The sequence below is a fragment of the Rhinoderma darwinii genome, chromosome 5 (assembly GCF_050947455.1).
Source record: "Rhinoderma darwinii isolate aRhiDar2 chromosome 5, aRhiDar2.hap1, whole genome shotgun sequence".
Classification (NCBI taxonomy): domain Eukaryota; kingdom Metazoa; phylum Chordata; class Amphibia; order Anura; family Rhinodermatidae; genus Rhinoderma; species Rhinoderma darwinii.
Window position 1 is genome coordinate 115,848,500 of NC_134691.1, and position 72,089 is coordinate 115,920,588.

General features: G+C 41.9%; 1 protein-coding gene across 1 annotated transcript; it reads left to right on the top strand.

Annotated features, from left to right (window-relative positions):
• Positions 1-23,652: 23,652 nt before the first annotated feature.
• NAPG (NSF attachment protein gamma) lies at positions 23,653-46,038 on the top strand. Its single transcript, XM_075826432.1, has 12 exons — positions 23,653-23,796; positions 24,856-24,923; positions 26,462-26,546; positions 28,678-28,695; positions 30,786-30,816; positions 31,704-31,813; positions 31,914-31,980; positions 36,821-36,891; positions 38,428-38,506; positions 39,030-39,109; positions 43,063-43,192; positions 45,515-46,038. The coding sequence occupies exons 1-12, from the start codon at positions 23,741-23,743 to the stop codon at positions 45,662-45,664; spliced, it is 945 nt and encodes a 314-aa protein (XP_075682547.1). The 5' UTR covers positions 23,653-23,740; the 3' UTR covers positions 45,665-46,038.
• The last annotated feature ends 26,051 nt before the right edge of the window (positions 46,039-72,089 follow it).

The following is a 72,089-nucleotide window of genomic DNA, read 5'->3' on the forward strand; positions in this document are numbered from 1 at the left end:
TGGGGATGACAAGCATCAAGTGAACACCTGTCCTAGGCATAAGAATAAGCAGACGGAAAACTTCCGCGCCTAAGTGATCATCGGGGAGGTCACTTGGGTGCACAGGTATTTCCCGTAAATATGAAACGTAATATAATCTTGCTTCCCTTTCAGGTCTCTTTTGGTGGAAGGTCTGCTTTGGTGGTGGTAGTGCCTTCGTGGATTCAGGGTCGTCTGCTAATATCATGTCTGTGGAATTTGCTATGTCTCTAGCTATGCCTTTGATTGATTTGCCTAAACCTGTCCCGGTAGTGGGTATCGACTCCACTCCACTTGCTAATGGTTATTTTACACAGCATACCCCTGTTTTTGAACTCCTTGTTGGCTCCATGCATTTGGAGCAGTGCTCTGTACTGTTGATGCAGGGATTATCGTCCGATTTGGTTTTAGGCCTTCCCTGGTTGCAGTTGCATAATCCCACGTTTGACTGGAATACTGGGGATCTTACCAAATGGGGTAATGAATGCTTGACGTCATGTTTTTCTGTTAATTTTATTTCTCCCCCTGAGGAGGTGAACACGCTACCTGAGTTTGTTCAGGACTTCGCTGATGTTTTCTCTAAGGAGGCCTCCGAAGTGTTACCTCCTCATAGAGAATACGATTGCGCTATCGATTTGGAACCAGGAGCTAAGATCCCTAAGTGTAGGATATTTAATCTCTCTTGTCCCGAACGTGAAGCAATGAGAGAGTATATCCAGGAATGCCTGGCCAAGGGTTACATTCGCCCCTCTACGTCTCCGGTAGGTGCTGGCTTCTTCTTCGTAGGGAAGAAGGATGGTGGTCTTAGGCCATGCATTGACTACCGTAACTTGAATAAGGTCACTGTAAGGAACCAGTATCCCCTTCCTTTGATTCCTGATCTCTTTAATCAGGTTCAGGGGGCCCAATGGTTCTCTAAGTTTGATCTACGGGGGGCGTATAACCTTATCCGCATCAAAGAGGGGGGTGAGTGGGAGACTGCGTTTAACACGCCCGAAGGTCATTTCGAATACCTCGTCATGCCCTTTGGGTTGTGTAATGCTTCCAGAATTTCATAAATGAGATTTTAAGAGATTACCTGGGGGTATTCCTTGTAGTGTACCTTGATGACATACTTGTGTTTTCCAAGGACTGGTCTTCCCACATTGAGCATGTCAGGAAGGTGCTCCAGGTCCTTCAGGAAAACAAACTGTTTGCAAAGCCCAAGAAATGTGTGTTTGGGGTGCAGGAGATACCATTTTTGAATCAAATCCTCACTCCTCATGAATTCCGCATGGACCCCGCCAAGGTCCAGGCTGTGGCGGAATGGGTCCAACCTGCCTCCCTGAAGGCGTTACAGTGCTTCTTGGGCTTCGCTAATTATTACAGGAGATTTATTGCTAACTTCTCGGTCATCGCTAAGCCTCTTACGGACCTCACTCGCAAGGGTGCTGATCTCCTCCGCTGGCCTCCTGAGGCTGTCCAGGCTTTTGAGGTCCTTAAGAAGTGCTTTATCTCGGCCCCGGTGTTGGTTCAGCCCAACCAAATGGAGCCATTTATCGTGGAGTTTGACGCGTCCGAGGTGGGAGTGGGGGCTGTCTTGTCCCAGGGTACCAGGTCCCTCACCCATCTCCGCCCCTGTGCCTACTTCTCCAGGTTACCTATAGGGCTGGGTCTAAAAATATTAAGGCCGATGCACTGTCGCGTAGCTTCATGGCCAGCCCTCCTTCAGAGGAAGATCCTGCTTGTATTTTGCCTCCTGGTATAATCATTTCTTCTATTGATTCTGATTTAGTCTCTAAATTGCGGCTGATCAAGGTTCAGCTCCCGGGAACCTTCCTGAGGACAAGCTGTTTGTTCCCCTGCAATTCCAGCTAAGGGTACTTAGGGAAAGTCATGACTCCGCACTATCTGGTCATCCAGGCGTCCTGGGTACCAAACACCTCATTGCCAGAAACTATTGGTGGCCTGGGTTGCCTAAAGACGTTAAGGCCTACGTCGCCGCTTGTGAGGTTTGTGCTAGGTCCAAGACTCTCAGGTCCCGACCAGCGGGCTTACTACGTTCTTTGCCCAGTCCCCAGAGACCTTGGACCCATATCTCCATGGATTTTATCACCGATTTGCCTCCATCTCAAGGCAAGTCGGTGGTGTGGGTTGTAGTAGACCGCTTCAGTAAGATGTGCCACTTTGTGCCCCTCAAGAAACTACCCAATGCCCAGACGTTAGCTACCTTGTTCGTCAAACACATCCTGCGTCTCCATGGGGTCCCTGTCAATATTGTTTCGGACAGAGGGGTAAAATTTGTTTCATTGTTTTGGAGAGCCTTCTGTAAAAAGTTGGAGATTGATCTGTCCTTCTCCTCTGCCTTCCATCCTGAAACTAATGGCCAAACTGAGAGGACTAATCAGTCTCTAGAACAATATTTAAGGTGTTTTATCTCTGACTGTCAATATGATTGGGTCTCATTCATTCCCCTCGCCGAATTTTCCCTTAATAACCGGGTCAGTAATTCGTCAGGGGTCTCCCCCTTTTTCTGTAATTTTGGGTTTAATCCACGGTTCTCCTCCGCTTCACCTGGTAGTTCCAACAATCCCGAGGTAGTGGTCGTTCATCGGGAACTGTGCACAGCCTGGGCCCAGGTTCAGAAGTACCTAGAGGCGTCCCAGAGCGTACAAAAAACTCAGGCTGATAGAAGACGTTCTGCTAACCCCTTGTTTATGGTTGGGGATCTGCTGTGGTTATCGTCTAGGAACTTGCGCCTTAAGGTCCCGTCCAAGAAGTTTGCTCCCCGGTTTATTGGGCCGTATAAGGTCATTGAAGTCCTCAATCCTGTCTCCTTCCGACTGGAGTTGCCCCCATCTTTTCGAATACACGACGTGTTTCATGCCTCCCTCCTTAAACGCTGCTCCCCGTCCTTGGCTCCCTCGAGGAAACCTCCTGTTCCCGTTCTCACCCCTGAGGTGGTGGAATTCGAGGTGGCCAAGATTGTGGACAGAAAGATGGTCCAAGGCTCCCTCCAGTACCTGGTCCATTGGAGAGGATACGGGCCTGAGGAGAGGACTTGGGTACCTGCCCGGGATGTTCATGCTGGGGTATTGGTCAGGAGGTTCCACCTTCGTTTCCCCAATAAACCAGGTCCACTTAGAAAGGGTCCGGTGGCCCCTCATAAAAGGGGGGGGGTACTGTAAAGGATCTGCCAGGCACAACTTCTGTGTATACACCCATAGGTAATCAGTCTGCACCTGAGTCTATGTCTCTGAGACTGACTCCATCTTCCACCACTCAGGATGGCAGGCTTAGGAGTGGGAGAGCCTATCGCAGCCTGGCCAGACGGAGCTAGCTCCCGCCCTCTGTCTATTTATACCTGCCTTTCCTGTTCCTCCTTTGCTTGTGATTCTTCTCGTGTGGTTTCCTGGCCCAGCTACAGCTTCTAACTATTTGATCCTGCTCCATACTGACCCTGGCTTACTGACTACTCTCCTGCTCTGCGTTTGGTACCTCGTTCTCTCCTGGTTTGACTCGGCTCGTTCACCACTCTTGTTGCTCACGGTGTTGCCGTGGGCAACTGCCCCTTTCCCCTTAGCTTTGTGTACCCTTGTCTGTTTGTCTCGTACACTTACTGAGCGTAGGGACCGCCGCCCAGTTGTACCCCGTCGCCTAGGGCGGGTCGTTGCAAGTAGGCAGGGACAGAGTGGCGGGTAGATTAGGGCTCACTTGTCCGTTTCCCTACCCCCGGTCATTACAGGCACAAGCTGGGCACCACATATTGGTTTCCACTGTACTGGTACCTTTGCAAATGCGACATGGTGCAGAGAAACCAATCCAGCAAAATTTGCGCTCCAAAAGCCAAATGGCGCTCCTTCCCTTCTAAGCCCTGCCATGTGCCCAAACAGCAGTTTATGAACACATATTGGGTATTTTCATACTCTGGAGAAGTGGGGGGGGATTTTTATTCTTTATTTCTTGTGGAAATAAATTTTATTTTAGCTAAAACGACACCTTATTGGAAAAATTTTATTTTCACATCTAAATTCTAATAAAATCTATCTGTGTGGTCAAAATGACACTAAACCCCTAGATGAATTCCTTGTTGGGTGAAGTTTCCAATGTGGGGTCTTTTTTAGGGTATTTCCTTTGTTTTGGCACCACAAGACCTCTTTAAACCTGACATGGTGCCTAAAATATAATCTAATAAAAAGAAGGCCCCAAAATCCTCTAGGTGCTTGTTTGCTTCTGAGGCCTGTGCTTCAGTCCATTAGCACACTAGGGCAACGTGTGGGATATTTCTAAAAACTGCAGAAAAATATTGAGTTGCGTTTCTCTGGTAAAACCTTCTTTGTTACAGAATTTTTTTATTAAAAATGAATTTCTGCAAAAAAAACGAAATTTGTAAATGTCACTTCTACTTTGTTTTAATTCTTGTGAAACGCCTAAAGGGTTAAAAAAAACTTTCTATATGCTGTTTTGAATACTTTGAAGGGTGCGGTTTTTAAAATGGGACGATTAATGGGGGTTTGTATTGTATGGGCCTCTCAAAGCCACTTCGCAACTGAACTGGTCCCTGAAAAAATAGCTTTTTGACATTTTCCTGAAAATTTGCCTTGTAACGTCCTAAAAAAATAAAAGGATGTTCAAAAAACAATGCCAATCTAAAGACATATGGGAAATGTTAATTATCAACTCTTTTGTGTGGTATAACTATTTGTTTTATAAACAGATACATTTAAATTGATAAAAATGCAAATTTATGCAATTTTTCACTACATTTTGGTGTTTTCACAATTAAATACTGAATGTATCAACCAAATTTTACCAGCAACATAAAGTCCAATGTGTCATGAGAAAACAATCTCAGAAACGCTTGGATAGGTAAAAGCATTCCAAAGTTATTACCACATGAAGTGAGACATGTCAGATTTTAAAAATAAGGCTTTGTCAGGAAGGTCAAAAGTGGCCGCAGCAGGAAGGGATTAAAAATCACTTAACACATAAAAAAAATAAATGAATAAATAATCAAAAAAAGGCTTCAAATGCCTTCATACCCTTTAAGTTCTGTACGTTGCGAGCTGCTGCCTCTATGGATCAGACTTGTTCTTCCAGCTCATCCCATAGATGCTTAATCGGATTCAGATCTAGGGAATTTAGAGGCCAAGTCAGCACCTTAAACTGTTTGTTATGTGTCTCAAACCATTCATGAACAATTTGTGGTGGAGCGCATTATCCTGCTGAAAGAGGACATTGCCATTAGGTAATAGAGTTGCTATGAAGGGGTGTGCTTGGTTTGCAACAATATTTAGGTAGGTGTACATGTCAAAGTAACATCCACATGTCAGAATCCAAGGTTTCCCAGATGAACATTGCTTTAAAGCATCATTCTGCCTCAGCCGGCTTTTCTTCTTTCTATGGTGCATCCTGGTTCCATCTCTTGCCCAGGTAAGTGACGCAGATGGTCGTCCACATGATGTAAAAGTGATGAAAATGTGATTCATTAGACCAGGCCACCTTCTTCCATTGTTCCATGGTCCAGTTCTGTTGCTCACATGCCCATTCTAAGTGTTTTCAATGGTAGACAGGAGTCAGCATTGACACTCTGAGCTATGCAGCCTCAAAAGCAAAAGGCTGTCATTTTAAATGGCTGAACCGTGTTTAATTGTGTTAGTTTGTCCAGTAACTTTTGAGCCTGTGAAAATAGATTGACTACGTACAAAATTGTTTGAATTTCAAACAGTAAATGCTATTTTTTTTTTTTTTTTTTTAAACCCCTGGAATTAAAGATGGATGTCTACTCTTCAATCACATCTTTATTGCTTTGTTTCAAATCCATTGTAGTGGAGTACAGAGGCCAATTTATGAAAACTGTGTCCAAATACTTCTGGACCCCACTGTATATATCCAACCCTCACAGCCGTATGTAAGGATCATCACAATGCAGACAGGGCAATTGGATACAGTACTAATCAGGCAAAGTCAAAGGATCCGTGTAATGAACAAATGAATCCTCTGACTTATACAGTAACCCACGATTGACGTCTTCTCTGATTGTGGTTTTGCGCTTCCTTTTTGTTCTGATTCATGATGTGATTCACACCATTATGAAAGCCACTCCCAAGTACTGTCTGTGCAAGTGTGGTTCCCAAAGGGTGTTCAGTCTGTGAAATGCAACTAGTGACATATTTACATTGGCAGTCTATATATTTGCAAAACATTTAATTGGATTTCCACTCAAAATGTAAAATTGCTCAAATATTAGTAAATTAGAAGAGTAGTAGACAAATGATGTTGTATTTACTTATAGAGATTGGCATTTTCCATTCAGTTGTAGCACACATTTTTGCAAGCCATATTTGATAGGATTTAACATAAACGATAGTACTTTTTTTAATCTTGTATAATCCTACTGGTAATATACACTGAATGACCATTGTATTAGGCTTCGTTCACATCTGCGTCAGGGCTCCGTTCAGGCGTTCCGTCTGAGATTTCCATCAGGGGAACCCATAAACGGAACCCCGACTGAGACAAACGGAAACCATAGGTTTCCGTGTGCATCACCATTGATTTCAATAGTGACGGATCCGGTGCAAATGGTTTCCGTTTGTCTCCATTGTGCAAGGGTTCTGTCGTTTTGACGGAAGCAATAGTATTCCGTCGTATCAAAATAATTGGTATCTCTGCATATGTAAAAGAACAATGGGGTTCAAGCTGAATATCATATCTACCCTGCCTCAAACCTTTCTTCAACACGCGCAAAGTGTCAAAAAGTGGACATGGCTTAAGTCACATGCAGTGCAACCTATGTAGAAGAAAATACCACCACTTTGTCACTTGGAAAAGTGGCGGTGAGCTACTACAGGTAAAACGATGTCATAGCACAGAAAAACCTTTTGGCGATAAGTACAGTGAATGCTGCATAGAGAATTTCACTTGGAGGTGCACCATTATTGATAAATATGCCCCTACAGTATATGTGCACTATAGTCCAATATTTATCTAGGCAATGTTTGTTAAACTCTGCACATCGTTTTAACAATGTGGGCAAATATGACACTCTCTGGGCACTATTTGGCTATATGTGGGCACAGTAGTATAGCACTGTGTGAACACTGGCTCTATATGACGAAAATATGGTTTTATGTTGGCAAAGTATTGCCGGTTCTGGGCATTGTTATACTCTCTATATGCAAACTATCTGCCATTGTAGGACACTGTCTTGGAAAGTTATTAACTCCCTTGTAGTCTAGTAGGCACTATGTATAAGGGCAATGTATCTAGGAACTTTATGCATTATCTGTGCACTTGATGCAGTAAATGGATGTTGCAGGGCGGTGACTGAGCACTGCATGGCTCTCGGTAGAAACTATGGCAGTATATTTACATGTATAAACATGGGCATTACTAGAGTACAGTCAAAATCGGACAAATCATTTTTAAGAACCTTGGGAAGTAAGTGGCCCATCACTATAGAAAGCAACGTGGCTGGCAATGATACAAGGGCACGGTTGTCCTTTTGTGGGGTCTTTATTATGATTGTAACTGGCAAGTGCATATGTGTATCTGTCTGCCTGCATGGGCATACGTCTTTGTGAATCCCCCTCCTGACAAAATCCTGTGTATGCCCCGTCGCTAAGTTAATGGTTCATTGTAGTTGCTGAAACAATTCTCAAAAAATAGATAAAGCATGGCACTATATCCCCATCTGTCTATCAATGCATGAAGCTCTGCACTCCAGGGGCCACATCAGAAGACTTATACTGCCATCTTGTGGTAAAGGCTGCTAATTTTTGTTATTTACGTAGTCAGCAGTACAGTACAGAGAATGTACTCACATTGAGGCTTTATTTAGTGCTTAAATATTCTACTACATGATAGACTAACAGAATTTTGGACAACAGCAATGTAGAAACAAACTAGGGAATAAAGCATATAAAGCAGTAAATAGTAGATAGACTGTATGTTGTAGAAAACATTTCTTAAAATCCATCATATTCTTTGATCATATTCTTTAATCATATTCATATTCCTGAAGTTTTTTTTAGAACACAAAATGTAGGATTCTATAAACAGATCATGATGGGAGGATATTAGAGGAGGCATACTGGAGATTATTACGGCTACTAAGAAAACCCAACAATCTTATTCAGACCCTATTGCCTCAAATGGACCCCAGTATGTATCATACGGATCATATTGTTATGGAATCACTAGTTGAGCAATTCCCAGAGTGAAAGTTGATGGAATTGCCATGTGAGCGATTTCCCAAAGGCAGCTCGAGACCGTCTGGAACAAGTGTGCAAATAAATCTGCTACCTCAAATCCGTCACAACTCTGATCAGCAGAGTCTAAGTTTACTCCATGGTCTTCACCAGAGGCCAACGCAAGGCAGGTTCGATTTGGCTGCATGGAAACCAGGTTGCTTTAACAGAATTCGGTGTTGGATAAGAGGTGCAATGCAGGCGATACCAGAACAGATAACAAGACAGCCAGAGGGTAAACAGAAAGTCCAAATAACAAAGCTAGAGGATAGGGATAGGCTCTGCAGTTAAAACCAGAGCCGCCCAGAAGCTAAACTAGTAGTCATGGTAATCTTAAAGGGACAGACGTTTCCCAACACATATTCACTGTGCCCTCACTAAACCTATTAGCCTGTGATATCATACTTAAAGGTCAATTACACCTTTGAAATCACCTATGAACTTAGATGTGATCGATAACAAGTGGATCCCTGTTGACACTGAACCCATCAGTGCTGCTGACCTGACAGATAAAGGTTTCAGCACTAGATACAGCTGCTCTGTATACAAGATACAAATCAGCTGTATCTCAAAAAGTAAAAATTATTTTTAAACCCTTCCCGACCGCCCACAGTAAATTCATGTCGGCGCTTGCTGGGCTCTGTGCAGCGCCAACGTGAATTCATGGTGGGTGTTAAAAGCGCCATCGGGTGTCTCATTGTAGCGCTGACACCCGGATCGCACTGTTAACCCCTGCCTCTGGTCCAGGAGACATGATCGGGACCTGATTGGTTCATGTCCCGATCATGTGATCGTGGGGAAAGTTTGTTGTAGCAACAAACTGGAAATTTTGCTGCTATAACAAACTGGAAATTTTGTTGCTACAACAAACTTCCCCGGGGACCGATTGCGTGTGCTGCCGTCGGTTGTCACGGCAAAACCGGAGGCCAAAACCGGCTGGTCGTCATAGGCTTCCTGTCAGTGTGACTCTCAGCGTCACACTGACAATTTATATTACCTTACTCTACCTAGGAAGTGTAATGTATTATAGCAGTTATCAGTGCTGCAGGTATTCAAGTAAAAAAAAAAAAGTTATAAAAATGTTTTATAAAAGTGTAAAAATAAGTTATAAGTTCCAAAAACAAAAAATGATTTTTTTCATATGATAAGTCTTTTATTATAGGAAAAAAAATGAAACCGTTAAAAAAGTACACATGTTTGGTATCACCGCGTTCATAACAAACCAAACTCTAAAAATATAATATTATTTTTCCCGCACAGTTAACACCGTAAATAAAATAATTAAAAAACAATGCGAGAATCACAATTTGTTGGTCACCACCCCTCCCAAAATATAGAATAAAAAGTGATCAAAAAGTTGCATGTACCCCAAAAGAGTACCAATAAAAACTACAACCCGTTCCACAAAAAACAAGCCCTTACACAGCTTTTTTGACTGAAAAAAAAAAAGTTATGGCTCTCAGAATATGGTGACCCAAAAAATTAATTATTTTATAGAAAAGTGATTTTATTGTGCAAATGCCACAAAACATTAAAAAAAAAATATACATAAGGTATTGCCGTAATCGTACCGATTATAGCGCACAGTGAATATGGTGAAAGCCGTAAAAACGAAACCCAAAAAACTATGGAGGAATCGCAGCTTTTTCCAATTTCAGCCTGCAAAGAATTTTATTTTCAGTTTCCCAGTACATTAAATGGTACTTTAACTGGTGTCACTATAAACTACAACTCCCCCCGCAAAAAGGGATAAACTAAAATGAAAAAGCAAAAAAAGGGTTAATTAATTTGTAATGAAAAACAATTTATGACCACGTGGGGTATTGCCGTACTTGGGAGAAATTGCTTTACAAATGTTGGGGTGCTTTTCTCCTTTATCCTTTGTGAAAATAAAAAAATGCAAGATTTTTGTGGAAAAAATTTTGATATTAATTTTCACGCCCAATTCTAATAAATTCTGCAAAAGACCTGTCGGGTCTAAATGCTCACTATACTACTAGATTCCTTAAGGGGTGTAGTTTCCCAAATGGGGTCAGTTTTGGGGTGCTTCCACTATTTTGGTACCTCAGGGGCTTTGCAATTGCGACATGACACCCAAAAACAATTCCAGCTAAATTTGAGCTCCAAAAGCCAAATATTGCTCCTTCCCTTCTAAGTCCTGCCGTGGGTCCAAACAGCAGTTTATTACCACATATGGCGTATTGCTGTAATCAGGAGATATTGCTTTACAAATTTTGGGATTCTTTTTCTCCTTTATTAATTGTAAAAATTTAACATTTCTGCTTTTTCAGTAAAAAAGTAGATTTTAATTTTCACGGTCTAATTTCACTAAATTCAGCAAAAAAAAAACTGTGGGGTCAAAATGCGAACTATACCCCTAGAAAAATGTGTTATAGGGTGTTGTTTCCTAAATGGGGGGTTTCCACTGTTTTGGTCCCTCCAGGGCGTTGCAAACGCGACATGGCACTGAAAGCCAATCCAGCAAAATCTGTGCTCCAAAATCCAAATGGCACTCCTTCCCTTCTGAGCTCTGCCGTGGGTCCAACCAGCAGTTTATTACCACATATGGGGTATTGCCATAATTGGGAGAAGTAGCTTAACAAGTTTTGGGGTGCTCTTTATTCCTTGTAAAAATAATTTTTTTTTATATTTTTTAAGAAAAAAAGTAGATTTTCATTTTCACAGACAAACTCCAATAAATATAGCAAAAGAACTGTGGGGTCAAGATGCTCACTATATCCCTAGATAAATAAATTTAGGTGTGTAGTTTCCAAAACCGTGTCACTTTTGGGGAGTTTCCACTGTTTTGGCACCACAAGACCTCTTCAAACCTGACATGGTGCCTAAAATATATTCTAGAAAAAGGAGGCCCCAAAATCCTCTAGGTGCTCCTTTGCTTCTGAGGCCTGTGTATCAGTCCATTACCACTCTAGAGCCACATGTATGATATTTCTAATAACTGCAGAATCTGGGCAATAAATATTGAGTTGCGTTTTTCTGGTAAAACCTTCTGTGTTACAGAAAAAAATGTATTGCACATAAATTTCGGCAAAAAAAAGAAAATAAAATTTGTAAATTTCCCTTCACTTTGCTTGAAACGCCTAAAGGGTTAAGAACTTTCTGAATGCTGTTTTGAATACTTTGAGGTGTGCTCTTTTTAAAATGGGGTGATTTATGGGGTCCATCTAGTACATAATGCCCTCAAAGCCACTTCAGATCTAAACTGGTCTTTGAAAAACAGCCTTTTGAAATTTTCTTGAAAATGTGGGAAATTGCTGCTAAAGTTCTAAACCTTGTAACGTCCTAGAAAAACAAAATAATGTTCAACAAACACAAATATAAAGTAGACGTATGGAATATGTGAAATAGTAACTATTTTGTGTGGTATTACTATCTGTTTTACAAACAGATACATTTAAAATTAGAAAAATCGTACATTTTTCCACTAACATAAAGTACAATATGACCCTAGAAAACAATCTCAGAATCGCTTGGAAAGGCAAAAGCATTCCAGAGCTATTACCATATAAAATGACACGTCAGAATTGAAAAAATGGGGCTGGTCCTAAAGGCCAAAATGAGCTAGATCCTGAAAGGGTTAATAAAAAGTATTTAGAAAGTTGCACAAAACACAGATATTCTTATATATATACATAAAATCAGGCAATCAAAGAAATCATAGGGCCCCATAGCACAGTGTAGAATGGGCCACGATATGGTACTTGCAGTCTTATTTGACTGTAGTACAGATTTATTCGCTAGATTTAAAACATTTCAATGGAGTTGCTTTACCATTTTATTTTGAACCAAATAGTTATGGCCACCTCGAGATAAATAGTGAACATTCTTCGTTACTATTGTATTTGGCATAGGGCTAAACAGAGGGCTGGGCGGTGGAGTCTAACGGTTTATTTGATTTCACTTAAAAAAAAGCACTCATTAAAGGGCTATGGACTTTTTGAAGGTATTCCCAAGATTGCGTCACATGTTGGTTCCAGATGGTTTACCAAACCACGGTAGAAAATCGCAAGGCAGAAGCAGGGTTATATAAATCTGAGGTCAGGGCTGGCAGAGTTCATGCAAAACGTGAACACAGATACAGGTAAGGTCAAGCAGTGATCAGAAAGCAAAATCAGAAAAAATTCTGGGTCAACCAAAAATAGCAACTGTAGTAAGACCTTTCTGCACCTTGTTGCTCAGGCAAAGTTAGAGTGGCAGGGGCAGGTTTAAAGCTTTACAACTTTACTTTTCCAAATAAGCTGTCATATGTGTGTGTATATGAGGAATAACACTACTTCTGGACATCATATCATTGTATTCTGCATTTTTTTTTAGCCGTTTTCCCCTCTGCAGACACTCTCTCTCATTCTTAGTTGTCTTGAACTAGTGTGTGTAGCCTAACTGCTATCATGACTTCTATACACTGCACAGAGACAAGAACATCTCGATCCACAATCTCTTTGTAGTACAGCAGCATACAGCAGTAATGAGCAGTGTAGCTGTGAATCCAGACAGGGGGAAGAAAGAACACTTACTAGAAGCTGCAGCAGCATCTTTGTGTGTTTCTCTGATTCTGCTCCTAATCCGTCCGCCCCTCTTCATAGACTTCTTGTAAAGGATCTGCCAGGCACAGCTTCGGGATTAACTCCCAGAACTAATCAGTCAGCACCTGCGAATACATCCCTGAGACTGACTCCTGCTTCCACCATTCAGGCTGGCAGGCTTAGGAGTGGGAGAGCCTATCGTAACCTGGCCAGACTCAGCTAGCTCCCGCCCTCGGTCTATTTAAGCCTGCACTTCCTGTCCCTCGGTGCTTGTGATTCTTTTCTTGTGGTTTCCTGGCCCAGCTACAGCTCCTGCTATTTTTGATCCTGCTCCATACAGACCCTGGCTTACCGACTACTCTTCTGCTTTTCGTTTTGTACCTCGCACACTCCTGGCTTGACTCGGCTCGTTCACCACTCTGGTTGCTCACGGTGTTGCCGTGGGAAACGGCCCCTTTTCCTTGCTTGTGTTCCTTTGTATGTTTGTCGTGTTTATCGTGCACTTACTGAGCGCAGGGACCGCCGCCCAGTTGTACCCCGTCGCCTAGGGCGGGTCGTTGCAAGTAGGCAGGGACAGAGTGGCGGGTAGATTAGGGCTCACTTGTCCGTCTCCCTACCCCCTGCGATTACATAATCACAAGCCTATGTGTTTTCTCCTCCGACTCCCCCATGATGCCTCCCGAAGCTCCGTTGCTTCGTTCCTCCCCGAAAGATTCAGAGATACCTATGCAACTCGGGGCCTCCGTGTCCCCCCAACAACGTAGAGAATTCCGCAGAAAGAATGGTCTCTGCTTCTACTGTGGGGACGACAAGCATCAAGTGAACAACTGTCCTAAGCGTAAGATTGCAGCCAGAGAACTTCCGCGTCTAAGTGATCATCGGGGAGGTCACTTGGGCGCACAGGTATTTCCCGTAAATATGAAACGTACTAAGATCTTGCTTCCCTTTCAGGTCTCTTTTGGTGGTTGGTCTGCTACCAGCAGTGCCTTCGTGGATTCAGGGTCCTCTACTAATATCATGTCTGTGGAATTTGCTATGTCCCTTGCTATGCCTCTGATTGATTTGTCTAAACCTGTCCCGGTAGTGGGTATCGACTCCACTCCTCTTGCTAATGGTTATTTTACACAGCATACCCCTGTTTTTGAACTCCTTGTTGGCTCCATGCATTTGGAGCAATGCTCTGTACTGTTGACGCAGGGATTATCGTACGATTTGGTTCTAGGTCTTCCCTGGTTGCAGTTGCATAATCCCACGTTTAACTGGAATACTGGGGAGCTAACCAAATGGGGTAATGAATGTTGTACGTCATGTTTTTCTGTTAATTCTATTTCTCCCCCTAAGGAGGCGAATACGCTACCCGAGTTTGTTCAGGACTTGGCTGATGTTTTCTCTAGGGAGGCCTCCGAAGTGTTACCTCCTCATAGAGAATACGATTGCGCTATCGAATTGGTACCAGGAGCTAAGCTTCCTAAGGGTAGGATATTTAATTTTTCTTGTCCCGAACGTGAAGCTATGAGAGTGTATATCCAGGAATCCCTGGCCAAGGGTTACATTCGTCCCTCTTCTTCTCCGGTAGGTGCTGGCTTCTTCTTCGTGGGGAAGAAGGATGGTGGTCTTAGGCCATGCATTGACTACCGTAGCCTGAATAAGGTCACAGTAAGGAACCAGTATCCCCTTCCTTTGATTCCTGATCTCTTTAATCAGGTTCAGGGGGCTCAATGGTTTTCTAAATTGAATCTACGGGGGGCGTATAACCTTATTCGCATCAAAGAGGGGGATGAGTGGAAGACTGCGTTTAACACGCCCGAAGGCCATTTCGAATACCTCGTCATGCCCTTTGGGTTGTGTAATGCCCCTGCGGTCTTCCAGAATTTCATAAATGAGATTTTGAGAAATTACCTGGGGATTTTTCTGGTAGTGTACCTTGATGACATACTGGTGTTTTCCAAGGACTGGTCCTCCCACATTGAGCATGTCAGGAAGGTGCTCCAGGTCCTTCGGGAAAACAAACTGTTTGCCAAAACCGAAAAATGTGTGTTTGGGGTACAGGAGATTCCATTTTTGGGTCAAATCCTCACTCCTCATGAATTCCGCATGGACCCCGCCAAGGTTCAGGCTGTGGCGGAATGGGTCCAACCTGCCTCCCTGAAGGCGTTACAGTGTTTTTTGGGGTTCGTTAATTATTACAGGAGATTTATTGCTAACTTCTCGGTCATCGCTAAGCCCCTTACGGACCTCACTCGCAAAGGTGCTGATCTCCTCCACTGGCCTCCTGAGGCTGTCCAGGCTTTTGAGGTCCTTAAGAAGTGCTTTGTCTCGGCCCCGGTGCTGGTTCAGCCCAACCAAATGGAGCCATTTATCGTGGAAGTTGACGCATCTGAGGTGGGAGTGGGGGCTGTCTTGTCCCAAGTTACCAGGTCCCTCACCCATCTCCGCCCCTGTGCCTACTTCTCCAGGAAGTTTTCGCCAACTGAAAGTAACTATGATATTGGCAACCGCGAACTCTTAGCCATTAAATGGGCATTTGAAGAGTGGCGCCACTTCCTGGAGGGGGCTAGGCACCAGGTAACGGTCCTTACCGACCACAAGAATCTGGTTTTCCTAGAATCTGCCCGGAGGCTAAACCCGAGACAAGCTCGATGGGCGTTATTTTTTACCAGATTAAATTTTTTGGTTACCTATAGGGCTGGGTCTAAAAATATTAAGGCTGATGCACTGTCGCGTAGCTTCATGGCCAGCCCTCCTTCGGAGGAAGATCCTGCTTGTATTTTGCCTCCAGGTATAATCATTTCCTCGATCGATTCTGATTTAGTCTCTGATATTGCTGCTGATCAAGGTGCAGCTCCCGGGAACCTTCCTGAGAACAAGCTGTTTGTTCCCCTGCAATTCCGGCTAAGGGTACTTAGGGAAAATCATGACTCCGCACTATCTGGCCATCCAGGCATCCTGGGTACCAAACACCTCATTACCAGAAATTATTGGTGGCCTGGGTTGCCTAAAGACGTTAAGGCCTACGTCGCCGCTTGTGAGGTTTGTGCTAGGTCCAAGACTCCCAGGTCCCGACCAGCGGGCTTACTGCGTTCGTTGCCCATTCCCCAGAGACCTTGGACACATACCTCCATGGATTTTATCACCGATTTGCCTCCATCCCAAGGCAAGTCGGTGGTGTGGGTGGTGGTGGACCGCTTCAGTAAGATGTGCCACTTTGTGCCCCTCAAGAAACTACCCAACGCCAAAACGTTGGCTACCTTGTTTGTCAAACACATCCTGCGTCTCCATGGAGTCCCTGTCAATATTGTTTCGGACAGAGGGGTACATTGTTTTGGAGAGCCTTCTGTATGAAGTTGGGGATTGATCTGTCCTTCTCCTCTGCCTTCCATCCTGAAACCAATGGCCAAACGGAGAGGACTAATCAATCTCTAGAACAATACTTAAGGTGTTTTGTCTCTGACTGTCAATTTGATTGGGTCTCTTTCATTCCCCTCGCCGAATTTTCCCTTAATAACCGGGTCAGTAACTCGTCAGGGGTCTCTCCTTTTTTTTGTAATTTTGGGTTTAATCCACGGTTCTCCTCCATTTCACCTGGTAGTTCCAACAATCCCGAGGTAGAGGTTGTTCATCGGGAACTGTGCACAGTCTGGGCCCAGGTTCAGAAAAACCTAGAGGTGTCCCAGAGCGTACAAAAAACTCAGGCTGATAAAAAACGTTCTGATAACCCCCTGTTTATGGTCGGGGATCTGGTGTGGTTGTCGTCTAGGAACTTGCGTCTCAAGGTTCCGTCCAAGAAGTTTGCTCCCCGGTTTATTGGGCCGTATAAGGTCATTGAGGTCCTCAATCCTGTCTCCTTCCGGCTGGAGTTACCCCCGTCTTTTCGGATACACGACGTGTTTCATGCCTCCCTCCTCAAACGCTGCTCCCCGTCCTTGGCTCCCTCGAGGAGACCTCCTGTTCCCATCCTCACCCCTGAGGGGGTGGAATTCGAGGTGGCCAGGATTGTGGACAGCAAGATGGTCCAAGGCTCCCTCCAGTACCTGGTCCATTGGAGAGGATACGGGCCCGAGGAGAGGACTTGGGTACCCGCCCGGGATGTTCACGCTGGGGTATTGGTCAGGAGGTTCCACCTGCGTTTCCCCAGTAAGCCAGGTCCACTTAGAAAGGGTCCGGTGGCCCCTCATAAAAGGGGGAGTACTGTAAAGGATTTGCCAGGCACAGCTTCGGGGTTAACTCCCAGAACTAATCAGTCAGCACCTGAGAATACATCCCTGAGACTGACTCCTGCTTCCACCATTCAGGCTGGCAGGCTTAGGAGTGGGAGAGCCTATCGTAACCTGGCCAGACTCAGCTAGCTCCCGCCCTCGGTCTATTTAAGCCTGCACTTCCTGTCCCTCGGTGCTTGTGATTCTTTCGTTGTGGTTTCCTGGCCCAGCTACAGCTCCTGCTATTTTTGATCCTGCTCCATACAGACCCTGGCTTACCGACTACTCTTCTGCTTTTCGTTTTGTACCTCGCACACTCCTGGCTTGACTCGGCTCGTTCACCACTCTGGTTGCTCACGGTGTTGCCGTGGGCAACGGCCCCTTTTCCTTGCTTGTGTTCCTTTGTATGTTTGTCGTGTTTGTGGTGCACTTACTGAGCGCAGGGACCGCCGCCCAGTTGTACCCCATCGCCTAGGGCGGGTCGTTGCAAGTAGGCAGGGACAGAGTGGCGGGTAGATTAGGGCTCACTTGTCCGTCTCCCTACCCCCTGCCATTACACTTCTATGGCAAAATGTAACCTGATCCTACAGTGAGCTGATTTATGCAAAGTTTATTGAAAAGTTAGCGACCATATAAGTATTAGTAGCTGCTGAGCCATAGGCGGAGTAGAATTTCACTTGGTGCCTTGGCCCTTTAAGAGGCTGAGCACAGCGATGGGTCACTATAAGGGTATGTTCACACGGCCTATTTACGGACGTAATTCGGGCGTTTTTGCCCCGAATTACGTCTGAAAATAGCGCCTCAATAGCGTTGACAAACATCTGCCCATAGAAAGCAATGGGCAGACGTTTGTCTGTTCACACGAGGCGTAATTTACGCGCCGCTGTCAAAAGACGGCGCGTAAATAGACGCCCGCGTCAAAGAAGTGACCTGTCACTTCTTTGGCCGTAATTGGAGCCGTTATTCATTGACTCCAATGAATAGCAGCGCCAATTACGCCCGTAATTGACGCGGCGTTCAAGCGCCTGCACATGCCGTTACGGCTGAAATTACGGGGATGTGTTCAGGCTGAAACATCCCCCTAATTTCAGCCGTAACGGACGCCCTCGTGTGAACATACTCTAATGACTGAGATGTGGCAGAGACAGGGAGCATAGAGAGATGTAGATCGCAGCAGTATTGTAAGCATCAGGCGTCTCGTGATATTAAAGCATTTGTCCCTGACCCTAATGTTTTTGGGCCACTCACAAACCAGACAAATTTATCACCCTTGCCTCTAGAATTGCAAAGAACACAGAAGCTCCTGGCTGCCATGGCAACATATCAGCACACTGAGATCATATTGCGGGGGATGACGACGATGAAGTGGTGATTGAGCAAGTCCTCCCTTGTCTAACCTCGTAGATGCCACAGCACCTAAGTGGTTAAACGCACAGGATCAGAATTTTCCGCTATCCCGACACTGTACATTTACGGCACACACAGTTAATTCTCTCTACTGAGAAGGAATTGCATCAGACTTGGAATGTAAGTGCAACTGAGGAATAGGCAAAGAATTAATACTGGCCATCTCCTGCAAGTTAAACCTGGAGTTTTTCCCTATACCCTCAAACCATTTACAGTTTATTTTGTAACAATTGCCAAAATCTTTATAGGTGACCAGAGCGTCTTAAAGGGGTTTTCCACGGAGACATAATCTTTGCGCCGGCCAGTGCACGAGCACTTATATGAAGGAACACAAACAAAGTGGGGCGGGCATTAAAGCATAATCAATGAATGAATGCGGTGGGAATTGAGGAGGCTGTGGACCAATAGGATGATAGGAAGCCTCAAACTCGGGTATACGTCAGAAGTCCTGGGTTTGAGCCATTTCATTGGTCCACAGCATTCTCATTGCCCGCACCGTTCATTCTCTGCTTATTCTTCAATGACAGACCTGTGTCGATACTCAGCGACGTATCGACACAGGCCTGTCTGCATAATAACGCTCGAGCATGAACATGTGTCGAAGCAAAAAAACACAAGAATGAAAAGCAGAACTTCCGTTCAGCCAGAGGTAGGGGGAATAGGAACAAATGTGTTCTGATTATTGACACAATGCATATTAGGAAAAAAATTTAATTTTGACAGTATTGGTACAAAAATTTTCTATCCCTGGAAACACAGGGTTTTTGACACGTTTTTTGACGCGGTAACCGCCCCTGAAAACGCACCAAAAAACGTCCGAAAATGCCTCCCATTGATTTCAATGGGAGGCGGAGGCGTTTTTTTTGCTGGAAAAAGAAGCGACATGCCCTATTTTCGGATGTTTATGTCTCTGACCTCCCATTAACATCAATGGGAGGCAAAGAAAGCATATTTCGCTGTGTTTTTTGCCCGTGGTGCTCAATAGCTGTGGGCGAAAACCGCAGTGAAAAACTCGGCAAATGGCGTGCAGGCAGATCAAAATCTGCCTCAACATTCCAGACGGAATTCTGAGGCAGAATTTTCTGCCTGCAAAAAACTCTGTGTGAACATACCCTTAAGCCCTGTTCACACATAGATTTTTGCTGCAGAAACCACGGCTAAAAACGTCCGAAATTGATTTCAATGGGAGGTGGAGGCATTTTTTTACTGCGAGCAAAAAAAACGCTCGCGGGAAAAAGAAGCGACATGCCCCATCTTGAGGCGTTTTCCGCCTCAAAAACCCCATTGAAATCAATGGGAGATGAAAATAAACGCCTTTTTTTATGCGTTTTTTTGCAACGATTTTTTACGTGATATTTACGCGTTTTCGGCAAAAAATGTGTGTGGAATTCACTATCTCTTGATCAAATAGGGAAAAACGGCTAAAAGACCACGGCAAAAAACGCGCTTAAAAACGCGTGTGGTGCAAAACCACTTAAAAAAAAATGGAGATGATTTTTCCAGGCAGAATTTTCTGCCTGCAAAAAACTCTGTGTGAATAGGCCCTAAATCTGTAGTCATTAGACAGGTTTTTAACCCCAGCTCTCATTCCCAAAACCACTAAGGACACACAAATGTCCTTGAACGTAGATATTAAAAAGAATTAACTTTATCTCGTCTTCACTTTGGCTCATAGAAGAAGGGTCCCATATGGAAAGTGGCATGGCACGTTAACAAAAAAGGGGTCACATCAAAGGGGACGACTACATGATCCCTCTCTGCCGAGAGTGATTCATTCCAACAAGGTGCATGTGCTTTCTTAAAAGGCACCCATAAGGCAGTTTTAGTAGGATATTCTTGAGCTATAAAAGTAAAGTCTAGAACCGCTGCTGTTTTAGCGCACGCTCATGCTGAACTATATACCACCGCAAGCCAGACAAGTCTCAACAACATTCAGAATATGGCAAACATTTTAGGAACAGCTGAAGCGGTCATAACGTAGGGGTATTACCAAAATATACGAATATTAATAAATGAATATATGAGTAGGGCTACACAGCGACTTTGGAGTTTTGATTTCTTGTGACTGTAGTGCTGCGGTTCGCAACATGGCCACATTCACTTTCATTACTACGATGCACACAGCGCGACAACGATCACACAGTAAGTTTTGGCCGAGCGATCTCTGTTGCAATGAACAAGGAGAAGCGGTATATCCAGCACTCTTGTAAAAAAAAATATTTATTTGGTCATATTAAAAAAACAGGACATTTAAAATGATAATCCCGGGAGCACGCTTATGCGTTTCCAACCTGATTAAGAATCCTTGAGGTTTGAAACGCGTAAGCGTGGTCCCGAGATTATCATTTTAACTGTCTTGTTTTTTTAATATGATCTAATAAATCGTTTTGGTTTTTTTACAAGAGGGCTGTATATACCGCTTCTCCTTGTTCGTTGCCTTATATACCTGATGTCGACTCAGGACTTCTCTCCGGATATCTATGAGCCCCATCATTATTTACAACGTGGTCTGGACAAACGCATGGAATAACGCAGTGGAAACACAGTGAGCGAACCCTTGCATATATATGATCTCTGTTGCAGCCAAAGTCGTCATGTAGCCTTATCCCCTTCTCGCAAAAGGACGTGCTATTATGTCGTCATGCGGAAGGAGGAAGTATTGAGTGCACTCGCGCTGAGCGCGCTCTGTATGCTTTGCACAGCTCTGCACCTTGTGTATTATGCACACACACAACTCTGGACCTTGTGTATGCAGAATGTGTATTACACACACACAGCTGTACACCATGTGTATTACGTGCACTCATAGCTCTGCACCATGTGTATTACGTGCACTCATAGCTCTGCACCATGTGCATTACGCGCATTCATAGCCCTGCACCATGTGTATTATGTGCACGCATAGCTCTGCACCATGTGTATCACGCACACCCACAGCTCTGCACCATGTGTATCACGCACACCCACAGCTCTGCACCATGTGTATCACGCACACCCACAGCTCTGCACCATGTGTATTACGCACACGCACAGCTCTGCACCATGTGTATTACATGTGCACACAGCTCTGCACAATGTGTATTACGCACACGCACAGCTCTGCACCATGTGTATTACGCACACGCACAGCACCGTGTATTACATGCGCACACAGCTCTGCACCATGTGTATTACGCACACGCACAGCTCTGCACCGTGTATTACATGCGCACACAGCTCTGCACCATGTGTATTACGCACACGCACAGCTCTGCACCATGTGTATCACGCACACCCACAGCTCTGCACCATGTGTATTACATGCGCACACAGCTCTGCACCATGTGTATTACGCACACGCACAGCTCTGCACCATGTGTATTACGCACACGCACAGCTCTGCACCATGTGTATTACATGCGCACACAGATCTGCACCATGTGTATTACGCACACGCACAGCTCTGCACCATGTGTATTACGCACACGCACAGCTCTGCACCATGTGTATTACATGCGCACACAGCTCTGCACCATGTGTATTACGCACACGCACAGCTCTGCACCATGTGTATTACGCACACGCACAGCTCTGCACCATGTGTATTACATGCGCACACAGATCTGCACCATGTGTATTACGCACACGCACAGCTCTGCACCATGTGTATCACGCACACCCACAGCTCTGCACCATGTGTATTACATGCGCACACAGCTCTGCACCATGTGTATTACGCACACGCACAGCTCTGCACCATGTGTATTACGCACACGCACAGCTCTGCACCATGTGTATTACATGCGCACACAGATCTGCACCATGTGTATTACGCACACGCACAGCTCTGCACCATGTGTATTACGCACACGCACAGCTCTGCACCATGTGTATTACATGCGCACACAGCTCTGCACCATGTGTATTACGCACACGCACAGCTCTGCACCATGTGTATTACGCACACGCACAGCTCTGCACCATGTGTATTACATGCGCACACAGATCTGCACCATGTGTATTACGCACACGCACAGCTCTGCACCATGTGTATTACATGCGCACACAGATCTGCACCATGTGTATTACGCACACGCACAGCTCTGCACCATGTGTATTACGCACACGCACAGCTCTGCACCATGTGTATTACATGCGCACACAGATCTGCACCATGTGTATTACGCACACGCACAGCTCTGCACCATGTGTATTACGCACACGCACAGCTCTGCACCATGTGTATTACATGCGCACACAGATCTGCACCATGTGTATTACGCACACGCACAGCTCTGCACCATGTGTATTACATGCGCACACAGCTCTGCACCATGTGTATTACGCACACGCACAGCTCTGCACCATGTGTATTACGCACACGCACAGCTCTGCACCATGTGTATTACATGCGCACACAGCTCTGCACCATGTGTATTACATGCGCACACAGCTCTGCACCATGTGTATTACATGCGCACACAGCTCTGCACCATGTGTATTACATGCGCACACAGATCTGCACCATGTGTATTACGCACACGCACAGCTCTGCACCATGTGTATTACGCACACGCACAGCTCTGCACCCAATACATTACACATAACAGGCAGCAGTGATATGTAGCGGCTAAGTTCACACACATATTACAGGCTGAAAAATACAAGGCTAACTTCATGAGCACACAGCCTCTGAAACCCAGGCACTTACTGACGTATTTTCAAAGCGGTTTTCTATTCTGCAAGCTTATTCGAAGCATATCTTGAGGCTTTTTTTTTTCAGAACGTTTTTATTTAGAGTGTATTTTCCACCATCTTTTATTTGGAGTGTATTTTCCACCATCTTTTATTTGGAGTGTATTTTCCACCATCTTTTATTTGGAGTGTATTTTCCACCATCTTATTGACTTCACAGGGAAAAAACAGTGACAGGTCACTTATATTTTTGAAGCATCTTTTTTTTTAATTCAGAGGGGTAAAAAATATACCTCGTAGGAACTACACAGCGTATTTCTCATTTAAATATATTGTAAGCTCCCAGGTGTATTTGAAGTGTGGCACTTAATACAAGCATTTTATGAGCCAAAATACGCCTGAAAATATGCCGTGTGAACATAGGCCTCATGAAGCACACACCTCTAGTACCGGCTCATGACAACACTCACACAGAGAACAGAAAATAATCATGAGAAAACCTCAACTCCTCCAGCAGTACAGCCAGGAGCCTGACTCCGCCTACCCATGTGACTGATCACATGGTCACGACGTCATCAAAGGTCCTTTAGCTCACTACCATCTAGACTCTACCTTCCGTCTCCAGCAGTCCCACCTCCTGGTGACGTATAATATTATTGTTGGAGCTGTCATGGCGGCCCAGAAGATCAATGAAGGTTTAGAGCATCTGGCTAAAGCAGAAAAAAGGCAAGATGAGTCTGTAGCGGCGATGTCAGTGTGTCCGGGCTCCCTGCCAGCTGCTGGGTGATGTCCTGCCCTCAGGGATGTATAGTCAGTGCTGCCATCATAGCCACTGGTGGGAGAGGGACGTCACCCTTGTATCCTCACCGTTTATATTATGTTTTTCATACAAGGATCTGTGTTAATATAGAACCCAGTCATCCGGAGGGAACACTGCAGTATTTATATATTACATAGAGGGCCAAATCAATACATCATCAGTAATTCATGGGCCTCGTTTATCAAATCAGACCTCGTTTCTTATAGCAGCCAATTAGATCTTTGCTTTCGTTTTTCCACAGCAATTTAAGGAATGAAAGCTGAGCTCTAAATTGTTGCTATGGGCAACAGACACCGTTTTACTGTTAGACCGTTTTGATAAATGAGGCCCATTGAGTTGTCCCCCTGTCAGCTCTGTGTAGCCATTTTGTTTAGTTGGGTGACTACCAGTATGACTGTTATAGCTCCCATCTGGGTTGTCACCCAGCTTTTCCTGGGACTTGAACGGTAAAATGTTTGGTGCTGTAATACCGATCCCTTCTGTGCTAATGTATGTGTGTATTACTAGGTAGATTTGCCATTCTTGAGTCTGGGAAAGCTGGGTGACAACCTTAGTAAGTGTCACAGGGACCGTATTGTATAAGCTTTACAGGAAGCAGATACTGTATATCTAACACACGTTTCATTAGTTTCTAACAACATAAAGTAAAATTCCTTTTAATCCAGCGCCAACAGAACTTCAAAGGAGCGGGATTATCCGATTTTCTGGATTATGGGAGAACGATAGAAATGTATATAAAGCCGTCTTCTAAGGGAGAGAAAAAGGGTTCATGTAAAGTGCTGCTGTATAATTTTCTAAGTGACTTTCTGCCGAGTCTTCTTGTCCTGTGAAATGACACCTGCTGGAGACATGGAGATTATTAGATTTTCTGGATTATCAGATGCCAAATTAAAGGGATTTCTTCTTTCCATGACTGGAACTAGCTGTTTTGTTTTTTATTAATTTTATTTTGCTTTGTTTTATAGTTTGAAAACAGGGTTTTTAAAGTGGAAACCGGACTATGACAGCGCAGCTTCAGAATATGCAAAGGCAGGTACGTACAGAAGTGACGGCAGCAGCTGCCTGTTATCATCCGTAATATGCCGCAAGTCCCAGCCTGACCTTGGGTCTAATGACCTGAACCAACAGCTTCATCGGGATCCAGGAGGCTGTTACTGGGTCAGAAGACCTGCGGCCAGGCCAGAACCATCTGAATAAGGCCTAACCGTGAGCAGGACTGCAGGGAATTGATTTTTTCCCTCCTCCATGCTATATGATGGCATATCCATCACTTACTGATTAGTGGGGTCCAATCCTCCGACTGTAGGGGCTGCAGTGTGTATATCCTAGAGATTGTGCCATAACATACCCCTTCCATGGAATCTGTCAGCAGTTTTGACCCCCCGCACTATATGGAGGATGGGGAGAGTGATGTAACCTTACCTGGGGTGTTGGTCTTACATGACTGAGATATCCGTGTTTTAATGCTCCTGGCGCCACAATCGCTGGTGCCCCCTCTGATCTGAGTGACGGCTCTAGCGGTCTCCCGATTAGACAGTAGAGCTGTCTCGCAGAACAGAGAGGAAGGTTTGGTGAAGAGAGTGCGAAGCACTGCATATGAAAGGGCAGCCTCCGTGGCACTTGCAATGGCAGCGCCATGGACATCAAAACGTGGCTATCTCGGTCATGCAACCTGCATGACCATCACCCCAGGTATGGTTGCACAGCACTCCCTCTCCTCTTTACTTCAGTGGTCACAACTGCTGACAGATTCCCCTTAAAATAGCTTGTGTTTAAATGAAGTAATGCAGGACTGGACGTGCTAGGAGCCGTAGACCACGCAATTTTCCAAATATTAATTTTAATCTTTTTGACTGCTGAGGCCGCACAGTGATCATCATCCCAGTAAAACTTTGATGTCCTCTGGGTGTGTGAAATACTACTATAAACCCACTAGTTAATACTGAGTTACTAAAACCCATATCACTAATGTGCCCGTTAATGGTAGTCCTATATTTACTGCAGTTTGGGTCATTTGTGGGCTGTTACTGTTTTCTTATGAACGTATCCATCACACTATGAATTTTTGGTTTGATCTGGTTGTATCTCTTGTTGGCTAAGAAATGAAGTCACAAACTGGTGTTTTCATGCATTCTCTGTTTGAATCAAAGTTGCATGAAGGCAATTGCAAACCACTAAGTGGCTCATTTCTAGTCTGCATGGTGACGTCTGTCAGATTGTATATGGGCTTATAGCGATTCAGACACTGTTGGAAACATATTGGTGTTTTTTGTTTTTTCCTCACTGAAAAAAGTTGAAAATAAAGATTCTGCTCAAATCTGTGGTTTAGTCACAAGCTTTATATATATATATATATATATATATATATATATACACACACACACTTTAATCTCTAGATTCATCTTTGCCATTGTTGTGTTTCGTGGTCATTAGTTTTTTTCCTGTTAGATTAATTCCATTTATGGCCTTCTCTCAGACAGATGCAGTTCCAAGATCAAAAAGAACAATTATTTGCTTCTGTTTTATAGAATATACAAATAATGTGTTTTTTTTCTTTGTTGTTTTATACAGCTGTTGCTTTTAAAAATGCTAAGCAGTATGACCAGGCCAAAGAGGCTTATTTAAAGGAGGCTGAATCTTATGAGAACAACAAAGCGTATCCTTTTTTGAAATATTTTTTTAGTAGCTTACTATTGTGCTTTTGTGTCGTTTTACATTATAATTTGAATATAAGCTAAGCATTTACTTGATTGTAGCTAAGCTGCAATACCATATGCAGCCATTGGACAAGAGTGGAGCTGTTTCTACAAAGAAAGCACTTTTTTTTTTTTTTTTCCAAGTATCGGACATTCTCCCAAAGTCTTAAAGCAAGGCCTGCAAAAAAAAAAAAAAAAAACTAAATAAAACTGTCCAAACAGAATGTGTTCTGGGCTCTTTTCACACTTCTACGTGGCATGTATTCATAGTTCACCCAGCGTATACCAAAAGTGTGTTTCTCTGACACATGCCGGGCCGGTATGCATTAGTATACCATTTTTTTTCATGGTATGGGAAAGCGTTGTCTACTGTTCTTTCCTATATAGAGGCATTCTGTAAAAAAAAAACCTATGCTGCGCAGTATGCTTTTTTTTCTACAATAGGAGACTATTGTCGATGAATGCCTTTACAGTGTCAAAAAACATGGAAAGACCGCAGCATTCCAGCAAAAATAAATTTGAGCTTTATTAACTCAATAACATTTCTATGTAAACAGTGGCATACGTGGCAGCCTTCAACAGGAGGTATACATCAGAGAATACTCCTGACGTATACTTCCAATGATCGGAAAAAAATGAAGTGTGAACAGAGCCTTACCTAGCTCGTTTGTGGGGGTTGGTAAGGGTCCAATAACCATTATTATGTGGAGCACAGAACAATCACATTCCAGGATGGCATGGTCTCTATACCTGATGACTGTGTATAGTGCTTAGCCCGAAAATCTACTCGTTTTAACATTTGTAGATTACATACTTCTATATACCGTAAGTCTGGACACAATTACTGTCTTTTTTTTACAATTTATTTTTTTAAACCACAACCAGGATTGCATTAAAGAAGAAAAAAAAAAAGTCCTTTATACTTCCTTCTTCTTTAGAATCTACTCCTGGTTTTGGATAAAAGGGATACAGGCAGCAACAGCCCTAAAACTGCAGGGTACGAGCCCAGACTACAGCTCCTATGAAGTGAGGGCCCTGGAGACTTTTCTTTCACTTAGGCTTTATTCACACGAACGTGTAATACGTCCGGGCTACGCGCGTGGAAATAACGCGTGTCGCACGGACCTATGTTACTGAATGGGGCCGTTCAGACTGTCATTGATTTTCACACAGCGTATGTGCGCTGCGTGAAACTCACGACATGTCTTATATTTGGCCGTTTTTCGCGCTGCGCGCACCCTTTGAAGTCAATGGGTGCGTGCAAATCGCGCTCGGCACACGGAAGCACTTCCGGGTGCCGCGCGTGATTCGCGCAACAGCAGTAAAAACAATGAATGAAAGCAGAAAAGCACCACGTGCTTTTCTGTTTGTAAACATAAAACCAGAGTGTCCTAATGATGCCGGCTGCGCGAAAATCACTCAGCCGCGCACCATATGCTGATGACACACGGAGCTTTTGCGCGCGTAAAACGCAGTATTTTTTTGGCGCGCGCAAAAAGGACACGTCCGTGTGAATAAGTCCTTATTATACTCCAGTTTTTAGCATGAAGTTAATAGGACTGTATTGATCTGGATATCGCAACAATTATTTATATTGAGATGTTCAGAAATAACAGTAAGGTGATATACAGATTTCCTAACACCTCAGTATTTTAGTTTCCAGCTACTGGAATGGCTCTTCCTCCCGAACCCTCTTTGCAGATGCCTTTTCTCCTGACCTGATGTCCCATATCCCTATGACTACCCTACCAGTATACCGCCCAACCCTACTATTTGGACTGTGTAAATGGAGTATATAGTTTTTACAAAAGTGAAAAACGATTATCCTGGGTGACTTGTAAAATATTTACAGATGGGGAATGAGGTGAATAGGCGGGACAGGAGTGTTGGTTACTATGTCATGTACGTGACTAAGTACGAGCTGCCGACATAGAGATCAATGTATGCAGCTACGTACGTCGGTTTGGTACTTCATGTTCACCTTGTGGCACACTTGGTCTGCATTTGTATTGTTCCAGCACTCGTATCAAGTAAAAAGTGTTCTTACGACTTAATTCATGTTTTGAAACCTTAGCCAAATTCTCCGGCTAGTCTTTTCCATGCGGCTAAGTAAGTATCACCTATAAAGCAGGCTGTGCATTAAAGGAGACCTAGCAGAATAGAATTGAAAAAGGCCCACTAACAGTTGTGTGTTTGTATCCACACACAAGGTTTCTATATCCACACTGCCCCTGTCAGGAATCGGAACAGAAAATATTGTCAACATAACCTAAAAGTTCTACATTGCAGGCTTTGGGCCTGTAACCTCAAGCCTGCAATCTCAGAAAAGAAGTAAAACGTTTTTTAATTGTCTCGTGATAACAACTCCTGTCCATATGCCCTATTGGGGCATATGGACATCATAGATAGTGTCTCCCTGCAAGACTCCCCCCCCCATTTAACCAAAACGGATAGCTGCATCTTTATGGCCACCATGTGATACTACATTTCCCCTACAGTGGCCACCGTGGGCAAATGGCTGGCTGGCTGCTGCTTCCCCTGCCAAAATCGTCTGTTTGCCAAAATAGCTGAACGCAACAGCAGCTCTAATCTGAAAGGGGTTGTCTATGATGAAACCGACTCCGAGACATCCCCTTTTAGATTGCAGCTGCCGCGGCGGATGGCTGGTTGTCGCGGTCTGACTGCTGTAGGGGAAATATTACATGGTTGCCATTCCGATGAATAGCTGTCTATGTAAAATTATATTCTTCCCCCATATAAGGCTCATGTAAGGAGGTCTCAAGCAGGGGGATCCCCGACTATGCTGGCCATATGTCCTAAAAAGGGTGTCTGGAAGTGGGTTGTGTCTTAAGACTTTCCCTTTTAAAGAACCTTTTTATACCTTCTTCTGCTGGGTCCCCTTTAAAATGATGTGTACTGTTCAGTAAACCATGGTCTTCATTGCATTTTATGGAGGATTTAACTGGGTTGTACCTTCAAATGTAGATATTCGTCATGGCAGGGTGGGTTAAAAGTGTTCCTCCTGTTTCGTGTATAAATTAAGATAAAGCCCTTACCTAGTGTAATGTTTTGGTGATCTAGTTATTCACATAAATTCCTTCCTTTTAGTTCTATTGCTGAACTGACCTCCTGTTGTCCATAAATACAGAACTGGTGAGAGAGTGCAGCTCCTGTATTCAGTATGAGAGTCTTTGCTGTAATGTTATCGTGCTGAATACTGAGTCATAAAGAATAAAGGCCCCTGTTGATTAAAGGGGTTTTCCAGTCCCTAAAAATTGATGGCCTATCCTCTGAAGAGGACATCAATAGCTGATGGGTCAGCGTCTGACTCCTGGGACCCCTGCCGATCAGCTGTTTAGAAGGGGGCTTCATTTCTACTTTCTCACTGAATGCTCGACACAGATGTAGCGGCGATTCACAGTATGGCAGCCTTCTCCCGTTGAAGTGAATGGGAGAAGGCTGCGATACCTGTTAATTACCGCTACATCTGTGTCGACGATTCACAATGAGCAAGTAGAAATGAAGGAGAAGCAGCACTTGTACGAGCGCTGCACCCCCTTCTAAAAAGCTGATTGGCGGGGGTCCCGGGAGTAGGACCCCAACCCGTCAGCTATTGATGGCCTGTCCAGAGGATAAGCCATTCATTTTTAGGGACTAGAAAACCCCTTTGATCTGTCTTCATTTGTGCACTATATGGACAACAAGCGGTGTGTTCTGTCATTAAATAAGAAACCGGGACATTTCCTAGCACTGTCTCTTAAACTAAAGAGAAAAAAAAAAGCCCCAGCAATTTGGCCGGGGTCTTCAGGTGGAACACTCATCAGGCCTGCCTCGCAAAACAGGTTTAGCTTTGGTGTTTGCACTTGTCACTGTAAAAGGTCTATTTTGTCCCTTGTTTACCAGCTCCATGCCTCTTGCTGCAGCCTGGTTGAGTCGCGAAAGCCATAGAGACACTATGGGCCAGAAAGAGAGTCTGAGAGATCAATAATGGTTTCAGCTCCATATTTGTTCTATCTGAACATGAAGCTGTCATTTTTGTTATTCTTTATAGGTAGATACAGTGGATTAGGTATAGAAGTGCATGTTGTCATTACTATACATATTTCTTTATAGTGCATGTTCCCCGCCCTGCATTTTTATGATAAATATCCGACTAGTGTAATTATTCTTATTTAATGTATATGATTTTATTTTAACAGAGCCTATGAACAAGCCGGAATGATGCTAAAGGTAAATTAGGCCAACTAGACCACTAGAAACTGTCGTGCTGCTTCATTTTCATACTATGTATCACCTTCATTATTGTGTTTTGGCTCAGAACTCGTTATAAATCTTATTGAGAAGAACTTAAAACACTACCGAAAAAAGTTAGATTTTCACATGCCTAAAAGTGGCACCTGTCACCCATAGAGTATTATGGGATACATTTTATGGAAACATCAAACTTTCATAAGCAAATTAATGATGTATACATTGAACGGATGCCATAATAGTCAATAGGTGACGGTTACCATTATTAGGTATCCATCAACCATAGGCTAATGTGGCACTCGTTTAATGCATACGTCATGAAAAGCTCATGGCGTATACGTATAACAGATGCCTGTGACGTATGCCAAACAGTGGCTTACATCCCCGATCGGCTCCCATGATAAAAAAAACAAAACATACTTTAAGGTCTAGATTATTGAATGCAATAGCATAGTGTATTCCGCTATTCTATTCCTAAAGAAGAAAATAAATATATATATCGATGTATGCCAGCCCGTCGGGCTAATGGAGCCCGATGAACGCGTTTAGCATGTGAGTTGGGAGCTTTCCTGGCGTATGCGCTAGACATGGGGCCAAAACATGATGTGAACAGAGCCTAAAACTGTACATATTATTGCAAATCTTTTTACATAACTGTATCCGGTATATGGCCCTTATCCTTTAGTGTATCTTTACAAATGTAGTGCTCTGTTTCCCACTCCCCTGTTCTACAGATGGACATGGGTCGACCTCTAAGAACAACATAGTTTTTGCTTGGGTATAAATTCATAAAAGCTGATTTGGGGCTTATTTTAAACTACAAAAGTAATAAATCTTATTGTGATTTTTGTACTTTTACAATTTAGGAGATGCAGAAACTTCCTGAAGCCGTTCAGCTGATCGAGAGAGCCAGCATGATGTTTCTGGAGAATGGAACTCCTGACACCGCTGCGATGGCATTGGAGCGAGCTGGGAAGTGAGTCAGTAGGAGATATGCGGGTCTGGTTGGCAGCAGTGATTTCAATATGGCTCGCTCTTCTCTAGAACAACAGAATGACTGTTTTACTTAATTTCAGGCTCATAGAACACGTACATTTGGAAAAAGCTGTCCAATTATATCAGCAGTCTGCATCTGTCTTTGAGGTATGCTTGTATTTCTGTATTTCTACAATACTATTACTTAATCCTTTCACCTAACAGTTGCATCACTCCTTTTTGTGCAAGTAAAGATGCTTACAGCTGCAATATATCGTCATGTACTAGAGATATTGGTGGTTGTTTGTTGTCGGTCGTCATCTTTTCTTTTTGGTTTCTTTTTCTGTTAATTTATATCTAATGTGTTGGATTTATTTTTTAGCGTAAAACATGATTAACTAAAGAGGTGAAGGAGGTAAATAAACTGTACAAGGTGGTTAAGTCATAGGAAAAGAGGCAAACAAGGTTGCTCTTGGTATGTTCCCATGCAGGGAAACAGCGATATACAGTACATGAGTTTTATATTGATTGTAAGGCTTCATTCCGTGCTGCGTTCAAAAAGGTTACCGCAAAAATAAATTACAATCAAATTAACGATAAGTAAATAACAGCCGGTCTTCCATCCTTTCTGCCAGCCATGTATTCACACGAAACAGTATAAGTTTAGCTCCTATTTATTGAGTATTCTTGCTATTAGGTGAAATATACCACTGTCCGGCCAAATTAAGCTATGGTAATTAATAAAAATAAAAAAAAGGGGTTTTCTTACAATTAACATTAATCACCTATCCACAGGAAACACTGCCGGACCCGTAGACATTGAATAAAGCAGCAGCGCATATGCGCGACCACCGTTCCATTCTAAATCGTTCTGACTGCGATCGTGCATTGAGACGGAACGGGGGTCATGACCCGAGTTCTAAAGATCAGTTGGGGTACCAGTGACCATACATTTATTACCTATACTAAAAATAGTCGACAAATGCTAATTGTGGGAAAACTCCTTAAAGGGATCCTGTCATCAACATCTTACCTGTTAAACTCGCCTGACCCCTCAATGGCCGCAGCTGTCCAAAGTTCGTTCCTGTTCTCTTCTCTCGTCAAGTTGACCTCCTGTCGGTAAATATCGTCGTTTAAACTCTTTGCGCCTTTTATGGTAATTCGTTTTCACTCTGTGATGCTACTTTTTAACTCCGCCCACCACCGCCACCTGTCCGGCCCTGTCTGACTAAATCTCGTCCAAAACATCGCACATGCGTGCTACACTACCCAGCTGTAGCATGACTGTTGCCGACGAGAAGTGTGGTGGAGAGCAATACAGCACAGCAACAAACGCTTAACTCTGCTGTCAGGAAACGGGTCCTGGATACGGAGATGAACCGACGGTGATGACGTCACACTGAGCACCGAGCATGCGCAGTAAAAGAATGAGAACAGCAACTTTGGTGTCACAATGCGCAAGTGCGGGATTTCGTGTGCAGTGAGAGGAGCTGTCAATCAAAAAGAAGGAGGCGGAGTCAACTCAGACGCTGGAGGAATGAAAATCTGACTCTTTTCGAATGAAGATTTGACTCTTCTGCTCATTTGCATACGGCACGGGACCACTGAAAAACGGAATTCTAAAGGTACAGAGCTTACTTAGAACATATTTATAGGTTAGATGACAATGATTTTTCACCCACTTTCACCAGGTATTGCTGGCTTGATGGCTAAAATGCTGGTGACAGGTTCCCTTTAAAGCTCTATATTTTAACTATGTAGCGGCTTACTGCGCTAAAATGTCCTGGTTCTTTAGTCCACTTATTGGAACTATTCCTGTTATGGACTATTCATCAGATGTGATTGATCAGCCCTTATATGAAGTATTGCCCAAAGCTGCTCAATAACTATAGGCTTTATAAACTGGACAAGGTGGTTCAGTCATAGGACAAGAGGCGCAAAGAAGGTTGCTCCTGGTATGTTACCGTGTAGGGAAACCGCAAAATACAGTACATTAGGTTTATATTGTTTGTAAGGTTTCTTACAATGCTGTGTACAAAAAGGTTGCCGTAAAAATAAATTACAATAGAAATTAACGCACATTTGGTCAGTATTTTAAAGCCAAAACCAGGATAGGGCTGACCGGCAATAATGCTTTGGTATACTGAGTGCATCAAAGCATTATATCAGCGATCTGAAGATCACATTGTGACGTCCTAGTGAGACTAAATTAAAATAGTTGTTTGTTTTTTTTCACACTTTCACCCCTAAAAAAATAAATTTAAAGTTAATCGAGTTTAGATCCACCCCACACTAGTTCTATTAGAAAATGAAAACATTCCAAGTGACTATGAGATGCTTTGTGAAGACATTTGTTTATGTATCTGCCATTCTCTATACTGGAGACAGATGGTGCATGCCTGGACACCTTTCCACTGGATACAAATACGTTGGACCCCACCAATCCGGCATTGAGGGCATAAATATCTATAGTAAAAAAACAAACCTATAAATGTGTATCTGAAAATAACTCTAAAATTAACTGTTCGTGTTAATGGGTACAGATTGTATGTGTTATGTAAGCTGAAACACATGGTCTAGCCAATAATATATATGGAACTGGTCCAAGAAAAGGGTTATACATTTTAATGGTCCAAAGAACCTGATATTTCTGCTGGATAGTAAATCTCATACATGTGATCCTATCGGAGTGCACAATGTTCAGTACTTGCAGCTGACATGCCTGTTCAGTGTCTACATGTCTATAGCCGTGTAGGATTGTGGTGGAAGGAATGTAGACATCCTCTCTCTTTCCATGTTTCAGAGGGGGAAGAGGATTGAGAATGCTTTATTTATGAGCACTGTCTACTATGACATAGATTTCGATGATTCTCAGAAGGGTCGATGAAGGCTTGGTGCTTCGTGTAAGGGGATTGTTTTATGTTGTTATTAGAGCAGTGTAGTGCTATACTTGTCACAGAGAGGGTCCATTTAACTCTTGCTTGTAGATGCAAACCCGTTAGAAGAAACACGCTCGTCATAGTTTGACATTTTCAAGAATCTCGCAAACTATTCACTGTGGAAGATCACCGAGAGAAATCTAGCATAGTAAAGGAATACAGCGGCAGCAGGCGTGCTTCGTTTACCTGGGTGACTTTTATGAATGGCAAGAACTTTGTTTTTTTTCTTTTAGAATTGTTGCCACTTGCGATACTTTAAAACACAAGTTAAACCTTTTTTTATTTTCACATTAAAAAGTGTGGCTGCCAAACTTGAGACCAGCAGCCCTTCTTGCATCCCTGGTTATTCCCACAAGGCTTTATGTTGAGCTTTTGTCTACCCTGTAATGGAAACTATGGTGAAAACCACTTTTTCACCTGAACTCGTGATGTCTGATGCCACTGCTGTTTTTTGTAGGATTTGCTTCGTAAAATATCAGGAAGAATATTCCTTGAATATATTGCATTGCAGCAATCCAAGAATGCACTAGCTGACTACCACAAGTTTTATTAGCCCCTTTATATTCAGCTAATATCACTGAAGACTCCGAGGTTTTTGTTTTTTTGTTTTTTTTTAAATGATCCTGTGTGTAGATATTTCTGTTGCACACTTGTTATAGCGCCCCCTGATGTTCTTTTGATTTTCTTCTCAGAACGTCCATCTAATGTGTTCAGTGTTGCTGAGAAGGTCTTCTTGTAGTGCGACCGTTCTTAATGACTGGCCTGCACAATAGCAGGAATCAGTGTGTTGCATATGTACAAGAGGATACCGGCAGTAGGACTAAGCACATGTGGCGACCAGCACTGGACATCAGGTGGATGTTCTAAGAGGGAATTTAAAAGAACACAAGGGAGCGCCATTGTAAGTATGAAATAGCAATATCTACACACAGGAACATTTCTTTTTAATGATTACAATTGAGAAACTATGTTTTGTATAATCTAACAGAGAAATTAAATTTTTAATCGTGGGGCAACCCCTTTAAAGAGGCTCTGTCACCAGATTCTCAAATCCCTATCTCCTATTGCATGTGATCGGCGCTGCAATGTAGATAACTGTAACGTGTTTTTTTATTTTTTAAAAACGTTCATTTTTGGCCAAGTTATGAGCTATTTTATATATATGCAAATGAGCTTTGAAATGGACAATTGGGCGTGTTTTTTTTCGTTATGTCCAACTGGGCGTGTATTGTGTTTTTAACTGGGCGTGTTTACGTGTATGACGCTGACCAATCAGTGACCAGTCAGCGTCATACACATCTCCATTGATTTACACAGCAGCGATGTGCAGCCGCATACACAGAGATTAACGTTAATCAAGTGTCCTGATAATGAATACACATGACCATCCAGCCTGTACGTCATGTGTATTCAGAATCCTGACACTTCTGAATCTTTTCTGTGAGATTTCCAGCAAGTGAAACGAAATCTCGTTTACCTCCGTAATCTCGCGAGATTTCGTTTCCCTTGCTAGAAATCTCAAAGAAAGAGTCAGAAGTGTCAGGATTCTGAATACACATGACGTCCAGGCTGGAGGTCATGTGTATTCATTATCCGGACACTTGATTAACGTTAATCTCTGTTTATGTGGCTGCACATCGCTGCTGTGTAAATGAATGTAGAGGAGTGTATGATGCTGACTGGTCACTGATTGGTCAGCGTCATACACGTAAACACGCCCAGTTAAAAACACAATACACGCCCAGTTGGACATAACGAAAAAAAAACGCCCAGTTGTCCATTTCAAACCTCATTTGCATATATATATAAAATAGCTCATAACTTGGCCAAAAATGAACGTTTTTTAAAAAAAAAAAAAAACACGTTATCTACATTGCAGCGCCGATCGCATGCAATCGGAGATAGGGGTTTGAGAATCTGGTGACAGAGCCTCTTTAACTGACCTAACTCTACCGGTCATGGCAGGAGAAACGACACAACTACAGCAGCACATTTTGATAATGCATTAAATTCAGTTATTGCAATCTTCCTTTGTTGGTAAATTTGGCATATTTTGTCTTCCTCTACAGAATGAAGAACGTTTACGTCAAGCAGTGGAACTTCTAGGGAAGGCGTCAAGACTTCTAGTGAGAGCTCGCCGGTACCGTTCTCTATTATAGATTTTTATGATTATTTAATAATAGTTAAATATTTGTAAAATCTCTGCTTTGGGCCCGGAGTCCTAATAGATGATGGCTCAGCCCTGTTTTGCATTGGAATAAATTGAGATTGTCTTTAATGGACACTAACATTTCAAACAACTTATGCTAATCTAATCGCATACCTGATCTAGATAAATTTACTTGCTGTTAAAATGTAATTGTTTTATCCATGCAAGTCTTTGTGAAGTTACTGCCAATGGGTCTCTCCCTTCCTGTAATCTGCTGTCTGCCCCCTTTTGTCAAGCAAACACCATCTCTAGTTACAAAGCAGAGGAGACTGTAGGAAGTGGGTGTGTGTTTCTGCCAAAGCACACTCCAGTATCTTCACAGCCTGCACCATAACGGTTTATGAACAGATGAAGAGAGGAGGAGAGAGCAGGGAGAGCGAGAGACTTAGACACACATGCTGCCCATAGAAGTCTTTGGAGATGGTAGGGGGAACAGGAGGAGGGGGAGAGACACCGATGCTGCTACCTATAGAAGTCCATGGAGATTGGAGGAGGAAGCAGAGAGAGAGACACAGACGCTACTACCCATAGAAGTCTGTGGAGTGGAGCAGTGAGACAAACTGGACTGCTGCCCATAGAAGTCTATGTTGGCGGAGCAGGGAGAGAAATACACAGACACGGTCGCTGGCTATAGAAGTCTAAGGAGATAAAAGGGGAGGAGGAGCATAGAGAGACATAGAAGCTGCTGTCTATAGAAGCCTATAGAGCATTATCAGAGAGAGCGAGACGCAGGGCTGTTCCCTATAGATGTCTATGGAGAGAGGAGGGGGAGCAGTAGAATGAAGCAGAGAGAAACATACACACTGCCTATAGAAGTCTGTGGGAGGAGGGAGCAGAGAGCGACCCAGGTTGCTGTTAAGATTTATATGTCATCCCAGTGCTGAATTCTCAGCTACACTTCTCATTCGTGCTGCATAATCTCATCCATGCTGCTTCTGTTCTTAAGTGTGTGCTACAGAGTGATAGTGGACCAGGATATTCATTGTGTTGTGTGTGCTGTCTATGGCAGAAATGTTAGATATTCTCCACCCTCTAGCATAAAATAAGGTATTTTGTTATTTCTCATGTACACACTCATAAGTTTTGGTGGCATATCGCTCTGCTTGTTTTTGGCTACCCATATACCCCCGAATTGCTAGAATGAAGTGGTATGCCACCGGTGTCTTTGCTGAGACAACCCCTTTAATGTAATTGCATAAAAATGTCAGTCACGTCTTTTGTAACATTGCCAGATATTCACATGAGAACTAAAGTGTATTCTTGTCAGCACCAATATAGACAAATAGCCTCGGTAATAAAATGATTTGATTCCCATAATAGATAATCCAGTTAGTTTTAACGCTTCCTTTGACACATGTACAATACAAATCCAATGATTGGTAATTCCCGTAATTTCTGTTTTAGATGAGATGTATTTGTACAGTGTTCTAGAAATACTTATTGACATTATGTTGTATTTTCTTTCAGGCTAGATGAAGCTGTAGTATCCATCCTAAAAGAGAAGAACATGTACAAAGAAATAGAAAATTATCCTACATGTTATAAGGTATGGAGTGGTGTATTATACTCTTTGCCTGTCGGTTTGGGGATTTTTTTCAGCATTTATTTTATTCGTTTCTATTATTATACGTTGGTTGGCTCTCTTGACAATGTGGTTTTTGTTTTGATGTGTATTTGTCTTTCAGACATTGCAAATAACAGTTTTTATATACCGTACATGAACCTAATAGAGAGAACCTGTAGACATAAAGATCACTGTGGTGTTTATAAGACCACATTCAGACAGTAGTGAAAGTGGGATGAAACGCTCATGGAAAGATTGATTCTCCTACACCATTACCAGCATGTTCTCTAATCCCCTATAAACCACCATTGTATATGGTTAGAGGGTTTTTCTGGGAAAATCCATTAATTGTCTGAACCCACCAATCCGCAAAAGTAAGGATAGAACCTTTTTTTTTTTTTTTTTTGGGATGGAGAGGATGCTGGGATCGCCTAAAAAGTGTTTTCCAGTTTGTCAATGTGAAAGAACATTACTTAATACTAACTACATATCTTATTTTATGTAGAAAACAATTGCCCAAGTGTTAGTACATCTTCATAGGAATGACTACGTTGCTGCTGAGAAGTGTGTCAGAGAAAGTTACAGGTAAGAAACAATACATGTGAAAGGGAACCTGTCAGAAGGTTTCCAACTCGATTTTATTTGCTTTGAATACAGGGCAATATTCCCTTTTATACCAAGCAAATAACAGGCCTTATACTGAACCTTGGTGGTGAGCCATAACTTCAGAGTGTATTGCTGCTTCCCTTTCAGACACGCATAGAGAAGCAGCTGTCTGGGGTTAAGTGTAACTAATAGGAGCTTGACCACAGACAGGAAGTCCTATACGTGGTTGAGCCACAAACAGTATGAGGTAAGAGTGCCTCATTGTCACATCAACCTAAAAGGCCTTATTTAAACCCCTCCCGCAAAACGACCTGTCTGGTACTTCGTAGAGCGCGGGGGGGGGGGGGGAATGTATGTATCCATACGCTGCAACGCGACCGCAGCATCTGAGGTGTTGAAAAGAGGGGGCGGCCCCCTCTGTTCGGGGGGTGACTATGGATGTCATGGCCTAATGAAGGCCCCCAGGACTGCCTTCGCAAAGCCCTGCCTGTGGCAAGGCTTAACAGATGCCTGTAAAAATTACAATATATGAACGATCTAACCATTACTGGTTCAAGTCCCCTAGAGAGACTAATGAAATGTGTAAAAAAAAAAAGTGAAATAAAGTTTTTAGTAGTGAAAAAAAATTCAAAGTTAAAAAAAAAAACTAAACCCTTTTCATATTTTTCCTCTAAAATAATGTAAAAAAAATTAAAATCGCTGCGTTCGTTAAAGTCTGAACTATTAAAATATATCATTATTTAATGTGCACGGTGAACGCTGTAAAAAATAAAACATTTAAAGGGAATGTGTTGCCAGAAAAACATGTTTTTTTTTTTTTTTAATTAAACATTTAGTGTGTAGGTGATTAAACATTGTTCAAATTTTTTTTATTTTTTTCACGAGTCAGGAAATATTATAAATTAGATTCTAATTTATAATATTTCCCATTGCTGGTCACTAGATGGAGCTATTCCCAAAATCGCAGCATTGCAAAATTGGGTAAAAAGCCCTCTCTAGTGAGCTCTCAGCATCCCCCCCTCCTTTATCCTGGCTAGTGCCGGGATAAACGAGGGGTTTGAACGGTCTGTCCTCCTACACTGTGTGTCGCCATTTTTTGAGCTAACACACAGTGTAGTAGGTTTACATACAGTAGTAAACGTACACGAACATACATTGAAATCTCTTACCTGCTCCTGCCGCCGCGGCTCCCTCCGGCCCGTCCGCTCCGTCTGCTGCCGCTGGTCCAAGTGCACAAGTCCGGAAGCCGCGACCGGAAGTAGTAATCTTACTGTCCGGCCGCGACTTCCGGTCCACAGGAAAATGGCGCCGGACGGCGCCAATTTCAAATTGGACTGTGTGGGAGCGGCGCATGCGCAGTTCCCACACAGACGGCGTACACAGAAGTGGATGGGACGGGAGCCGTTCGTAGTCCCTATGGGACTGTGGCTGCCGTATTCCATGTCTGTATGTGTCGTTAATCGACACATACAGAAATGGGACAAAAAATGGCAGCCCCCATAGGGAAGAAAAAGTGTAAAAATAAGAAAAAGTAAAACACAAACACACAAATAAATATAAACGTTTTTAATAAAGCACTAACATCTTTAACATATGAAAAAAAAAATTGTGATGACACTGTTACTTTAAAATCTTTGTTTTTTGGTCAACTTAGCTCCCCGAAAAAGTGATCAAAAAAATTATATGTACCAAAAAATAATACTAATCGATGAAAAAATAAAGAAGTTATAGCTTTCAGAATGCGGTGACACAAATCAAATGTATTTATTTTTTTAGCAAAAAATTTTTTTCTTTAAAAGTAGTAAAATATATTTTAAAAAAAAAACAATATAAATTTGGTATCACCGTAATCGTATTGAGCCACAGAATAAAGTTAAATTGTCGTTTTTACCACACGGTGAAAGCCGTAAAAACGAAACCAAAAAAACAATTGACGAGTCTCAGTGTTTTCCAATTTCAGCCTGCAAATATTTTTTTTTCAGATGCCCAGTATATTAAATGGTACTTTTAAATGCTACCAATAGAACCGTCAACTCCTCCCGCAAAAAATAAGCCCTAACATCACTCTATTGAAGGAAAAATAAGAGTTATGGCTGTCGGGAGGCGGCGAGTGAAAAACGAAAATCAAAAATTTGCTGAGGCGGGAAGGGGTTGAAGAAGCACTCCCCCCCCCCAGTTTGTAAACTAGATGAGACTAGTGAAAGGTAGTGACATTTATTCTCTTACCAGTGGCTTTATTTTCAGTTAGCTGCTCTGTTCAGGTTTACCATTCGGTCTCGCGACCTGCACTCTCTGAATCGTTCTGTGTGGGCCAGAGGTCAGTCTCTACGAAAACCTATGAGATCCTCAATGTCAGTCTAATGGGCTTGTATAGAGAGACCAACCTCCCATGCAAGGGGCAGATGTTATCACGTGACCCAACGGCGGCACCGGAATGGAGCTGCTTACTTTCAAAGTAAAGCCATAGGGGAGAGAATAATTGTCACTACCTTTTACCTAACCTAGTTTACCAACGGCGTGGGCAAAAAAAGATTTCCCCCTCAGAGTGCTTCTTTAAGTATAGATGCTGCAACCAATAAGAACACGTCTTTCATTATCAAACCTGCTATGGAAAAATTAAAGCTGGAATCTGATTAGTTGTTATTGACAACATACAATTTTTATGCAAATGAGGCATTGCGTGATCCACTGGAACTGCGGAATTGCCCTTGAAGGCAGGAGAGAGCCGTCATGAAGCCTCTTTATATACAGTCTCCTTATGCTGCACATCAACTTTTCACACATGACTAGAATGTACGGCTTTACTGTACTATGATGGCGTTTCTTATATCTTAGAGAAATTGTGGTTGGATATGGGACCGGTCAATAAAGCAGTTTTGCAGAGTAAGCATGTCGCTAAAAGTAAAGTGGTTCATGCTTCCTATCCTTACATTCTGTCAAGTGCAACATTCTCGTGCAAAGAGCTTTTTCATTGAATTACTGTGTATAGTTTAATATAGAAATCAATAATAACTCAATTGTGTGACCTTGTCTACAATAAAACAATATACTAAACCAGTGGATTGCATCAATAATAATGGACAAACATCTCTTTTGTTACAATGTTTTCTAAGGAAAAAAGTCAAGAAAGGGATTTATTACTCTACAACCTTCAAATGACTTTCCTAAATTAAAATGTCAGATATTTTCTATACACCAACACTAGGAGAGCCATTCAAGACCCAACCATTCAGATTTCTTGTCTGTGCCTATGACCTTTTGATTTAGGTATTTTTCTACATGTTACATATTTAGTTGATTTTAGGTATTTTTGTGGTTTTTATACTTTGCATCTAAATGGTTCAAATGGATTCTGCAGTTGTACGTTCTTTTCATACAACTCAGAACTGAAGTTCACTTATATTGTATTTACGACCTGTCAAGATACATTGCCTACCATTGCTACAGGTTCATAATGTAGCTATGGTGCTCTGATCAGACCCCCCCCCCCCCCAAGGCTCCGACAATGATGATCTATTCATTATTCCATCAATGTTATTCATCCGAGTACAGTTGTAATAAAGAAAAAACAGGGAGTGCTACAGTGGTATATTTTATTTGTGTTTTTCATTTTGGGATGTGGACTAATTTTGATCCTATATTGCATGTGATCTTGAAGGTTTTACTTCAGGTCACTACAGTAATCTAACCCCTGTCGGAGCTAGTGGTTGGCAGATTAAAGGAATGTTCCTTTCTATTTATTATAATGGAATTATTTGTCATTATATCGTCTAGTACTCTATTGTATATAGTTAAAATAGAGACACATTTTTGCGTTGTTCACATTCATTACAGTCATTTGCAAAGTAAATTCGTATTGGTTTCATGTAACCTTGATTAATGCCTCAGATACATGGCAACTTCTGATTGATTCATGTGACTTGTTTGTATAGTATTCCAGGTTTCAGTGGTAGTGAGGACTGTACTGCGCTGGAACAGCTACTAGAAGGATATGATCAGCAAGACCAGGACCAGGTGTATGACGTTTGCAACTCCCCTCTATTTAAATACATGGATAATGATGTAAGTGCAGAGTCTACATTGTGACTGTTTATAAGATCACCCCAGAATCTTTAGTGAGATAACAGAAGCCATTAAAATAATGAACCCTGCTTCCGTAAATTATTTAGCCAAAAAAAGATGACATGAATCGGCAGGGGACCTTCTTAAAGAGAAACTGTCATATAGGTGATGCTGCCCTCACCGAGTATGTCACTTATGTGGTAATGTGAAGTAGGTTTGTGATCTTGCATGTAGCGAGCGACCTGCACTACCAGAGAAGAGTTACGCTTACTCATGAGCTGCATCGGCAGGTGGGCGGGATGAGCAGCAGCTCCTGAATAAGGCCCCATGCACACGACCGTGTTTTTGCGTCCGCAATTCCCCCGCAAATCCACGGGAGAATTGCGGACCCATTCATTTCTATGGGCCCATACACACTATCCGTGTTTTCACGGGTCTCCGCATGTCCGCAAATCCGTGCCGCAGAAACTCAGGACATGTCTTATTACGGGCCACAAATTCGATGCGGACATGCCAATAGAAGTCAATGGGCCTGTTGAAATTGCGGATACACCTCCGTGTGTCATCCGCAGTTTGCGGATTTGCGGAAATGTTGCTAGGCGACAACCGGGAATGAGTTCTGTCGTCATCCTGTTTTAGCTAGGCTTTTTTTTTTTCATCCGCATTTTGCGGATTACATACGGATGAACTGCGGATTACATACGGATGAACTGCGGATGACATTTCACGGAACACGGTCCTGGAATTTGCGGACCAGAAAAACACTACGGTCGTGTGCATGAGGCCTAAGCTAGACCGCTGAAATCACCCCAATGGCAGCAGCATAACCTAGATGATGGGTTCCCTTTAAACACAGAGTTCCCTGTCCCAGCTCGTCTGAGATAGTAGTAGTGATGTTAGGAGGGGATATTTTAAGTAATCTCTTCATCCTAGTCTTCTATGCTCCAGACACCGAGTAACTGAAAAGTGTGTATAAGATTATAGGTAACTACTCAAACAGGAGTTTCTATTTTGCATTCAGTTAATCTCTAGAAGGAAACCATATTCTGCTTTTCTTATGGGAATAAGACCATTTTATGTGTAAAATATATTCGAATATTGCGTCGTACGACAATTACAATTTATTTATGTAGACTGGGACAAACCCTTTAAATATTGGAAATACATAAAATGTAGATATCAGTTCATATTCTATACTTAAATCGCTGATAACAATGTGTTTTTCTATGTTTACAGTCTGTTAATATTATACTTTATGCTTATATTACGGTCATAGATATCTATCACTAGGGCAGTCCGTTTAGATATAAGATGTCTTTAGCACACTTTTTTTTTTTATATATATATATATATATATATAATATATATACTTAAACAATTTTTAATTGTTTTTTAATAAAAAATAAATAAAAATGTTTTTTTGGACATACAGCTTCTATGTATCCTGGATACATTGAAGCTGTATCTTGAGCTGAAAGCTGAATCCGTCAGGTCAGCGGGACAGGCAGCTTCGGTGACAGCGGGTCATGCAGGATCCGCGTGTTGTTGATCACATCTATGTTCAACCTAATTGCGAAATACATTACTGTAAAAAACACACCTCCCCCCCTTGAATCCTTTCAGATATTTAACCTCGCTGGTAGGACACTGAGTTAGCATGGGACTCCTTTGCAGTTGCATTCTAGTAGGTGCATCAAACTGTTAGGGTATGTTCACACGGCCTATTTTCGGCCGTTTTTCTGGCCGTACCGGCCGAAAAATCGGGAGCAGGACGCCTCCCAACATCTGCCCATTGATTTCAATGGGAAAAACGGCAATCTGTTCCGACGGGCTGTTTTTTGTTTTTTTACGCGGCCGTTTTGAAAAATGGCCGCGTAAAAAGACGGCCGCGAAAAAGTGCGGGTCACTTCTTCGGATATTTTTGGAGCTGTTTTTCATAGACTCTATTGAAAACCGCTCCAAAAACGGCCGTAAAAAAACTCCACGAAAATCGTGAGTGACTTAGCTCTTGATTTTCAGAAGTTTTTTGTTTTCCCTTGAAAACAGCTCCGTATTTTCAGACGTTTTTGTGTTTGCGTGTGAACATACCCTTAAATGAGCATGAAGGTACCCGCTGTCCATACTTTAATATTGCATCTGATTTGTGTTTCACACTCGGAAAAAAACCTAATTCAACAACTAGTAGCATAAGACAATATTTAATAGAAAAAAACAAACTGAAGGAACCATAATGGGAATACAAAACCTAATTTGTTTTGCAACACTAAGATGTATACAGTGACATTCTAGCCACATGGTAACCTTTATTTTGTGTTGTGATAGTATGCCAAGCTGGCGTTAAGCTTGGCTGTTCCAGGAGGTGGCACCAAAAAGAAATCCCCAGCAACCTCACAGAACGGTGTTTCACAACCCGCACAGGGCAGCTCCAAAGTTGAAGAGGAAGATGATGAATATGCCGGAGGCCTCTGTTAGAATTGTCTGTCTTGTCATGGCTGCACACATGCGTTTCTATCGAGTCCATCCCTTATATCTACACATACACCATGGCAAATATAAGATATTTAATGATTTGCTTTGTTTTATGGCATTAGCGTGAAAAAGAATTTCTACTTCTACCACATTCTTTGTGTACAAGAGCTCCACAGATGCAAATATTTAAGGATATGCATCAATATATTGCCCCATGCTGCACAGTTAACCTTTATATCTAGAAAAAATAATTGTAGCATGTAACTTTACTTTGTCATTGACTATTGACTTGTTTAATTATTATGTTTGTACAAATGTGTTTTCCTGTAAATTACTGGAAGTAATTGTGACATGGCTATTAAATATTTATAATTCAAGCTGTATGGGATTCAAAATAAATTAATTTCATGTAGTCAGACACCAACATTCGGAGGCTCTCAGAAGGCAACATCTGTGTGACATCAGTGTAGGCCCTGGCACGAAGACCCTAAAGTAGCTTTTGAAGCCAACACCGTCGTTCCCGCAAAGGATTCCAGTATTGAACTAATAGGTAATTCTTATGCTTGGGGCATACATAGACGTTGTAGGGCCCCATAGCAATACAGTTATGGGCCCTACCTCCCACTAAGAGCTCCAGCAAATGTACTACTTTTCTATTAACCCCTTGGAGACTTGCCATTTTTCGGATTTTCAATTTTTGTTTTTTTTTTCTCCCCGCCTTCCAAAAGCCATAACTTTTTTTTATATTTTTCTGTTGACTTAGCTGTATGAGGGCTTATTTTTTGTGGGGCAAGTTGTAGTTTTTAACAGCATTATTTGATTTGCCATATAAGGTACTTGGAAACTGACAAAAAACATATTTTTTTTGGGTGGAATGGGGAAAAAACTGCGAACCCACATTTGTTTTTGATGTTTAGTATTTACGACGTTCATCGTGCAGTAAAAACGACATGTTAACTATATACTACGGGTTGATATGATTACGGAGATACCAAATTTCTATAGTTTTTCATGTTTTACCACTTTTATAATGAGAAACTTTTTGTTTAAAAAACAGTAGTTTTGTGTCGCCACATTCTGAGAGACATACATTTTTTTATTTTTCAGTTGAATTAGCAGTGTGATGGCTTACTTTTCTTCAGGCTGAGCTGTAGTTTTTATTGGTACCATTTTGGGGTACATGCGACTTTTTGATCGCTTTTTATAAAAATAAAAATTTTGGGTGGTGCTAAGGTGAGCAAAAAAACGCAATTTGTGTTTTTCATTATTTTTTACGGCGTTCCCTTTGCGGGTTAAATAACGTTATATTGTAATAGGTCGGACTTTTATGGACGTGGCCATACCAGTTATGTAAACGTTTTTTTTTAAGGGGCGTGGCTTACAATCTGCCAAAAGTTTTGGCACAAAAAAGTGGACTAAAGTAAGCCAACCAAGAGGTGGTGTAAAGTGAGACAGAAGAGTCTAAAGGTGCGCCAAATTTATCATCCATTATGAACCACTGTGATAAGTTTATAGTCTAAATTTAAGACCGTATTTGTAAATCTGCCCCAATCTGTCACCAGGTTTATGCTGCCCTATCTGAGGGCAGCATAAAGTAGTGACAGACTCCCTGATTATATTGGTTTCACTTATGTCTTTTATTAATTTTTCCATAAACTTCTCAATGGAGGAAAAGTGCAGGGTGTACAAAAAAAAGGGAACTACAAATAAAAAAGTATGGCATACAGTCATGTATGGTAACACAGTGCCTCCGCATATGAAAGTGTTATGCAGCGGGAGGGGAGAGGAAAATATAACAAAAAATAAATAAATATATATATATATATATATATATATATATATATATATATATATTACAAAACAACATTAACCCCTACCCGCACGAGTAAGTAACTGTACATCGTTGCGGGAGGTTAATTCCCTCACGAGGACGTACAGTTACTGAGTTGATTCTGGTGCACACTGTCGGCGACAGTGTGCACCGGGAACCGAAAGGTCAGCTGTCGCCGACAGCTGACACTCCACTCTTGCCGGCCCTTGGTCCTTTGCCGCTGATTTCGGCGAATTAACCCCTTAAATTCGGCGATCGGTTGCAATCGCCGAATTTTAGGGGTTTCTAGCATATCGGCAGACCCCGGTCCGAAATCGCGGGGTTTGCCGATAGCATGGCAAACGGAAGCCAAACAATGGCTTCCGTGTCTGCTATGGACGGAAGACCATCAGTACCAACCTTCAGCTGGTCCTGATAGGCTTCCTGTCAATGTGACAGGAAGTCACTGTGTCTTTCCCGATGCACACTGTCGGCGACAAGGTGTGCATCGGGAACTGGGAGATCCGCTGTCCCTGACAGCTGACACTCCAGCGTTGACGATCAGCGGGGATGAGCTGCTGATTTCGGCAATTAACCCGTTAAATGTGCTCAATTGCGATCACCACATTTATGGGGTTTGTAGCACATCAGCAGCTCCCATGCAATTGTGGGGGCTGCTGATGCTTGTGATGGCATCCGGAGGCCAGGCAACAGTCCGGGTCTGCCATGTATGGAAGCCTATGAGGACCAGCCTCTGGCTGGTCCTCGTAGACTTACTGTCAGAGTGACTGTGACGTCACACTGACAGTTGGAATACATTACACTACCAAGGTAGTGGAATGTATTCTAGCAGCGATCAGAGCTGCAGCTAAAAAAAATAAAGTGTAAAAATAAAAGCTTTTGTTTTCCTATAATAAGTCATTTATTATAGGAAAAAAATTAAACCGTTAAAAAAAAAAAAGTACACACATTAGGTATCACCGTGTTCATAACGACCCAAACTATAAAACTAATATTTTTCCCGCACGGTGAACGCCGCAAACAAAATAAACGGAAAACTATGTAAGCATCGCTATTTTTGGGTCACCACCCCTCCCAAGATATAGAATAAAAAGTGATCAAAAAGTCGCATTTACCACAAAATAGTACCAATAAAAACTACAACCCGTCCTGCAAAAAACAAGACCTCCCACAGCTGTTTTGACGAAAAAAATAAAAAAGTTATGGCTCAGAATAGCGTGTCCCAGAAAATAAATTATTTTATAGAAACGTAATTCTATTGTCCAAACGCTGCAAAACGTTAAACTATACACATATGGTATCGCCGCAATCGTACCGACCCGCAGAATAAAGTAAAACGTAATTTATTGCGCACGGTGAACGCTGTAAGAAAAAAAATAATTTAAAGCGCCAACATCGCTGTTTTTTGGTCACCTTAGCTCTAAAAAAGATCCTGTGGGGTCAAAATGCTCACTATACCCCTAGAAAAATTCCTTAAGGGGTGTAGTTTCCAAAATAGGGTCACTTTTGGGGGGTTTCCACTGTTTTGGTCCCTCCGAGGCGTTGCAAACCCGACATGGCACTGAAAACCAATCCAGCAAAATCTGCGCTCCAAAAGGCGCTCCTTCCCTCCTGAGCCTTGCTGTGGGTCCAAACATCAGTTTATGACCACATATGGGGTATTGCCGTAATCGGGCGAAATTGCTGTGGTGCTTTTTCTCCTTTATGCCTTGTAAAAATGAAAAAATTCCACAGAAAAATAGGTGATTTTCATCTTCACAGACTAATTCCACTAAATTCTGCAAAAAAAACTGAGTCAAAATGCTAACTATACCCCTAGAAAAATGCCTTGAGGGGTGTAGTTTCCAAAATGGGGTCACTTTTGAGGAGGTTCGACTGTTTAGGTACCACAAGACCTCTTCAAACCTGACATGGTGCCTAAAATATATTCCTAAAAAGGTCCTTTGTTTCTGAGGCCGGTGTTTCAGTCCATTATCACACTAGAGCCACATGTTGGATATTTCTAAAAACTGCAGAATCTGGGCAATAAATATTGAGTTGCATTTCTCTGGTAAAACCTTCTGTGTTACAGTTTTATTTATTTTTTATTACAAATGATTTCAAAATGGGGTGATTTATGGGGACTTTCTAATATAGAAGCCACTTCAGAACTGAACTGGTCCCTGAAAAAATGGCCTATTGAAATTTTCTTGAAAATATGAGAAATTGCTGCTAAAGTTCTAAGCCTTGTAACGTCCTAGAAAAAAAATGATGCAAACATAAAGTAGACATATGGGGATGTTAACTAGTAACTATTTTGTGTGGTATTACTATCTGTATTACAAGCAAATACATTAAAATTTAGAAAAATGCTAATTTTTGCTAAAATTTTAAGTTTTTCACAAATATTGAATTTATCGACCACATTTTTTTCACTAACGTAAAGTACAATATGTCACGAGAAAACAATCTCAGAATCGCTTGGATAGGTAAAAGCGTTCCGGAGTTATTACCACATAAAGTGACACATATTAGATTTGAAAAAATCATCTGTGTCCACAAGGCCAAAATAGGCTGTGTCCTAAAGGGGTTAAACAGTCAAAGAGCGTTATAAAACAATCACCCTTTTGGTCATGTATAAATAGGCAAGAGAGGGAAAGCGCAGGAAACCAAAAAATCTCCGTGTCCGCTTGAGCCCCTCACTCAAGGGGGTTCACTCAGGAGGAGGTGTCCTCCAGTTGTGTCCAAATAGCCTCATACCAAGGAACTTAGAAGACAAAGGTCGCACTGAAATGTTCAAAACCCTGAATATCTTTAAACCTCAAAATGTTTTTTTGAAAGGGTAATGATTGCGACTTCCAACTTCTAGCAATAATCCACCTGGCAGCAGACAGAAAATGTATTCGCAGCCTATGCTGTTGTTTTTTTTAGATACGGTAGTAATCGAGCGTTAAGTAACGCCGACCAAGGGGATAAGCTGACAGAGACCCAGCTAAGACCAGATCCACCTCTCCACTTGTTTCCAGTGAGTTTGAGCTACTGGACAAAACCATTATATGTGACATAATGATCCCACCTCACCGTAGCATCAGAAGCATAAATTAGAATGAGAGGGAAACCTTTTAGCCAGCTATACGGGAGTTAGGGGTTTCACTTATTTTATTGCACTAGTTTTCATAAAATCCCAACTTCTCTCCTGCAGTCCTTCATATTCATTAACTGACTGCCCCCCCCCCCACCGCTGACTGACAGCTTGCTATGCACATCATAGGGAGAAAGCGGTCAATCAGCAGTGGGGGGGGGGGTAGCCTCACTGTTTATGAACATGCTTGGCTTTTGTATCAGCTAATGAACAATATTTTTATGAAAACGGCTGCAAGGTGACGCACTGCTGTAAGCAGGGTCTCTGTCACATTTTTATGCTGCCAGCAGCATAAACCTGGTGATAGATTCCATTAAAGTTATAGAATTTGGGCTGTCTGTAGCTACCACTAGGGGGAGCTTACTGCATATAGAGTTCTACAGCTTCTAGTGATCTCAATTGCAGATGTAAAAATCTCTTGATTGAAAAGTACTATAGCCCACATTTACCAAAAGTGGTGTCATTTTAGCCAATGTCTAAGTTAAAGCTCAGCTAATTTACTGACATTCATTATATGGGCAAAAGTATTAGGACACACTTAATTATTGAATTCAGATGTTTCATTCAGTCCCGTTGCCACAGGTGTATAAAATTAAGCACCTAGCCATGCTGCCTGCCTATTACAAACATTTGTCAAAGAATGGGTCATCCTAAAGAGCTCACTGAATTAAAGAGTGATACTTTTCTTCCACGATCAACTGTGAGTGGTATTATTGCAAAGTGGAAACGTTTCAGAACCACAGCAACTCGGCCACAAGTGCAGACCACATAAAGTTACAAAGCGGTGTCGACGAGTGTTGAGGTGCGTAATGCATAAAAGTCACCAATGCCCTGCTGACTCCATAACTTCAGATTTACAAACAGCCTCTGACCTTAACATCAGCGCAAAACCAGTGTGCCGGGAGCATCGTGGCATGGGTTTCCATGGCCGAGCAGCTGCATGCAAAGCTTACATCACCAAGCACAATGCCAAGCATCGGATGGAGTGGTGTAAAGCAGGTCGCCAATGGACTCTGGAGCAGTGGAAACGTGTTCTGTATAGTGACAAATCAAGCTTCACTATCAGGCAGTCTGATGGATGAGTCTGGGTTTGGTAAATGCCAGTAGAACATTACCCGCCTGACTGCATTGTGCCAACTATAAAATTAATTGGAGGAGGGATAATATTATGGGTTTGTTTTTCAGCAGTTGTCCTAGGCCCTTAGTTCCAGTGAACAGAAATTGTAATACTTCAGCATACCAAGACATTTTGGACAATTGTATGGTTCCAACTTTGTTTAGGAATGGCCCTTTTCTGTTCCAGCATGACTGTGCCCCAGTGCACAAAGCGAGGTCCATAAAGGCATTTTTGGGTGAGTTGATGTGGAAGAGATAGACTGGCCTGCACAGAGCCCTGACCTCAACCCCATCGAACACCTTTGTGATGAACTAAAACTGAAAGTGCGAGCCCTGCTCTCTCATCCAACTTCAGTGTCTGACTGCACAAAAGCTCTTCTGGCTGGATGGGCAAAACTTCTTAGACACACACTCTTGTAGAAAGCGTTCCCAGAAGAGTGAAAACTGTTTTAGCTGCAAAGGGGGGGGGGGGGGCCATCTCCATATTAATGCCTATGGATTAAGCATGAGCTGTCATAAAAGGTCCTGTAGGTGTAATGTGTCTCAATACTTTTGTCCATAGAGTGAATGTTGCGGAAAATGTGTGACGGAACATTACACATCGCTGCCATTAACTATTACACTGGCTCAAATGACACCACTGTTTCTACGCCAGGCCCTATGTGGAATAGAAATACGACTTCTCATTTACAATGTTTTAAAAGGATGAATAAATGTGTCAAAATCCTGGGCACAAACTGACACGCATGGCATAAATGGCTCTAAATTCTGTCTGACTGAGATTTGGAAGCTGCTTAGCGTTGCAGTAATCTTCGTCTAGGAACTAGACTGGCCAAGAAGAGTGATCCTAGTAAAGGGGATGGGAATGTGAGTGTCCGCTGGGTGTTTTCATGAGACTGTGTTTGACAGTTGATTGTGCCCACAGAAGCAGAATTAAACCAGTGGTAATAGAAGCTTACAAATAAAGCTACGTTATTTATGGCATTTTCATACTTGAAGGATCTGACTTTATTTTTCTCACAAAAAAAAGCTCCATTCTTGGAGCTGCAATACCATACAAAAGTCATGGACAAGAGTGTCGCCGTTTCTGGGGGAAAAAAAGTTTCAGACTTTTTATTTCTAATCTACAACTTCATTATGTCACAGCATCTGAAAGAAGGTAGGCAAAATTGGTACAAAACATAAGTTCTGTCTTGTAAAATATTACATTTTTCAGTCATGTATAAACTGCTGATTTTTCAACTTTTCTGTCACGTACAGTTATATTTTTAACCAAGACCAATGCTTCTTAATAAGGTATATATATATATATATATATATATATATATATATATGTATGTGTGTGTGTGTGTGTGTGTATATATATATATATATATATATATATATATATATATATACTACCGTTCAAAAGTTTAGGGTCACTTAGAAATTTCCTTATTTTTGCAAGAAAAGCACAGTTTTTTTCAATGAAGATAACATTAAATTAATCAGAAATACACTCTATACATTGTTAATGTGCTAAATGACTATTCTAGCTGCAAACGTCTGGTTTTTAATGCAATATCTACATAGGTGTATAGAGGCCCATTTCCAGCAACCATCACTCCAGTGTTCTAATGGTACATTGTGTTTGCTAACTGTGTTAGAAGGCTAATGGATGATTAGAAAACACTTGAAAACCTTTGTGCAATTGTGTTAGCACCGCTGTAAACAGTTTTGCTGTTTAGAGGAGCTATAAAACTGACCTTCCTTTGAGCTAGTTGAGAATCTGGAGCATTACATTTGTGGGTTCGATTAAACTCTCAAAATGGCTAGAAAAAGAGAGCTTTCATGTGAAACTCGACAGTCTATTCTTGTTCTTAGAAATGAAGACTATTCCATGCGAGAAATTGCCAAGAAACTGAAGATTTCCTACAACGGTGTGTACTACTCCCTTCAGAGGACAGCACACACAGGCTCTAACCAGAGTAGAAAGAAAAGTGGGAGGCCCCGCTGCACAACTGAGCAACAAGACAAGTACATTAGAGTCTCTAGTTTGAGAAATAGACGCCTCACAGGTCCTCAACTAGCAGCTTCATTAAATAGTACCCACAAAACGCCAGTGTCAACATCTACAGTGAAGAGGCGACTCCGGGATGCTGGCCTTCAGGGCAGAGTGGCAAAGAAAAAGCTGCATCTGAGACTGGCTAATAAAAGGAAAAGATTAATATGGGCAAAAGCACACAGACATTGGACAGAGGAAGATTGGAAAAAAGTGTTATGGACAGTCTAATCGAAGTTTGAGGTGTTTGGATCACACAGAAGAACATTTGTGAGACGCCGAACAACTGAAAAGATGCTGGAAGAGTGCCTGACGCCATCTGTCAAGCATGGTGGAGGTAATGTGATGGTCTGGGGTTGCTTTGGTGCTGGTAAAGTGCGAGATTTGTACAAGGTAAAAGGGATTTTGAATAAGGAAGGCTATCACTCCATTTTGCAACGCCATGCCATACCCTGTGGACAGCGCTTGATTGGAGCCAATTTCATCCTACAACAGGACAATGACCCAAAGCACACCTCCAAATTATTCAAGAACTATTTAGGGAAGAAGCAGGCAGCTGGTATTCTATCTGTAATGGAGTGGCCAGCGCAGTCACCAGATCTCAACCCCATAGAGCTGTTGTGGGAGCAGCTTGACCGTATGGTACGCAAGAAGTGCCCATCAAGCCAATCCAACTTGTGGGAGGGGCTTCTGGAAGCATGGGGTGACATTTCCCCCGATTACCTCAGCAAATTAACAGCTAGAATGCCAAAGGTCTGCAATGCTGTAATTGCTGCAAATGGAGCATTCTTTATCGAAAGCAAAGTTTGTAAGGATAAAATTATCATTTGAAATAAAAATCATTATTTCTAACCTTGTCAATGTCTTGACTACATTTCTAGTCATTTTGCAACTCATTTGATAAATATAAGTGTGAGTTTTCATGGAAAACACAAAATTGTCTGGGTGACCCCAAACTTTTGAACGGTAGTGTGTATATATATGTATATGTAACTGCATTTTCTAATTAATATTTCAAACATTAAAAATCAGTCTGACATGACGTAGATTAGACAGTAGGGGGAGCTATTCTTCAACCATAGCAATATGCAAGTATCAAGTCATACAGTTGTAGTCCTAGGAATATTTTCAGGTGTCCAATGTTGCAAAAGGGTTATGTTTATGTAGCGTCGGATATTCACATCACGTCTGTGTACAAGGGAAATCCACCACAGTTACTACCACTGTAGTTCTCTATATACAACTTGTCTGTGCAGATCACCAGTCAGAACATTGGTTTATGATAATTGAGGATTGTCTGACAGGTTATAAAAGTAAGGAATAGATTATCGTGGAATACAGACTTCTTACATCTACTTTGACAGTTAGTCTTAATAAAAAGCTGTATGGCTAAGAGGAATAGGCCAAATGTATTAACGATGTTACATTTTTCAGTGTACACAGACACCAGCCAAGAGGTGATTCGAACAATTTAGCCTATGTAATGAATACCACGCTATGAGCATAGGATACTTGATAGGAAAGTTCTTCAGAAAATGTATTCCGTTTTATAATAATAAATGATATGTAACATATGTGCTTAGTATATGTATCTATGTGTATCCACTTGGATTTATCTATCAATGGTACTCGGGCACTATGGATGATTACTATTTACTGAATGATTTGCATTGCGTATGCTATATTTGAAAAGACTAGTAAAAAGAAAGTTTTTTGCATATTTTTTAAATGATTGATATTTCTAGAATATGCTATAACGTTTATGATCGGTTGGGGTCCAACTTCTGGGACCCCTGGCTATCCATTGTGCAAGGATCTGTAGTGTTACTCCATTGAAGTGAATGGGGCTGTGCTGTGTTGATGTGCATAGAAAAACTGTGAAAGTGCCACATCAGGACCCCATCGATCAGAAAGTGATGGAATATTCTAGTGATTTGCCATAATTTTTTATTTTGTGGAATTCTTTTTCTGCAAATATTGGTGTAAAGTGGCAAAAGGAAAGTGCTTTCTTAAGGAAAGTGCTCCCCCCGCCCCCCCCCCCCCCCCCCAAACAGTGATTGATCTCTTGCTGCAGCATTCAGATACACATCAGCCAGCCGTTAATAATCAATGATGGGGTAGGGAGCGCTCTCCTCATGAATACACCTGACTTCTATGTTGTACTCTTTAACCCCTTCAGGACACTGCCCATTTGGCCTTAAAGATTAAGCCGATTTTTTTCAAATCTGACGCGTCACTTTATGTGGTAATAACTCTGGAATGCTTTTACCTTTCCAAACGATAACACCAAAATTTTGAGAAAATTTGTAAAAATGTGCTCTTTTCTAAATTTAAATGTAAAACAGATAGTAATACCACACAAAATAGTTACTATTTCACATATCCCATATGTCTACTTTATGTTTGCATTTTCTTTTCTTTTTCTAGGATGTTACAAGGCTTAGAACTTTAGCAGCAATTTCTCACATATTCAAGAAAATTTTAAAAGGCTATTTTTCAGGGACCAGTTTAGTTGTGAAGTGGCTTTGAGGGGCCCTTACAATACAAACCCCCATAAATCACCCGATTTTATATACTGCACCCCTCAAAGTATTCAAAACAGCATTAAGAAAGTTTCTTAACACTTTAGGCGTCTCACAAGAATTAAAGCAAAGTAGGAGTGAAATGTACAAATGTCATTGTTTTGCAGAAATTCATATTTAATCCTTTGTTTCTGTAACACAGAAGGTTTTACCAGAAAAATGCAACTCAATATTTATTGCCCAGATTCTGTAGTTTTTAGAAATATCCCACATGTGGCCCTAGTGTGCTTATGGACTGAAGCATCAACCTCAGAAGCAAAGGGGCACCTAGAGGATTTTTGGGGCCTTCTTTTTATTAGAATATATTTTAGGCGCGATGTCGGGTTTGAAGAGGTCTTGTGGAGCCGAAACCGGTGGAAACACTCCCAAAAAGACACCATTTGGCAAACTACACCCCTCAAGGAATTTATCAAGGGGTATAGTGTGCATTTTAACCCCACAAGTTTTTTGCTCAATGTAGTGGAATAAGCCATGAAAATGAAAATCCAAATTTTTTCCAATAAAACGTACAAATTTTTAATTTTTACAAGACATAAAAGACAAAAAACACCCCAACATTTGAAAAGCAATTTCTCTAGATTATGGCAATACCCCATATGTGGTAATAAACTGCTGTTTGGACCCACGGCAGGGCTTTGGAGCTCAAGTTTTGCTGGAATGGTTTGCGGTGCCATGTCACATTCGCAAAGCCCCTGCGGGACTAAATCAATGGAAACCCGCAAAAGTGACCCCATTTTTGAAACTACACCCCTGGAGAAATCTATCTAGGAGTATAGGGAGCATTTTGACACCACAGGTTTTTTGCCGAATTTAGTGGAATTAGGCCATGAAATTGAAAAGCTAAATTTTTTCTGTTAAAACGTGGACATTTTCAATTTTTACAAGGAATAAAGGAGAAAAAGCACCCCAACATTTGAATAGCAATTTCTCCCGATTACGGCAATTGCGCATAAGTGGTTGTAAACTGCTGTCTGGACACACTGCAGGGCTCAAAAGCGAAGGAGCACCGTTTGGAGCTCAAATTTTAGCTGGAATGGTTTTCGGGTGCCATGTCACATTTTAAAAGCCCCTGCGGGGCCAAAACAGTAGGAGCCCCCCAAAAGTTACCCCATTTTGGAAACTACACACCTTAAGGAATCTATCTAGCGGTATAGTGAGCATTTACACCCCACAGATCTTTTGCAGAATTTATTGGAATTAGGCCTTAAAAATGAATATCACATTTTTTACAATAAAAAGTTGATTTTTTTCATTTTCACAAGGGATAAAGCTGCCCAACATTTGTAAAGCAATTTCTCCCGAGTACGGCAATACCACATGTGGTCATAACCTGCTATTTGGATACACAGCAAGGCTCTAAAGGGAAGGAGCACAATGTGCTCAGGTACCAGTACAGTGGAAAGCCCAGAAAAATTACCCCATTTCGGAAACTACATCCCTGAAGAAATTAATCTAGAGGTATTGTGAGCATTTTGACCCCGCAAGTGTTTTGCAGAAATTAGTGCACAGTGGATGTTGCAGATTAAAAATTGCCATTTTTCCACTGATCTGCTATTTCAGTGACCAATATGTTGTGCCCAGCTTGTGCCACTGGAGACACACACCCCATAAATTGTTAAGCAGGTTCTCCAGAATACAGTAATACCCCATATGTGGTCATAAACTGCTGTTTGGGCACACTGTCAGGCTCAAAAGGACCGCCATTTGGCTTTTGGAGCGTAGATCTAGCTTGGTAGTAGTTTTGTTTGGGGTTTTACTGGTATTTCAGTTTATAATGTGGGAGGACATATGTAATCTGTGAGGAGTACATCCGGGTATATGTAAACTGGGCAGAGTACATCAGGGTATATATAAGCTGGGCAGAGTACATAAGGGTATATGTAAGCTGGGCAGAGTACATCAGGGTATATGTAAACTGGGCGGAGTACATCAGGGTATATGTAATCTGTGAGGCGTACATGCGGGTATGTGTAAACTGGGCAGAGTACATCAGGGTATATATAAGCTGGGTGGAGTGCATCAGGGTATATGTAAGCTGTGAGGAATACATCAGCGTATATGTAAACTGTGCGGAGTACATCAGGGTATATGTAAGCTATGCGGAGTACATCAGGGTATATGTAAGCTGGTCAGAGTACATCAGGGTATATGTAAGTTGTGCAGAGTGCATCAGGGTATATGTAAACTGGGCAGAGTACATCAGGGCATATGTAAGCTGTGCGGAGTACATCAGGGTATATGTAAGCTGGGCGGAGTGCATCAGGGTATATGTAAGCTGGGCGGAGTGCATCAGGGCATAATAGGATAATGGGGTGAATGAATAATAAAATTAATAATCCATGGATTGTTGTTGTACATTTTGAACCAATCTTATGCACAGGCCAGGTTTTTGGGTATTCTACAAAATATCTGCGCTCCAGTGTTGCCTAATCTTTGACTTCTTCTCTAGACTTCTAAGCAGCACAAGGCCCTAAAGTGTCCTTATCTCTGCTGCATCTACGGGGTCCATCTGTGGGGTCTAGCAAATGATGATATGGGTTTTTTAGTGAAAAACTACTGGACCTAAAAAATTTGTCTGGGCTGTCATTTAGCATCATTTTGTATCATTGCGTTCTGAGATATAACGTGTTATTTTTCCGTTGACGGAGCTGTGTGAGGGCTTGGTTTTTGTAGAACGAGTTGTAATTTTTATTGGTTCCATTTTGGGGTACATGCGATTTTTTTTTTTTCATCACTATTTATTGAATTTTTTGGGAGACGAAACCAAAAAACAGTAGTTCTAGCACGGTTTTGTTTCTTCTGTTTTACACTGTTTACCGTGAAGTATAAACAACATGTTAACTTCATTCTGTGGGTCGATACAATTACAGCGACACCAAACGTTTTACTACTTTCCCAAAATAAAAATACTACCTTCTAAAAAAAAATCATGTTTTTAGTGTCGCCATTTTCTGTCAGCCATAACTTTTTTATTTTTCAGTTGATATCGCTGTGGAAGGGCTTGTTTTTTTTTTTTGTGTGACGAACTGTAGTTTTTGTGGGTAGAAATCCCCTATAAATCACCCTATTTAAAAAAAAAACTACACCCCCCTCATGGTATTCAAAACAGAATTTCGGAGGGTTCATAACTCTTCAGGCATTTTACAGGAATTAAAGCAAAGTGAAGGTATAAATTGAAGAATTCATTTTTTTGCAGATATTCAATTATAATCCTTTTTTTTTATTTTTTTGTAGCACAGCATGAACAGAGAAACCCAACCCAATATTACCCTGATTTTGCAGTTTTTAAAAATATTATGCTACTTAACTGAAACACAGGCCCCAGAAATGAAAGAGCCCCTTGTGGATTTTGGGCCTTCATTTTATTAGGGTACCCAAATATAAGAAAACCCAACAAAAATATTGTATTTTGGAAACTACACACTAAGGAATTAATCCATGAATGTAGTGGGCATTTTGACCCAATAGATTTTATTACAAATTAGAACTAGGCTACGAAAATAAAACATATATTTTTTTCCAATAAGATGTAGTTTTAGTTAAATTTATTTCCCCAAGAAATAAAAAAAAACACCAACATTGGTAAAGCAATTTCTCCTGAGTAAGAAATACCCCATATGTGGTCATAAACTGCTGTAAGCACACGGCACGGCTCATAAGGGAAGTATTGCCATTTGGCTTTTGGAGTATAGGACGGAGAGAACCCACTGCTAAATCTGCAAAACTAGAGGGCATCACACAGGTTGTAGATAGGGAGGCAACTGTGAAGTGGGAATCACACAGACTTTGCTGGATCACAGTGAAGATAGGGTGGATAGCACACATGGCAGAATCTGCAGGGGGGGAGATCACACACACAATTAGAATCAGTGTCTGTGTCAGCACAGGAGAGAGATAAACCCACATGGGAGGTATAAGTGTCTCTAGAAGGGGAAATAAGTACAGGGATAAAGCTGTCCTGATACATGACAACTAGTGAAGACAGCAGCATCCTGGACATACAGAACTTACATCCAGCATGTACTACTAAGAGAGACACATTCACATGAGAAAAATGTGAAACAAGAGGGGTGAATGTAGATTGTAGACTGAAACTTCATATGTTAGTGGTTACTCCAGGTAACCACTAACATATATGTAAAAATATGTATTTCTACATCAAAGGTGTCCATAGCCTTTAAGTAAATCTATTGCCATTGAAAATATTATGACATAGGGATATAGAAAAACTTTCCTTTGTTTATGTATCTGAGGAGTAACATTGAATTTGAAAGAATTTGGGTAAAATTATTAACTACTTTAAAGACATTACTGGCAAAAATCTAAATATTCTTTTGGCAGTATTTATAAAGTCAGTATCGTAATGCCAAACCTGTCCGAAATTAGGGGATATTTTTTAGAAGTGTATATTCAGCCTGTGGGCTCGGATGAGACCACATCACTTGGGATATCCTGCTGGGTTCTGAATATATGTTATATTACTAGGCCCCTTCCCTTCTCTGTTTTTTGTGAGTCAGCCTTTCTTGCAATACTTGTTGATTTAACAGTAAGGAAAATCTCCAAGGATAACACAAATCTGGAAGCAATTGAAATCTTAGAATAGTGATTAAAAAGCTCATAGCCAGTTTGAATGTTAGAAATATCAATATTGGAAATTATTTCCCATACCGTGCCTGCTGACACTCCTATAGCTGAACCTTAACCTTACATGTTTCACAAAATTCCAAGAGGTTATATGTAAGTAAATATAATACAAAATGTTTAAATAAATGGAAAGAATATGGTAGACACAGTGCACACATTTTTCTACTCAAAAATGAATGTGTTCCAGTGCTAACATTACTATAAGGCCTCATGCACACGACCGTGCTTTTGCGGCTGCAATTTGTAGGCATTTTTGCGGATAAATTGCGGACCCATTCTTTTCTATGGCCCCATACACACGACCATGGTTTACACGTATCGGTGTGTGGGCCGCATATCCGGACTGCAAGAACTCAGGACAAGTCATTTTACGGTCAGGATTTGCGGATTCACCAATACTGGTGAATTGTTGTGGATCCGTGAGTCCTGATGACACACTGATGCACAACAAGCATTTTTTGTGGTTTTGCGGACTGCAAAACCAATGCGGTTGTGTTTATGAGGCCTAAGATCATAAAAATGTACAATCATATAAAACTAGACCATTTTCTAACATGAAGACTGACTATACTGTATGAGATTATGTTCCTACCTTAAATTCTCAATAGGCATAAACAGTCAGCTTAAGAATTATTAGCACCTCTCAAGAAACTAGGCAAAAATAATCATAAAATAAGCAATACATATAATGATTGAAATTTTCCTAAAAAATGTTAGGAAAATTAGCTTACCATGTATATAACAGACATCATTCCTACCAGAGTGTTCTTTTATTTTTAAGAATATATGGGTCAAATGTATTGCTTCCCCTGAAGAAAATTAGTATTTTTGGGTAAATGCTTGTCTGCACGTAACGGAATTGCTGAATATTTTAAGTCCGGAACTGCGGACGGAAAATACGCAGCGGAATACAGTAGCATTTAAGTGGGTGTGATTAAACAAGTGTCTTCCACACCCTGCAGAAAAATTCTGTGCAGAAATTCACCAGCAGTGTGTAACTTTATTTCCGCAGCATGTCAATAAGGCTTTATTCACATGACCGGATGTCAAATCGGCCGTGTAAAACGGACGTTTTTCACGGCCGATTTGCACCGGAGCTGAACCTGTTGTCACGGATCCCTCATAGACTTGAGTTTATTGAGGGATCCGGGAAAATGGGCAAAAATAGGACATGTCCTATTTTTGCCCTGGCCGTTCACACGGCCGATTATCCCTGTCATGTAAATAAGGCCTAATTGCTGTGGAAAGTGGTCTGATTTCCTGCGTTTTTCTGATGTACTGTCTAATTTGCACAGGAAAAGCATCGGCAGGCTCAGAGGGTGGAGCAAGAAGAACCCTCAGCCAACCAGTATTAGGCTTAATTTCAGCAGAGCCGCTATCCCGGATCAATAACTGGTCCGAAGATAGCGATGCTGTTTGCTAGATGCGGTGCACTCTATCTGGTGATCTTGATCAACTAGTGAGTGTCACATGTTGCACTTCATCTGACAGTAACGCTGGTTACTAGGTGATGAAGACCACCAGACAGAGCAAGACTCAGCAGGCCCCTCCCCTCCTAATATGTTTTTTAAGTAACAGATCGGCACGGCCACGCGGCAGATGGAGGGGGTCCCCTCCCACACTGATGGCATCAATAACAAATGTGAAGGAAGGGGGCCTGATCTGTGACTTGCCGAAAGAGCACAGGTCGTGCCGATCTATGCGCACAGTGTGTCCTCTTATCTGCTCCTCATATCATCGTCTCCAAAACTTCTCTTGTGCATCCCCCATGCTCTGGAACTGTCTACCACAGCACATCAGACTCTCTCCCGCTGTACAAACCTTCAAAAGCAACCTCAAAACCCACCCCTTCAGAAAAGCTTACAATATGCAATAACCCTGACACCACTGCACTACCAGATGAACAGCGTAATATTAGTTCCACAGCATGTCAATTATTGCTGCGGAAAGTGGACTGATTTCCTGCATTTTTCTGATGTACTGCGTAATTTTCTGCGGAAATGCTGCAGAATGTCTTACAGGGGGTGGAAATGACATCACATTAAGAAAGAAATATCACCATCACACAACACTTGAAAAAAAACAAACCAAAAAAAGGCAGCAAAAATCCTTACTATTTTCCGCAGTAAAAAATGCATGAAATGGTGTGGATTTTCTGCAGCAGATTGTTTGCTAGTTGATGTGAAAATACTGTGGAAATTTTCTGCAGCAAATCCGTTATGTGTGGAGAAGCCCTTATAAGAATCAACTTCTGGAGATTGTTTCTGCCAAAGGGGCAAACACCAGGTTTAGATTCACTCGTTCAGATCTGCTTTAGAGGCTCTGTTGGGAGCCCCTGCTGCAGATTCCGTCATATTTGCCAGACAAAATAGTGCACCACGTGGTTCTATTATGATTAGCGACTACTCAATGCATTCTGTGGGGCACCGTTGGTCTACGACATGAGATAGATCTGGCGCTTCCATTATGCTACTCAGTCTGCTACTTATAAGGCCAACAGGATACTGTCATGTATTAAAAGAGGAATGGACTCACGGGACTGGGATATAATATTATCTCTTTACAAACCGTTAGTGCGACCTCATCTAGAATATGCAGTTAAATTCTTGACTAGTTGGAAAAAAAAAACAACTAAACTAATAAGGGACATGGAGAATCTTAGCTATGATAGGAAAGATTAAAAGAATTACAATTATTTCATTTAAAAGGGGTTGTCCAGTCCCTAAAAATTGTTGTACGTGCGTTGCACCCCTTTCAAAACAGCTGATGGATGCCGGGGATGCCGGGAGTCGGACCCCGACTAACCAGCTATTGATGGCCTATCCTGAGGATGGTCCATCAATTTTAAGGAACTGGACACCCCCTTTAACAAGAAACGTCCAAGGGGCGGGGGGGGGGGGGCGGCATGAATAACTTGTTTAAGAATATAAATGGCCAGTACAAAAAATATGCTAAAGAGCTGTTTCATGTAATATTCCCTCAATAGATAAGGGTGCACTACTGTACTTCTGTCTAAAGAAAAAAAGCTTCATTCTCAAGAGGTGACAAGCCCTCTTTACATTAAAGGGGTTTTCCGACCTATTTAAAAAATTGGCCACGGTAGGAGGGATGCATTAAAAAATAAATAAAAAAGCAGTACTCACCTCACAGATCCCCGGCATTCCAGCTCCGTCACTCCGGTACTCCCTGCCGCTGTTTATTGACATGGCTGCAGCAGTGACGTACCTATATACCCACGTGATCGCTGCAGCCAATCACTGGCCTCAGCTATCCTGTGCCGTATACTCACTGAAACCAGTGATCAGTGGTGGATCATCATTAGGGTGGTTCGGGCGGCCGCCCTGGGCCCAAGGCTCCCAGGGGGCCCATGGTTGCCCGAACCGCACATGACCGCACGGGCTACGTCATGCCCGGTGGCATTGCTAGCACCGAAGGGGGCCCCGGTGCTAGCAGCAGCCAGATTCATTTGCATCTGAGTCCTCAGGACTCAGATACAAATGAATATTATAGGCTGCAGACCACGTTAGGCCTGCAGCCTATAAGGCGCTGGGAAGATGAGGTACTGCATCATACCAGTCTGCGCATGCGTCTAGTCCGGAGGCTTCACATGCGTCCAGCTGGAACGGCCGCCACGGGGCAAGATAAGTAAAATATATATATATTTTTTAGGTGAGGGTAGCGCTGTGTATATATTCAAGGAGGGGGGGAGTGCTCCGTGACACTATATACAAGGGGGGGGGAGTTCTCCATTACACTATATACAAGGGGCGAGTGCTGGGAGGCCCTATATACAAGGGGGAGGGTAGCGCTGTGTGGGTCTATATACAAGGGGCAGGGGAGCACTGTGTGACACTATATACAAAGGGGGGAGTGCTCTGTAACACTATATACAAGGGGGGGAGTGCTCTGTGATACTATATACAAGGGGGGAGTTCTCCTTTATACTATATACAAGAGGGGAGGGAGTGCTGTGTGACCCTATATACAAGGGGGAGGGGAGCGCTGTGTGGCACTATATACAAAGGGGGAGCGCTGTGTGCACTATATACAAGGGGGAGCGCTAAGTGGCCCTATATGCAAGGGGAGAGCGCTGTGTGGCCCTATATACAAAGGGTAGGGCTGTGTAGCACTATATACAAGGGGGAGGGCTGTGTAGCACTATATACAAGGGGGGCTGTGTAGCGCTATCCACAGCGGTATGTGTGTGGCGCTCTTTACAGGGGGGGCTCTGTGGTGCTATTTACAAGAGGGGGAGGGCTGTGTGGCGCTCTCTACAGGGGGGCTGAGTAGCGCTATCCACAGTGGTATGTGTGTGGCGCTCTTTACAGGGGGGTTCTGTGGTGCTATTTACAAGAGGGGGGCTGTGTGGCGCTCTCTACAGGGGGGCTGTATGGCGCTATCTATAGGTGGCTGTGTGTTACGCTCTCTACGGCGGGCTGTGTGTGGAGCTATTTATGGGGGGTATAATATCTACAGGGGCTGTTTGTGGCACTATGTACATGGGGCTGTGTGTATGTGCTGTTTTACAGTGTATGGTATTATTATATTCAGGCACGCAGTGTTTGGTGCTATTCTATTTAGGGGTACAGTATGTGGCACCATGATAATTTTCTTTTCTTTTATAGGTATGGAAATGTTGGAAAAGTGAGGAGCCGAAGACATCTGAGTGGCAAATTCTGCAGAAATGGGTCATGGCCGGGAGAAGTCGTCATGAGCTCTGGACCGGATGGAGAAGAAAAGAGGAAAAAAACTACTAGAATCTGAGACGTCGTCACCTGTGAGTTACTAGATTTATAGAGAATCTGTCTCCTCTCCTTACATGTTTATTATAGGAAATCCTTGTACTTCACAAAAAGTCTTTCTGCAGTGCAGGACTGATAGACAATTCCCCTTGTCAGGAGGATGTGTCCCAGCACAGTGTGCAACTGTCAGTATGTAGGGACACAGCCCTGTGACAAGGTGAATTGTAACACCCATTTGTTAATGCTTGTCCAAAAAGGTAGTGTTAAAAATAGGGCGGTGGTGCGGAAGGGGGGCCCAAGTTTGGGTAACAGCCCAGGGCCTATGGTCTAATTAATCCGCCACTGCCAGTGATTAACAGCAGCGATCATGTGGTTAATCAAATAAATAACTGTTCATTTGGGAATTCAGGCAGGTTTCTGTTAGTGACACCACAAGGGCCCTGTGGTGAACATTGTTTTATTACCTGGACCAGGATCTACATTCAACTATACAAGTGCTGCTATTTTTTTTTACATTATATATGTTTTCATACATATATTTTATATGCATTTTTTGTATTCTTCAGGTAATCTTTGCTTTAGTAGATTGTAATTTATTATAATATGTTGCTATCCATTTAGTATATTTACAATGCATATTTGTTTGCATACATGATTTCTCGATTTTTGAAATATATATTTGCAAGATTAAGACTCCTATTGCGTCTTATGGTCAGGTGCGTCTTATAGTCCGTACTTTTTAATAAAAATTCCTTTTACTTTTTTAGATACAGCTGCTCTGTATTTTCTATACAGAGCAGCTGTATCTTGCTCTATTCACTGAATCTGTCAGTCCCGCAGACCTGACAGGTTCAGTGACAGCGTGTCAGATCCACCTGTAAACTATCACATATAAGTTATGAACTTACATGTGATCTACTACAGGTGGATCCTGCATGTTACAGTCACGCAGGACCCGCCAACACTGAAACCGTCAGGTCCGCGGGACTGACAGATTCAGTGAATAGCGCTAGATACAGCTGCTCTGTATAGAAAATACAAAGCAGCTGTATCTAAAAAAGTAAAAGGAATTTTTTATAAAAAGTACCGTATTTTTCGGACCATAAGACACACCTGAGCATAAGACACACTCAGGTTTTAGACAACAGAAAATAGGAAAAAATTATTTGTTAAAAAATAATTTATTCTTCACCACATTCTGAGAGATAAACGTTTTTTATATATTTTTTTCATCGATTGAGCGGTGTGAGGGCTTATTTTTTGCGGGACGAGCTGTAGCTTTTATAGGCACCATTTTTTGGTACATACGATTTTTTTGGTCACTTTTTTTTTAAATTGGGGAAAAATAGGAAAAGTTTTTTGTTTTTTTTTAACTTTTAATATTTCTTTTTTTTTACACTCCTGAAAATTTATCTTAGGTTTTTTTTTTACACATTTTATTAGTTCCCCTAGGGGACTTGAACCAGTGGCTACTTGGTTACATGCAGAGTTACTGAAACAGTGTAACGCGCTGAGCAACGCTGTTTCCCTGACTCCAATAGTAGTGAATGGCAGTTACGGAAGCAGCGTAACATGCAAGCTACGCTGTTTCCGTAACTACTGTCCAGTTCTATGGAAGTTACGGAAACAGCGTAGCTCCGCTAGTTACGCTGTTTCAGTAGCTCCACATGTAACCAAGTGGCCGGGAGAGCACAGAAAGCTAGAACAGGGTTTAGGGGGCCCCGTTCTAGAGATAGGTGCAGGTCCCAGAGGTGGGACCTGCATCTATCTGACATTTATTACATATCCTGTGGATATGTCATAAATGTCCTTCATAGAAAAACCCCTATAAATGCCGCGGTTGCTATTGACCGCGGCATTTAACTAATTAAAGGTGTTTTCCATAAAACACATGTATCCCCTTCCACAGGATTGGGGCTACATGTGAGATCGCTGGGGGTCCGACCACTGGGAGCCCCAGCGATAAGGAGAACAGGGGACTGAAAGTCACCCAAAGCGCTACATGAGAAGCTTGGACTTCCGGGTTCTGTGTCCGGCTTATCTGTTCCGCAGCTCCATAGAGATCAATGGAGAGCCGCTCGCGCATGCGCAGACTAATCCCATTGATATCTATGAAGCTGCCGGACACAGAACGCGGAAGTCACAGCTTCTCATGCAGCGCTCTTGGTAACTTTAGGTCCCCGTTGTCCTTATCATCACATGTATCCCCTATCCTGTGGATAGGGGATGCATGTGTTTTATGGCACAACCCCTTTAAACTGCCAGGAACAGCGGAATTGCTGTTCCTGGCCGTTAGAGCAGCGTGTCAGGGGCTGACACCTGCAGTGGCTCAGTGCGTGAGCCCGCTCCATACATCACCCCCCTCCCCCTGCTCCATGATATGCTGGCACGTCACTAGTCGGGAAGGGGCTAAGTAATGAAGCGGTCATGGGGCCCGGCGATGCCGGGACCCTTGACTGCGGACTATAAGACGCAGGGACTTTCTAGCAAGATTTATTCTTGCTAAAAACTGCGTCTTATAGTCCGAAAAATACGGTATTTACAAAGTTACAGAAAACACACTGATAACCCTTTTTATTGAAAAAACAAATTGCCTTTCAAACGTTTTACATAGACTTTAACTGTCTGTTCTTCTGCAGGAATAAGTACATAATTATTAGTAACATATCTAAAAGTTACTATCATGTATGATAAATGTGTCACAAATTATTTTTCTACAAGCAATTTTACCCATGCAAAGCCAGCAGGGACATAACCAAGGAAGAAGTTGCAGGTTTAAAAAACAAAAATGAGATGTCACTCAGTCCTCAATGTGTCTGTCAGAAGCTACAAGGGGAGCTGACAGCAAATGTATTTATTCAGCTCCCACTTACTTCAAGGGAAGTTGTATGAGTAAGGCCGGATTCACACGAGCGTTGTTCATCTCGGACAGCTGTTTTTCACATCCGAGGTGCATCTGTGCTCTCCAATGCAATGTCTATAGAGGGATACGTGAAGCACAAAAAAATAGGACATGTCCTATTTTCTCACGGACCCCTCACACGGTCCGTTGAAACAAACGGCCCCATTAAATTACATAGGTCTACGTGTCGGACGTTTTTTAACGCACGTCACATGGATGTATAACACGTTCGTGGGAATAAGGCCTAGATATGCAATGAGCGCCCTCTTGTGGAGGCTATAAGCAGACAGAATTTTATAATTTAACTATGGATGTGTGTGTAGGAAAACACAAAGTAAAAAAGTTACACATATTTGGTATTGCCACATCCATAACGACCCCAACTATAAAGTTATTACATTATTTAACCCGCTCGAACGCCGTAAAAAAATAAAATAAAAAACAATGCAAAAATTGCTGTTTTCTGTGAAACCTGCGTTAAAAAAAAATGTGATAAAAAAGTCGCATGTACTCCAAAATGATACCAATAAAAACTACAAGTCGTCCTGCAAAACAAAGCCATCATACAGCTGCATCGGCGGAAATATAAAAAGTTATCTCTCTTCAAATATGGAGACACAAAAAAAAATAATTTTGCCCAAAAATATTTTATGGTCTAAAAGTACTAAAACATACAAAATTTATATAAATTTGGTATCGTTGCAATCGTAACAACCCGCTAAATAAAGTTATTGTGTTATTTATACCACACGGTAAACGGCATAAATTTAGTACGCAAAAAAGTGTGGCGATATTGCGGGTTTTTTTCTATTAACCCTCAAAAAAAAGTTAATAAAAGTTAATCAATAAATGATATGTTCTCCAAAATGGTGCTATTAAAAAACACAGCTTGTCCCACTAAAAAAAAAGTCCTTATAGTGCTATGTCGACGCAAAAATAAATAAGTTATAGCTCTTTGAATGCGACAATGGAGAAACGTAAAAAATAGCTTGGTCATTAAAGTTTAAAATAGGCTGGTAATTAAAAAGGGTTCAGATTCCTTTTCGATCTTAATGTTGTGAAATTTAAGGGATTTTATTTCTGCAAACAAATAAATGGGACAGTAATGAGTACTAAACCCAGAACATGTTCAGAGCTCAACTGTTTATTATACAGACTTCACCTGAATAATTCAGCAATAAGTGTTTATCATATTAAAGACAGAGGGGCTGCTTGGTCCCCACTCTCGGCCAGTTCTCCTTCCCTCCCTCACAGTGTGAGTTACTTCTGACTGTCACACCCCAGAGCCAATGAACTCCTAAACTTGACATCACTCTATGAAATGTCCTGGAAGGGCTGTAGTGAGGTTTATCTAATTATATTGTCTGCAGAAATAGATTGATCACAGGCACTTGAGCAGCTCCACAAAGATGTAATCAAACATAGTGCTTTTATTATATACCCTGTGGCACATATCCTGGTGTTTTCTTGTTATAGGTGTCTGGGAAGAAAAAAAACATACCTAGCGCCACATGGTGCAAGATAAACCTGATAGGTAAGTTAATTGAAGTGATGGTAAGTTAAAACACTCACCTAAAAAAGTATGTACTGGCAGGTACAACTTAGGGATGTAGACAATAGCAAAATAAGGTTGCAGCTGTCAATATCCAGAAGCCGGCATCAATTGTATTGTTCCGCAAGAAATAGCCATTTAAAAAAGTTATATATTTTTGAAAAAAATATACACTACCGTTCAAAAGTTTAGGGTCACTTAGAAATTTCCTTATTTTTGAAAGAAAAGCACAGTTTTTTTCAATGAAGATAACATTAAATTAATCAGAAATACACTCTATACATTGTTAATGTGCTAAATGACTATTCTAGCTGCAAACGTCTGGTTTTTAATGCAATATCTACATAGGTGTATAGAGGCCCATTTCCAGCAACCATCACTCCAGTGTTCTAATGGTACATTGTGTTTGCTAACTGTGTTAGAAGGCTAATGGATGATTAGAAAACACTTGAAAACCCTTGTGCAATTATGTTAGCACCGCTGTAAACAGTTTTGCTGTTTAGAGGAGCTATAAAACTGACCTTCCTTTGAGCTAGTTGAGAATCTGGAGCATTACATTTGTGGGTTCGATTAAACTCTCAAAATGGCTAGAAAAAGAGAGCTTTCATGTGAAACTCGACAGTCTATTCTTGTTCTTAGAAATGAAGGCTATTCCATGCGAGAAATTGCCAAGAAACTGAAGATTTCCTACAACGGTGTGTACTACCCCCTTCAGAGGACAGCACACACATGCTCTAACCAGAGTAGAAAGAGAAGTGGGAGGCCCCGCTGCACAACTGAGCAACAAGACAAGTACATTAGAGTCTCTAGTTTGAGAAATGGACGCCTCACAGGTCCTCAACTGGCAGCTTCATTAAATAGTACCCGCAAAACGCCAGTGTCAACGTCTACAGTGAAGAGGCGACTCTGGGATGCTGGCCTTCAGGGCAGAGTGGCAAAGAAAAATCCATATCTGAGACTGGCTAATAAAAGGAAAAGATTAATATCTGCAAAAGCACACAGACATTGGACAGAGGAAGATTGGAAAAAAGTGTTATGGACAGACGAATCGAAGTTTGAGGTGTTTGGATCACACAGAAGAACATTTGTGAGACGCAGAACAACTGAAAAGATGCTGGAAGAGTGCCTGATGCCATCTGTCAAGCATGGTGGAGGTAATGTGATGGTTGGGGTTGCTTTGGTGCTGGTAAAGTGGAAGATTTGTACAAGGCAAAAGGGATTTTGAATAAGGAAGGCTATCACTCCATTTTGCAGCGCCATGCCATACCTTGTGGACAGCGCTTGATTGGAGCCAATTTCATCCTACAACAGGACAATGACCCAAAGCACACCTCCAAATTATGCAAGAACTATTTAGGGAAGAAGCAGGCAGCTTGTATTCTATCTGTAATGGAGTGGCCAGCGCAGTCACCAGATCTCAACCCCATAGAGCTGTTGTGGGAGCAGCTTGACCGTATGGTATGCAAGAAGTGCCCATCAAGCCAATCCAACTTGTGGGAGGGCCTTCTGGAAGCATGGGGTGAAATTTCTCCCGATTACCTCAGCAAATTAACAGCTAGAATGCCAAAGGTCTGCAATGCTGTAATTGCTGCAAATGGAGCATTCTTTGACGAAAGCAAAGTTTGAAGGAGAAAATTATTATTTCAAATAAAAATCATTATTTCTAACCTTGTCAATGTTCTGACTATATTTTCTAGTCATTTTGCAACTCATTTGATGGAAAACACAAAATTATCTGGGTGACCCCAAACTTTTGAATGGTAGTGTATATTAAAAAATGTATATTGGAAAGCGCTACACAAAGGAAGGATCAGTAGAGTAATAATAATAATAATGGGTGAATTTATTTAGGGCAACGCGTTTCAACACAGAACCTGTGTCTTCATATTTGGCCTGA

What these genes read in the sequence shown, in the direction of transcription:
- NAPG (XM_075826432.1), top strand. Translation starts at nt 23,741, where the DNA reads ATGGCGGCCCAGAAGATCAATGAAGGTTTAGAGCATCTGGCTAAAGCA. An exon ending in AAGCCGGAATGATGCTAAAG is followed by an intron (nt 30,817 to 31,703) that starts GTAAATTAGGCC and finishes TTTACAATTTAG; the next exon opens with GAGATGCAGAAACTTCCTGA. An exon ending in TTAAATACATGGATAATGAT is followed by an intron (nt 43,193 to 45,514) that starts GTAAGTGCAGAG and finishes GTGTTGTGATAG; the next exon opens with TATGCCAAGCTGGCGTTAAG.